The sequence below is a fragment of the Mytilus edulis genome, chromosome 7 (genome assembly GCF_963676685.1).
Source record: "Mytilus edulis chromosome 7, xbMytEdul2.2, whole genome shotgun sequence".
In the NCBI taxonomy this organism is placed as follows: domain Eukaryota; kingdom Metazoa; phylum Mollusca; class Bivalvia; order Mytilida; family Mytilidae; genus Mytilus; species Mytilus edulis.
The window spans coordinates 65,816,600-65,888,688 of record NC_092350.1 but is presented as its reverse complement, the minus strand read 5'-3'; the positions used below and the strand labels follow the sequence as shown (position 1 = coordinate 65,888,688).

General features: G+C 33.5%; 4 protein-coding genes across 5 annotated transcripts; 2 read left to right on the top strand and 2 right to left on the bottom strand.

The window, feature by feature from the left end:
- Positions 1-8,292: 8,292 nt before the first annotated feature.
- On the bottom strand, positions 8,293-9,776 carry LOC139483341 (zinc finger protein 2-like). Its single transcript, XM_071267366.1, has 2 exons — positions 9,685-9,776; positions 8,293-9,017 (listed from the first exon to the last, which is right to left on the bottom strand). Exons 1-2 carry the CDS (start codon positions 9,704-9,706, stop codon positions 8,293-8,295), a joined length of 747 nt encoding a protein of 248 aa, XP_071123467.1. The 5' UTR covers positions 9,707-9,776.
- Positions 9,777-29,935: 20,159 nt separating this feature from the next.
- Positions 29,936-36,909, bottom strand: LOC139483340 (uncharacterized). Its single transcript, XM_071267365.1, has 4 exons — positions 36,460-36,909; positions 33,962-34,303; positions 31,989-32,115; positions 29,936-31,583 (listed from the first exon to the last, which is right to left on the bottom strand). The coding sequence occupies exons 1-4, from the start codon at positions 36,907-36,909 to the stop codon at positions 30,124-30,126; spliced, it is 2,379 nt and encodes a 792-aa protein (XP_071123466.1). The 3' UTR covers positions 29,936-30,123.
- Positions 36,910-45,519: 8,610 nt separating this feature from the next.
- Positions 45,520-49,388, top strand: LOC139483590 (uncharacterized). Its single transcript, XM_071267592.1, has 5 exons — positions 45,520-45,806; positions 46,185-46,249; positions 47,180-47,271; positions 47,592-47,701; positions 48,842-49,388. Exons 1-5 carry the CDS (start codon positions 45,744-45,746, stop codon positions 49,214-49,216), a joined length of 705 nt encoding a protein of 234 aa, XP_071123693.1. The 5' UTR covers positions 45,520-45,743; the 3' UTR covers positions 49,217-49,388.
- Positions 49,389-56,869: 7,481 nt separating this feature from the next.
- LOC139482011 (echotoxin-2-like) lies at positions 56,870-62,746 on the top strand. Of its 2 annotated transcripts, XM_071265647.1 has the most exons (5): positions 56,897-57,014; positions 57,732-57,798; positions 58,117-58,180; positions 60,255-60,496; positions 62,084-62,746. In XM_071265647.1, exons 3-5 carry the CDS (start codon positions 58,132-58,134, stop codon positions 62,501-62,503), a joined length of 711 nt encoding a protein of 236 aa, XP_071121748.1. In that variant the 5' UTR covers positions 56,897-57,014; positions 57,732-57,798; positions 58,117-58,131; the 3' UTR covers positions 62,504-62,746. The 2 variants fall into 2 exon arrangements, with proteins under 2 accessions (XP_071121746.1, XP_071121748.1); XM_071265645.1 differs by lacking the exon at positions 57,732-57,798 and having other exon boundaries at positions 56,870-57,014.
- Positions 62,747-72,089: the final 9,343 nt, after the last annotated feature.

Here is a 72,089-nt window from a genome sequence, read left to right as displayed (position 1 = left end):
ATCTAGAGAGTCTGAGGATGTGTATTCTATCGAAACATGCTGGTGGGAAATTAAAATCCGTTAGTGGTTTATTATTTGGTAAAGACGTAGTCCAGATGTTTAAGCCTTCACCACATTAATACTCGCATAACGAAAGTATCCTTTATAATCTTGGGCAAATTGTCAAAGCCTATACTTGCTAAAAGGTTGGTACTGCAAATCTTATTATTTGCATCAAGAGTTTAAGGACTTAGGTTACCCTTTTCATGGAACAAAGACCTCTTTCATCCACACCTGTTTTGTTTTCGCAAGACCTTTCCGATGCGGTTCAAATCCTGAACCGTCTTTTAAGTTAAGGTTCATAAAAAGAACTTTGTACTTTTTCGTCAGTAAAATCCTTGATGCGATACCTTTGGGCTGAAGTGTTTAACACTTGGGACACCAGTTAAGACTTTTCTCGGTCCACCTTTTTAAACATTCTTTTCTTTAAAGTTTAAAACTGTGTCCGTCCCCTACTTTAAATGTAACCTGTGTCAATGAAAGAAGGTTACCAAACAAGTTCCATACACTTTATATTCGTGTTCTTTTTTACTAGCATTATAAGAAGCCATCTTAATTTATCTATATTTGGAGGTGTTGTACTAATGAAACATATTGGCTATTATAGGGATTCAAAGGTGTGCCTTAACGTACTTTTCATATTAACCACACATGCTTTCGGAAATCCTAGGCTTATCTCTACGGCAAAGTTCAAAACCAGACCTATCTCATTTTAAATGTATTGACCCGAGCTATTCGCCACTTCAAAATTTTTCTGGGAACCGGCACTGTCTGGTCACCACAGAGGTTCAAAATTGTCCATTTACGTACATGTATTTTGTATATCAACAATACATTCGGTATTCCTTGACATATCCCTACGGCAAAGTTCCGAACCGGACCTGGCTGATTTTAAAGGTACTGACCAAGGCTATTACCAACTTAAATAATTTCTGGGATCCGGGCCCGTCTGGCCACCACAGAGGTTCAAGGGTGCCCCTTAACGTCAATTTCCGTATTAACCACACATTCGGTACTTTTTCGGCATATACCAACGCCAAAGTTCCAAACCGGACCTATCTCATTTTAAAGGTATTGACCCAAGCTATTCCCCACTGAAATATTTTTCTGGGATCCGGGCCCGTCTGGCCACCACAGAGGTTCAAGGGTGCCCCTTAACGTCAATTTCCGTATTAACCACACATTCGGTACTTTTTCGGCATATATCAACGGCAAAGTTCCGAACTGGACCTAGCTCATTTTAAAGGTATTGACCCAAGCTATTCCCCACTTAAATATTTTTCTGGGATCCGGGCCCGTCTGGCCACCACAGAGGTTCAAAGTTGCCAATTTACGTATTTTCCATATAAACCACACATTCGGTACTCCTCGACATATCCCTACGGCAAAGTTCCGAACCGGACCTAGCTCATTTCAAAGGTATTGATCCAAGCTATTTGCCACTTAAATATTTTTCTGGGATCCGGGCCCGTCTGGCCACCACAGAGGTTCAAAGGTGCCCCTTAACGTAATTTTCCGTATTAACCATATGCATACATTCGGTACTTTTCGGCATATATCAACGGCAAAGTTCCGAACCAGACCTAGCTCATTTTAAAGGTATTGACCCAAGCTATTCCCCACTTAAATATTTTTCTGGGATCCGGACCCGTCTGGCCACCACAGAGGTTCAAAGTTGCCAATTTACGTATTTTCCATATCAACCACACATTCGGTACTCCTCGACATATCCCTACGGCAAAGTTCCGAACCGGACCTAGCTCATTTCAAAGGTATTGATCCAAGCTATTTGCCACTTAAATATTTTTCTGGGATCCGGGCCCGTCTGGCCACCACAGAGGTTCAAAGGTGCCCCTTAACGTAATTTTCCGTATTAACCATATGCATACATTCGGTACTTTTCGGCATATATCAACGGCAAAGTTCCGAACCAGACCTAGCTCATTTTAAAGGTATTGACCCAAGCTATTCCCCACTTAAATATTTTTCTGGGATCCGGGCCCGTCTGGCCACCACAGAGGTTCAAAGTTGCCAATTTACGTATTTTCCATATCAACCACACATTCGGTACTCCTCGACATATCCCTACGGCAAAGTTCCGAACCGGACCTAGCTCATTTCAAAGGTATTGATCCAAGCTATTTGCCACTTAAATATTTTTTTGGGATCCGGGCCCGTCTGGCCACCACAGAGGTTCAAAGGTGCCCCTTAACGTAATTTTCCGTATTAACCATATGCATACATTCGGTACTTTTCGGCATATATCAACGGCAAAGTTCCGAACCAGACCTAGCTCATTTTAAAGGTATTGACCCAAGTTATTCCCCACTTAAATATTTTTCTGGGATCCGGGCCCGTCTGGCCACCACAGAGGTTCAAAGTTGCCAATTTACGTATTTTCCATATCAACCACACATTCGGTACTCCTCGACATATCCCTACGGCAAAGTTCCGAACCGGACCTAGCTCATTTCAAAGGTATTGATCCAAGCTATTTGCCACTTAAATATTTTTCTGGGATCCGGGCCCGTCTGGCCACCACAGAGGTCCAAAGTCGTCTTAGGGTGGTCACCGTCATTTAAGCAGTCTCTGGTAGGTGGTCACTATTAATTTCTTTTCTTTTTTGGCGTTCCATAAGTATTTCTATGTATATTTCTATATGTTTCTGGAGTAATTGGATTTTGTTTCATATTTTATATATTAAATTGCATCTTTGGTGAATCCTCTGTAATGTTTTATTGATAAAAATCTATATAACATAAAGACAAATATACAACTTGTATCAGGGTTTATATTCGAGGACAACGAAAATTTATGACAGCTTGAAGGGGTCATAGAATGGTATCTTTATAGTGATTTTCAACTAAATTTAAATATTGAACCGACTGCTAGCAGTCGGTTGGATATTGAATATCAATTATCGAATGTCAAATAAAGGACAGACCGCTTACATACATATTTAAAACGGAATGAAATGCTTTAGAAATTAGCAGAAACCGTGAAATTGTCGATTTCCGCTGTTAGATTGCATTTAACTAAGATTTAGCGATTTTTGGAACTTTTGAGCCTAACGCAGTTTTTTGGTTTTTAGACATATCGTCAAAATTGGCTGCTGGAAAAAAGTGGCTGCTATCTTCATTGGCCGATGAAAGTGGCTGCCAGCTTGAGTCTGGTCCCTAATTTGTAACAAAACATTTTACGAAAAACAAAATTGATATGACTGACATGGACCAATGACATCCACTGGACTACAAGCTTTTGACTTAGTATCGGCAAGTACATAATTTGGCGGGGTTAACTATGTTTGTGAACGCTCAAACCTACCATTACCTGGTGCTGGTGGAGAAGTACAACTTAAGAACAAACTTTATAACTCAGATGAAAAGGCTCATCACATTGGTACTTTGCGCTAGATAATTTCAGAAATGCTAAAACTTGTCTGGCTACTTTATCTTTAGTTGTTTACTTTTGTACACTGTTTCATAAACTATATTCATACATTGAAGTATTATATATACCACGCTATTTACTAGTTAACATATTTAAACGACGAATCCGCAGGATGAGTTCGTTTAAATGTGTTAATGAGTAAGGCGTGGTGTATATGTTTTGTAACATCATTCAAAAGTGGACTGGTAATTTTTTATCCAATAAAAAACAGTTGAAGTGTCGTTCTAGCCCACTGCTTAGCGCGCGCACGAGAAAACCGGTCCAGTTCGGATACGGCACATCAGATATGACAAAAAGTTATTTTTCTGAATTGAAAAAAAAAGATTTTCCCCAACAAAATTGTATTGCAATAAATATTCCGGCTCAGGTATAAACAGACAACCCCGTTGAAATTATAAAGTCAGTGACGGAAAGTAGAAAATTAATCCTCTTTGTAATACAAACGAAATCCTTGTCCTCGTGCATTTACTAAACTGTCAATCACACGGAGACGTAACAAACTGGCGGAGTTTAAATCATGGTTTAACATAAAAAAAAATAATAGATTAAACCACAGTCCAAGCTCCGCCTATCTACATGGAGTTGCAAGGACTAAGCACGTCATGATTCTTTTTAATGAAATAACATACTAGTATCAATCTTTATATTAAACCATCGTTTTTCAAAAACCGAACTATTATGCAGATTATCACGTATAAACATCAAAGGAAAAAATGCCGTATTATGTTACAATACATATTATGCAAATTACAAAAATGAAAATCGAATTTTAAAAAATATTGAGTCAGACGTAAAACATTTTAATAACATTAATTTCTTAAAAAATGGCAAGACAAGATGATAAAGGTGATAGAACATAATATACATTGTATATGGTATATGTTAAGCAATAGCTGCGCATGTATTTATATAGTTATCAGATCTTCTATGGTGGTACATGTAGCACGGCGACATATAACAAATCGAGGAGCAAGTGATGAGAACTTATTTTTATAAGATTGAGGTGGTAGTTGTTGCATGTTGATCTCTTGACCTGGTCGACCTTCTGCCAACTGATATGTGGACACTTGAGTTTCTCGTCTCATGCCCTTCGCTGGGTTAATGCCAGATACATCTTGTTCAGCTCCTGTCTGAACCATTTGTGTATTTGGCATTTCTACTGTATTTATGTGTTGTCCGGAAGTGACGTACCACATCGTTCTCTGTAAGCAGAAGAATAAAGTACACAATGTACATACAAATATAACATACAATTAAAAAACCAATTGTTTAGAGAACAACTGAAGGGGTTTCCACATGTAACTACTCAGATCTTAGTACAAATTTAAGAGGATTTGACATGAATTTTCGCACTTGAACAAAAAGAAATGTACTAAATAGACTAGTATTACCGACTTTGGACTTAGAAGTTTTTATTTCTTCGACTTAAATTATTTTGGTTGCTCTTAATTGGCCGAGTACCAGAATTTCCTATCATATAGTTAACATCACAAAAATCAAAGATGTGGAACATATTCGATCATAATCAGTTGGTAACTAATGTAATTACTTGTCTGTCTCTTCCATGCCCATCTTGAACATAAAAACTAAATATTGAATAAACGATACTCCTAATGCTCAGGTTGGTTGTCATCGTGCAACGCCGTTAATAACACCATATAGGAAAACATAGAACTCCCTTTTGTCATAAGTAACTGTCCAACATCAAAACATACTATCCACACTCATCTGTGTCCACACTTGTTAACATTACAATATGTAATTCGAAGACAAAAGTCGGTAACATAAAAATAGTCTATTTGTCTTAAGTTTTCTGAAAATAAGGTGAGAATACAGAAAAATACACGATCTAAACCAATTAGAATAAACATAATCGTATCTCAATTACAAAACAGTTTAGTTTACATATATAATTTGTCATCGCAAAGCCGTGCTGATAAGTGAACAGATAATATTATGCTTGAAAAAAAAAACAGATTGTAATTTAGTGGTTGTCGTTTGTTAATGTGTTACATACTTTTGTTCGTTCATTTTTATGCCCCATATATGGGCATTATGTTTTCTGGTCTGTGACTCCGTCTGTTCTTTCGGTCGTTCGTCCATTCATCCGTCAGTTCGTCTGTCCATCCCGCTTCAGGTTAAAGTTTTTGGTCGAGGAAGTTCTTGATGAAGTTGAAGTCCAATCAACTTGAAACTTAGTACACACGTTCCTTGTGATACGATCTTTCTAATTTAATGCCAAATTCGAGTTTTCATCCCATTTTCACGGTCCACTGAACATAGAAAATGATAATGCGGATGGGGCATCCGTTTATTAGAACATTTTCTTGTTTGTGAATAACACGGGTAGTAAGGTCGTCATATCGAGGAGCGTTTAGTACAGTGATTGTGTCATAGTTTGGATAAGTTTGACATGACGGTGTTAAGTCTTTTTGATAACAATCAATGCAAAAATGTAAACACTGGGATATTTTGTAAACGGAACTTCTGATGATAAGTAATTCAAGCTAGTAAGTACATTTGTATAAAGTAAATATGTTAGTACATCACAAGTTGTATCATATGGTTAATGATTTAACACAGAACAAAGCTTGCGTATGTCAAAATTTAAAACTTGCTAATTGGTTTATCGTGCATAAAAAAAATTATTTTCTTACAGTCTATTACATCACATATATCTTCGTGATATAACACTGCGGTCAATTATTCTGAAAAATACCTACTTTTGCAATCAATTCAAAATTACTGAAATATCTGTGTCATGGTTTGGTTCATTCGTGTCATGGTTAAGTTCATGTTCGACATGGTTCAGTTATGTAATTCTTGTCGTGTATAATGAAGAGTTACTATCAAAATTAACAAAAGTCGTTCCATTTGAAACACAAAAGGACATAAAAACGCACATACAATGTAGTAATATGTTATAAGTAGATGCAATATGATTGCCAATGAGATAACTATCCACCTGAGATCAAATGACGTAGATGTTAGCAGCTATTTGTCATCAAGAGGCCTTCAACATTCAACGATGAGCAAAACCATATGTCTCAGCAAGATATAAATGGCTGCGACAAAATTCAATGTATAGGAATTCCAATTAGAAAACCATCAGCCTAATTTCTGTGCAAAATAAATAACAAAATATGATACGCAGTTACATGCGATATTCACGGCATTACAGACACTTAACTACATACAAAATATTGCGAAGTAAAACATGTTTGCGGGCTCCCCAACTTCTTCTTCGCCTTAACCATGCAACACATGTAAACTCACCAGATCGGGTTTAAACAAGAAAATCAAGTAACAGAAACACTAAAGACACAAATAAAGTACTGATATTTAAGTGAGACCTAGTTTCAAACAAATAGAAAATGATAAAAAGTCATGATTCTAAGATAGCTTCTTTTAAATTTCAGGATGGAATTCAGGTGCCAATATTGTGAGCTTTACAATTTAGACATATTTTCAATTCTAGGACACACCATACTAAATCATGGAGATAGATTTCTTTCAGTAAAACGAAAAACAACTAAAGATGGTGTGAGTGGGTATGTATCCAAACATTATCATATCATTCCAGAAATTTTGAAAAGTGAAAACAAGAAAATATGGATAAGCCCAGGAGATGAAAAGATCAAAATTACTGAAGTTTGCTCGGAAAAGGCAATTGAAAATTTTTCTATTACTGAAGTTTGCTCGGCAAAGTCCAATGAAAATTTTTCTAAATCTGAGGATTACGATTTAAGAATGGAGGATGATTCGAATAAAGATAATGAATTTCAGGAAGAATGCAAACAGCCACACGAGATAAACCTAGCCACAGTCTTGGATAAAATCCCTAACAACGACAGTCAAAGAGATAACTTTTGGCTTTTCATACATCTTACACTACAAGACAGATTTCCCATGCAGAGTATAGCCTTTTTGTTATTTTTAGATGTTGTCCGTTGGTTTTCTGAATCTAAAATCTCAGCTATGCGCTATAGCGATAGAAGTAAAAGTTTTTGGCAAATCGGTTTTCGGCTATTCCATACAAAATTTTTAAATTTCATGAGGGGACTTGGTAACCAACACTTGGTAATGGAAAATATTGGAAAACGAGGAAAACTTGATCCTGAAAATTCAAAATTAAATTTTGCTGTTCCTAGCAAAGCAAGCTTGTCGTGCATGCCAACAGTTCTGCCAAAATCCATTCAACCTGGAATTATAAAAGAATTGATATCTTTTATTTCCACAACAGACGACGTCACGACAAAAAGCTGGAAAATTTGTGTTGACCTGAAAAAAATTAACTCGGGAAGAGGTGGTGATTCTATACCGGTAGACCTATGGGGGTATGAGGACAAACATAACAGGTTAGAAAAGCAAACAGAATTCGAAGCCGATATGCAGGTTATTCAATGTATAAAAGAAAAAATAAACTCATTGATAGCATTAGAACATGAAAGTCTTAATATTTTAAGAGACAATGAACAGGTAACTCAATTAAAGAAAGGACTATTTGACATTTTTGAAATTCTTTGTCAAAGATTAAAAGTCTTGCGACAATATCTCATTGGAAAAGAAACCAATCTGAACAAAATAATGGAAAAGTCGGCAATGAGAACAAATCAGTTGATCTCAAGGGATTCGTCAGTACCATAGGAAAGATGAAGAAAAAATCCTTCCTCATAAAAGAGCATGTTATGATATCTAAAAATGTCATTATCTTGAAAATGAGACAATATATCATTTAAACTTTTTGAATGCTAGAAATGAATAAAAAAATCAACTTTTAAATTTATTAAATACTTTAATAAATTATTTTGTTTTACAAATTTTACTATGTCTGGTGAATGATCGAACCCAACGGAAGGACTTTCCACACATACATGTATGCTCTTTCTGGCCGTGTTTCCCACTATGGTGCTGGTCTAGTGAACGCTTGCTGTTAAACACAGCATTACATTCCATACAGTTGTAGGACGTATTCCCTTGACATTCTTTGACATGTCTTGTCATTGATTGTCTATAAGCGAAAGCCTTGCTGCATACGGTACATTTAAACGGTTTGTAGTTTAAATGTTTACTGTTGCGATGACCTTCAAAATGTGCGTTATCGTTAAACCGTTGATGGCAAATATCACATTCTATTGGGCGTGAACTAGCATGGTCTCTTAAATGACGACTTAGGCCTATTCTCGATGTATATTTTTTGCCGCAAAGATCGCACATTAAAGGGTTTGAATGTCGTGCTTCGTGTTCGGTCAAAGCCCATCTATCTGAGAATTTCGCTGGGCAATGAGAACAAATCAGTTGATCCCCGTGTGTTCTCATGTGGCGTGTTAGACATCTTCTTTGAACAATTTTAGAACAGATGTCGCACTGAGCTTTAGTTCTTTTTGGCAAACCCTGTTGATCTTCGTTATTGTTTTCATCTAATTTGTCATCATCTTTATTGAGTGAAACCACTGTTTCTTCAATTAAATCAGTATCACCAACAGCTTCAAATGACCCGTCTAAAGGAGCAATAGATGCAATTGCCTCTGAAAAATTGTATGAGTCCAATTCAATGCATTTGTGTAAAATTTGGAGCCTTATCGTGTAAATAAATAACAAAAAAAACACAATTATGAATTTGGCTGCGTTGTTTTTATGCTAAACATATTTAGTAACACAAATTGAAAAGAAGTTATAAACTACGAAATCATGAAAATATAACTTTTCAACACAGACACCAAACAGGCATTCATAAATGCTAACTATTGTGAAAGGAAGGGTTTTACACATTTAATTGCAAAAACATGTTTACTGAATTCCGAAGTTGCGACTCATCAAAAAAGTCTAGAACCTAGTGACGCGGCAAGTTGTCCTATGTCATACCTTACTGTTTAACGCTATACTTAGAATAGTTTGATGGTTTCAGATCTCTGGTTGTCTCTGTTCAATTTATTAACCTATTTTATAGAAACAAGCAGATATAGAGTTTGGCCTATTTAACTCATCCTATTGTTGAAGAATTCATGTTTGTGTTGTTGGTTTGCTGTCTCATATATGTATTTTCCACGTCATCTTACATTTGATATTACCTTGTAAATTTAAAATCAAATATGCAAAAGTGATAAACGGCAAATATAGATAGCATAAATATATCATTGAATGTTCTAAGAAGTTCAAATGAAGTGTACTTGTGATATATATCAACAAACTTACCATCTGTTTCATCTTCGTCCATCTTATTATGCGTTCTGTCCTATTACAAACGATGATTTCTTGTCTAGCCAGGTCAAAATTAAGGTCGTACACAGTTTAAATGTACATGTAGCGGACAATATAACACGTGTTTCTTTGAATTTCAATCCTTTTTTTCAATCACATTTAATAATATACCACCGCATACTTAAAACTAGATAGCAGGAGTTTTTTTTTCAGAAAGTATAGAAACTATATTACATAAAAAGTAAAATATTTGAAATAATTTAATGATACTATTCACGATGCATTTATACAATATTACAAAGATTTTTATTGATTCCTAATAATAATTGATAAACTTGAACATTATATCGGCTTAAATCCAAAATTGGAAATGTGATCTTTCATATTTTGAATTCGAACTTTGAAAGTACTTTTTATTGTAATTTCACCTATTATAGTTTTAAAACCAATAAGTTTTAAAACTGTTGTCCATGTCACGCGTAACTATTCGGTTTCGTAAATGGTTGAAGACTTATTGATGTCCTCTTAATATTTTTTAATTAGTTTTGTAGTTGGGTTACCTATAACCCCACATCTCCTTTTATTCATCATAAACTGGTTCAAAATTTAAAATAAAAAAAACCCATTAAATGTATAGTTTTCTAGAAAAGAAAATGAAAAACAAGAATTACTTTTGACTGGCTGCCACTTTTGAGTAGAAGTCTTTAGCTATTTGACTAGTGATGCCGCTCATGATATCCCCGGTAGAGTCAAGTATGGACATATGGAGAAAAGATTGCATGTGAAACAGAAGCAACGCTTTGTCTTTTTTTTTTGTAAAATTATATCGAAAGCTACTTTAAACATGTTAAAAGAGCAGTGACTTTTCAATTTATATTGTAGAAAACTTACGAAAAGTAACATGACATGTTTAACTTTCGCTTTGACGATTACACCCACTAAATTTGGTTAAACAGGCTTTTTTTCTTCTCCGGCAGTTAATATATAGTGTAACTCTGTCAATAACAGGCGCTATCAATAAAATTTTGAGTATTAAAGTGAAACACATATATATTTATTTCTATCTAAACCATGACAATCTTGACCAAAACCATGACGAATTTCTAGACTCTTAACCGAACCATGTCAATCGCTTAACCAAACCATAGCAATTCCGATATCTTGCTTATTCTGCGTTAATTTCGTGAAACAACAATTCCAATATAGATCGTTTGACCCCCAATACAGATTCAAGCATCTTATATGCTTTTTATCTGCTCGTGTGAATAGAACTGAGACAATAGTTTAGGGAAGCAACATAAATTAACCATGTCAAACTTATCCAAACTATGACAAAATCACTGTACTAAACGCTCCTCGATATGACGACCTTACTACCCGTGGAATAAATTAGTTCGTTAGTTTTGTAGTTTGAATTGTTTTACATTTCGGGACATTTTAGTGAAAAAAACTATATGAATTAATTATTTTTTTATCCTACATTGAACTTTTGATGTCTAGTTCCTCAGGCACTTGTCTCAGAAATAAAATCCTATATACCTTAGTATAAGACAAATAACGGATACAAAACGGACACATAACGGACGAGTATTGTAAAAAAACGGACGCTACACCGGACACTTCATCCGTTGAACGTCCGTTCAAAGTTTTGAACATGCTCAAATTTTTCCATCGAACAAAACGGACGACGACTGATAAAGCGGACAGTCCGACACTGAGCGAAATGAAACAGATATCGACCGACGTCTAAAGGATAACAACATGCGGCTTATGGACATGAACGAATTCAAAAAAAAATTATTGGTTCCGCGTCCGTTCGCGCTATCTGGTGAGATGTGACCGGAGTTTTAAGCACCAGTCACACCTTATTGGATAGTGCAAACGGACGCCGAACGGATAACTTTTTTCAATCCGTTCATGTCAGTTAGACATCCCTTAGTTTTCGTTTTATGTCCGTTCAGTATCCGTTTTATCCATCAATGTCCTTTCTGTCCGGTGGAAAATTTTGAGAATGTTCAAAACTTTGAATTAAGGGACGTTCAACGGATGAAGTGTCCGTTGTACATCCGGTAGGCGTCCATTTTTTTACAGTATGTGTACGTTCCGTTTCCGTTTTTAATCCGTATCTTCATCAACGGACTCCCAGCGGATATCAATTTTGTCAACGGAAACCCTTTTCATTTATCCGTTAGGCGTCCGTTCGTGCTATCCGGTACAGTGTGATCACAGCTGAAGTGAGAAGTAAACACTTCTAGGCATAGATTTAGAATAATGTGTTCTTAAAAAGGGAAAAATATTAACTGTGGGGCAATACCTTGTGTATACTATAAATATAGATATAAAAGAAGATGTGGTATGATTGCCAATGAGACAAATCTCCACAAGCGTACAAAATGACACAGAAATTAACAACTATGGGTCACCGTACGGCCTTCGGCCATGAGCAAATATATAAAAAATGAAGATGTGGTATAAACCCCATAGTGCATTGTCAGCTATAAAAGGCCCTAAAATGACAATGTAAAACAATTGTAGCGAGAAAACTTACGGCCTTAGACCCTGTTCACACTAGCATTTTTTTTTTATCGATCTAATTTATATCGATCTAAATAAAACCAGTTAGCGTTCACATTATCTTTAATCATATCGATCTCTATCGGTCTAATATGAACCACTGCGTTCACACTACAATTAAAAACGTAATCGATCTAACCTTTTTGCCCGTAAAACTGTAAACACTGTGTATAAATAGAACTGATTTATCAAATTCATGTGCTGATACACTGATACACACACTTGGAAAAAAAATTGGATAAAGTTATTGTTTCTCTTGAATCACAATTTAAAATTTTGATACTGGTGTTACATGTATTGCAGTTTTCTTTAATTTTGAAAAAAAATAACTGTAGCAACGAAGTAACAACACGACGCCGAAAATACTGCGGTTCCTGCAAAGAAAAAAAATCAACATAAGAAAAGAAGACACAGACTTCGCAAATCTATGCTATGGCGAAGACAACATGTTTACAGTTTGTTTTAAAGGTCTTTTAACAGAGAAATATGGGTTAAACAACGAACCTCAGAGATAGTTTTGCCGCTATACATGCGCATACGTTATTTTCGATTCAATCGTTCTAGTTTAAACCGATCTCTGCGTTCACATCTAAAGTAAGATCGGTTTACTTTAGATCGATTCAAACTAAACTACCTCTTTTGGTGTTTTAGTTTAGACCGATTGAAGATCGATTCAATGCGTTCACATTAGCCCTTAAACCGATCTAAAGTGAACCGGTCTAGTTTAAATCAATAAAAAGTGTGAACGGGGTCTTATTTATTTAAAAAAAAAATGAACGAAAACAAATATGTAACTCATGAACAAACGACAACCACTGAAATACATGGTCCTAACTTAGGACAGGCACATACTACATAATGTGCCGGGGTTAAACATGTTATAGCGGGATCCCAACCCTCCCCTATCCTGGGAAATTGGAATAACAGTACAACATTAAAGAACGAATAAAAAAATCAGTTGAAAAGGGCAACTCATCAGAAGTACACAAATACAAGTGGACGTGTATATCAATTTCATTCAAAAGCACACACGGCGTTTCAATATAGTACATAGGAGGGTTTATATTCGTGCAACATTTTCATTTACTCGTCTTGAATATGCATGTAGTTAGACAATGGGCGTTAATGACTCATTCAAACATCATACTACAATCTTTGCAGTTTTACTCCTGTTCATGTTGATTTTAAACATAGAAAATACGTTATAGAAAATAACTGATCCACTGACATTTACTTTGGTGAAATTGCTACCCGTTGATATATAATTTGACAATGAAAAAGAGATCCATTCCTGTGGCACGTCTATGTATTCTTCATAAAGAAGAAACCCCATACCACGATATGAGGCTGTCAGGATAAAGGTCTAGTGTTGAAGATTCACAGTTAAGCACTGATTATGTAAATATAGCGCAGGGGATGCAAATTGTCTCGTGCTAACGATTTTTAAAACCAAGTTCTGTGTTATGTTGATGTTAACACCAGCACTGCAAATGTTAAGTATAGCGATGTAGATATCTAAAAGCTAGCTATTGAGATGTCAAGATAAGCGATGTAGGAATAAATTCTAGCTTTTGGAGATGTCAATTACACCATTATTGACTTTATAGTTTCTGTGCAAAACTGCATCTCAAACGCTAGACTATTAATTTCCAGCGCTAGAACTTTAATACTTTACAAAACACACAGTTGTTTACTATCTAGAATCTATTACAACCAAAGGTCTCTTTAGAATCTGCTGTCATAACTACAGACAAGATTTAAATGACAGTTGGAACGTTTTGACGGTTGTATATGTAATTGATACTAAGCTATAGTTTAAAGTTTCATTCACCAGAAGATCTCAACATTGTTCCAGAATATCTCAACCGATACCAGAAAATCTCAACATGACATACTTAATAGCATATTTCGCTTAATGCATATATATAAGTAAAGAAAAAGAACAAACTGTAATTTTATGTTTATAAGGTTTTAGAAAAATACTAATTCACTGATATATACGTTAGTTTATCAATGATATCACTGTCATTTTGTCAGTAGCTGATTGCACTGGCCACATTTACCTGCTGGAGAAAAGTCATTCCGATGTCATTTTAAATCATATTGGTCCATGTTATTCACGAGAGAAACCCTAATTCAATTATCTATGGCATGACATTCTCCTATTTTACAAAAAACCCATCGATTTTCAGAAAATTGACGAAAAGTCGAACTACCCTATGTTTATTTTGGATAATTTGAACCAGATAAGCTTAACAGGAAGTGCCAGAATACTTTTTCCCGTCTCAACCATTTGGTTGAGATTAGATGGTTTACCAGGCGTGTGTTTGATGATGGCACAGAGATTTCATGTATTTGTCCACCAGAAGCAACAAAACAACAGCGAAAAAACACAATTACCCATGAGACAAACTTACTGGTGTAAAGTAAGCCGTCGATAACAGCCGGTGCTGATATTCACAAGTACAGCAATGTTTGTATAGATAATTAAAGGCAAATGTGGGATCATTGAATTTTATGTTCGTAAAAAAAGCGAAGAAATATTTACATACATGGCAGTGTTAACAAAATCTATAAGTATTTTTGTTGGTCACATTTCAGTATATGGGACTTCCAAACTGTTCCCTTTGTTTTGAAGGTAGTGAAGTCAGCAACTGTAGTTTCAGTTTGTTCGTTTTTTAACAGGCTCGGACATTTGCCAAACTGAATAAAATCATTACAGCTGATTTCTTAAACCTGCAAAGTAAAACTTTGGTTGGCTTGCTTGCTTTGTTTGTATAGTTGTTTATACAAGCTATGAAAATAAGATTGACATCTTTAAACAATATATATATATATAGACGAGTTAGTCGTGTGGTCTAGCGGGACGGCTGCAGTGCAGGCGATTTGGTGTCACGATATCACAGTAGCATGGGTTCGAATCCCGGCGAGGGAAGAACCAAAAATTTGCGAAAGCAAATTTACAGATCTAACATTGTTGGGTTGATGTTTAGACGAGTTGTATATACATTATGTACACAGCCATGTATCACCATCATTGATGGCGATCCGATGGATACATCTGTTGTAGATTTGTCACTGACTCAGACGTACTTATAAATATAATTATTTTCTGTGACTGTATATTACATTAATTTGTAGGATCCTTTACTATAGATAATTTAGCTGATCTGTAACAATAACATCTTCATGCCTTATATATCATGTATTGTAGTACGCCGCTAGATTAAAACTGACGAGGAAAGGTAACACACGGCCAGCGAAAGCTCTTTTTTTGAGAGCCCAGGTGGTCGTGTGGTCTAGCGGGACGGCTGCAGTGCAGGCGATTTGGTGTCACGATATCACAGTAGCATGGGTTCGAATCCCGGCGAGGGAAGAACCAAAAATTTGCGAAAGCAAATTTACAGATCTAACATTGTTGGGTTGATGTTTAGACGAGTTGTATATACATTATGTACACAGCCATGTATCACCATCATTGATGGCGATCCGATGGATACATCTGTTGTAGAGTTGTCACTGACTCAGACGTACTTATATATATATATATATATATATATATAAAATGACTGAATAAATAGTCAACGATAAATCTTACGGGGCGATGGATCATATAAACATGATGCAGTACACTACATAATATAATATATAACAAGTCTAAAAGAATACAACATCACCAAAAACACAATAAAACGAACAATATGTTAGATATTTCGGATAACAGATATCCTTCTTCGGTAATTGCACGATGAAAAATGAATCATGTCAATTCAAATTAAGACTCTATCAAAATCTTGATTTATACAATTTAAGCGAACGCTGGAACAATTTTAAAATTTTCAAACACACCGCAAAGACTACAAAAATATGCCAAAAATAAAAAAAGTTATTTACGATGTGAACTGGCACAACTCTTAATTCCCAAAGGTGTTGACAGTTGAGATGTTAAACAACTGCGTGGAAATACAGTCCCAATAAACAGTCCTGACCGATCTAAACTGGTATGATATTTAAAATATGATAACGGTAGGGCAGTTGCATCAGAGACTGCGTATTTAAACATCTAAAAAATATAGTAATTTGATGATAAGAAAATTGAGTAATAAATGTTTACTAAGGTTAAATAATAGAACGTGGCTGCGTACTTACACATCCTTGCCAACTGTAATCAAAACTTATATAATTCAAAAATTCCTGAAAAGTGTAAGGGTCCAGTACGGAAGCCGTAGTAACTGGCCACAAGTGATGACAGGAAATTAGTGATGGTAGGAAAAATGAGTGACTCTTCTATGTTTTTTCATTAATGCCCTCTGGGGAAACTGTCCTCAGCTTTCTTATCCAAAAACTTTCCCGAGCAAGTCTGTCGGCCTTTGACCAATCCTCGTTGTGATCTATGATAGTGATGGTAAGTTTTTTAAGATCAGCTTGGGCGTGCCCATGTGATCTTAAATGACGACTTACGGGGAGGTCGGGCTTGCATGTGTAGTCGCTACGATGACCATTCATGCGTTTGTTGAATGGCTGTTCTGTCTCGCCAACATACTGCATGCCACATCGACACTGAAGAATGTATACAACATTCTGGGTTTTGCAAGTTACATTACAAAATATTGTGTACACAGACCCAGTGGAGTGGCAAGTAAATGTTTGAGTATTCACTATTTGTTGGCAAGTCAGACATCGTTTGTTACCACACGACTTGCACCATCCTGTAGTTGAACAGCTTTTATTAGAGGAGACGGCAGCTTTTACAAATAAGTCTTTTAGACTTGCTGGTCTCCGAAAAGCTAAGACAGGAGGATCGGGAAAGATTTTGGATAATTTTGGGTGATTGGCAATACTTTGCCAATTGGCACGGATCAAACGTGAAAGGTTTGAAAAAGCGGGATTGTATGTTAACACAAATGGAACTATTTTGCTGCGCCTCTTCTTTTTGTACTGTAACAGGTCTTTGCGGCTGTTATTGTTAGCACGCGCAAACCCCTTATCTATGTCCCATTTCTTATAACCTCGTTTGATTAGAAATCCGCGAAGTTCCTGTAACCGCTGAGTGACAGCCTCCTCAGAGGAGCAAATCCGCTTTACTCTGAGAGCTTGACTGTACGGGATACTTTTTGTACAGTGTTTGGGGTGACAGCTTTGGGGAGAAAGGTACTGATGTTTATCTGTAGGTTTACAGTAGAGGTCTGTTGATATGACACCGTCCTTTATAGATGTAGTTGTGTCCAAGAAAGATATCTTAGTCGGAGACACAACTACATCTATAAAGGACGGTGTCATATCAACATTCTCCGACTCTAAGATATCTTTCTTGGACACAACTACATCTATAAAGGACGGTGTCATATCAACAGACCTCTACTGTAAACCTACAGATAAACATCAGTACCTTTCTCCCCAAAGCTGTCACCCCAAACACTGTACAAAAAGTATCCCGTACAGTCAAGCTCTCAGAGTAAAGCGGATTTGCTCCTCTGAGGAGGCTGTCACTCAGCGGTTACAGGAACTTCGCGGATTTCTAATCAAACGAGGTTATAAGAAATGGGACATAGATAAGGGGTTTGCGCGTGCTAACAATAACAGCCGCAAAGACCTGTTACAGTACAAAAAGAAGAGGCGCAGCAAAATAGTTCCATTTGTGTTAACATACAATCCCGCTTTTTCAAACCTTTCACGTTTGATCCGTGCCAATTGGCAAAGTATTGCCAATCACCCAAAATTATCCAAAATCTTTCCCGATCCTCCTGTCTTAGCTTTTCGGAGACCAGCAAGTCTAAAAGACTTATTTGTAAAAGCTGCCGTCTCCTCTAATAAAAGCTGTTCAACTACAGGATGGTGCAAGTCGTGTGGTAACAAACGATGTCTGACTTGCCAACAAATAGTGAATACTCAAACATTTACTTGCCACTCCACTGGGTCTGTGTACACAATATTTTGTAATGTAACTTGCAAAACCCAGAATGTTGTATACATTCTTCAGTGTCGATGTGGCATGCAGTATGTTGGCGAGACAGAACAGCCATTCAACAAACGCATGAATGGTCATCGTAGCGACTACACATGCAAGCCCGACCTCCCCGTAAGTCGTCATTTAAGATCACATGGGCACGCCCAAGCTGATCTTAAAAAACTTACCATCACTATCATAGATCACAACGAGGATTGGTCAAAGGCCGACAGACTTGCTCGGGAAAGTTTTTGGATAAGAAAGCTGAGGACAGTTTCCCCAGAGGGCATTAATGAAAAAACATAGAAGAGTCACTCATTTTTCCTACCATCACTAATTTCCTGTCATCACTTGTGGCCAGTTACTACGGCTTCCGTACTGGACCCTTACACTTTTCAGGAATTTTTGAATTATATAAGTTTTGATTACAGTTGGCAAGGATGTGTAAGTACGCAGCCACGTTCTATTATTTAACCTTAGTAAACATTTATTACTCAATTTTCTTATCATCAAATTACTATATTTTTTAGATGTTTAAATACGCAGTCTCTGATGCAACTGCCCTACCGTTATCATATTTTAAATATCATACCAGTTTAGATCGGTCAGGACTGTTTATTGGGACTGTATTTCCACGCAGTTGTTTAACATCTCAACTGTCAACACCTTTGGGAATTAAGAGTTGTGCCAGTTCACATCGTAAATAACTTTTTTTTATTTTTGGCATATTTTTGTAGTCTTTGCGGTGTGTTTGAAAATTTTAAAATTGTTCCAGCGTTCGCTTAAATTGTATAAATCAAGATTTTGATAGAGTCTTAATTTGAATTGACATGATTCATTTTTCATCGTGCAATTACCGAAGAAGGATATATGTTATCCGAAATATCTAACATATTGTTCGTTTTATTGTGTTTTTGGTGATGTTGTATTCTTTTAGACTTGTTATATATATAATATATATATAGGCATAGTTTAACTTGTATATTTTATATTTTGTACAATATACAAACAAAGCAAGCAAGCTAACCAAAGTTTTGCTCAACATGCATTAGGAAATAAGCTGTAATGATTTTATCCGAAAGAAATATAAGAAATAGGTATTAATAAATTCCATATTATTTTTTAAGAAAACATAATGTGTAAAAAAGGAAGGGGTCATGTAAATGCAGTACGAGTCACAGGGTACATATGTGTGTGAATTCTTCGGCGAGCCCGTAGTAGACCTTGCATATAATCTTAAGTATTATAATCTGTTTTATACCTACTCGTGAAAATATATGTAACGGTCATTTTTTTAAAGTAAAAAAAAGCAAACAAAAGAGGTGATATAGGAAGATGTGGCATGAGTGCCAAGGAGACAACTCACCATCCAAGTAACAATTTATAAAAATAAACAATTATAGGTCAAGGTACGGCCTTCAACACGAAGCTTTAGCTCATACCGAACAGCAAACTATAAAGGGCCCCAAAATTACTAGTGTAAAACCATTCAAACGTGAAAACCAACGGTCTAATCTATAAAAAAATCGAAAAACGAGAAACACTTATTAACCACATAAACAGACGACAACCATTAAACATAAGCTTCCTGATTAGGACAGGTGCAAAAAAGGAGTGTATGTATTTTGATCCAGTTGTTTGCCACCTAAAGGTTTTATCCAACGGGGTCTGTTTTAAAAAACCTTAACACGATTTTGATATAATTTCAACTTAAAACATGTGCATTATAGTTTTAGAAAATTTAAATCCGTCCATTAGCTTCGATAGCATGTATTTTTCTAATTTTTACAGTTTCAGCTCAATTTGAATTATCTTTATACATGTAAGTGGTTTGTGATTGATTAATTGTTGGTTACTTAACGTCCAGTGGCAAATATTTCATGCATGTTCAGAACGATAAGAGGTTTGTGTAAAATATGACTTACTACTCACCAGTTTTTTTACCCCCTAGAATTTTGTCATATTAGCAAATAAAATTTATCCATGTCGATCAACCTTTTTTACCCCTACAGACGCCATCAACTAAGAGCTAAATCATGTGCGGAAAGACGAAAATGTAAATATATATCAGAGTGTCGGGTATATGTCCAACACTCTCAGAGTCAGTTGAAGCTTATGGAGACACCCGAGAGAAAAATCAGTAGACTGTAGAGCTTTGTGTGGAATTAGGAGAGCGACAAATTGAACTTTTAAGGAATTGTAATACAACAATAAAACTAATATCTATCTGGCTTATTATATATATATGTATATTAACAATCTAGAATCAAATGAACTTGTATAATATCAGCCTCCCTTTTTCCAACCCACCCCTCCTGCACGTGTACACCTTTCATGTCTTATGATAGTTACCGATATCACAACAGCAATTTTCATATAGGATGTGACATAATGATGTTCTAGATAAATGTGATTTGAATTAACCAAGACGCACAGGATTTAAATTTACCTGTAATTAATGTTTGGACACCGTCCCCGAATTTAAAGTCTGATTTGTCAACCTCAGCGTCGAGAATATACCTTTTCGTAACATGTCTACTGGACAGTGGTCACTTCATTGGATATTTCACTGTGTCATGTCGTGAAATTAATGCAGGTTCAATTCATAACAATGCACAAAACCGGTTCAACTACTTTTGCAAGGCGAAAAAGAAAGTCGAATCGTGAAGCCAATAAACAATATTTTTTTAATCTGAGCATGCAAATTGAAGATTACGTTATACATTTTAAATTAAATATATTTGCAGAATAAAAACTTTGGTAATGAGAGTCCGAGACAATAAATTAATTGACTGTTTTCCCACGAAATCCACCTGTTTTATTAGTATAGTTTACTCGTAGTAGCCCACAATGCATTGTAGTTCATTGAGTCGATTGGTCAGTTTTTCAAGGCCATATTGGCCTTGTGTTTTGGAAATTACTATGCAAATATATTCTGACGTCAGAAAATCTAGAGTTCTCGACCTGTTAAAAGCTTGGTTTTGTCAATAAAGAAACCCCCCCCCCCCAAAACGCGTGTAGCTTTTTTTTTTTATTGTTGTGAAAAAAACGGGCCTATGTGATGCAGACAAAAAAAAATTGAAATAAAACTATTTCAGATTTAGGCATTTATTTAATCATAAAGAAAAATGGTGCATCACAAAACAGAACTAAAGAATTTATAAAGATTTTTTCAGACATTTAACAAAAACAATATGTACCGTAAAAATAAAGAATCTCCCTTAAAACGTGAAGTTGGACAAACAAACAAACAACTGACCAAGACAAATAACATAAACTACAAACCCCCTCTATCTTTAAGAAAATAACAAAATCTTACAAGAAAAAAAAAAGACACTACACGAAAAGGCAGATTTACAACAATTTGGGTAGTCATGTAAATGTTTGACAAATGTAACTACTTTTCTGCCAGATATATTTGCAGACCTACTAATGTATATGTATATGTATTATTCCTTTGCCATTAATTAGGACGTCCTCAAAGATATGCTAAAGATAACTATTTTATTTCCATAGCTTTATTCATATTCCAAAGATATGTACAGATAAGCCTTATCTTTGCATGCACTTTCCAGGATAGGAGATGTATGCAAAGTTTAAATTTTGCATAACTGTTTTACAGAGGTGTGGGCAGTTTTGAGAGACCGCGGTTTATAAAGCATTTACAACCAATGTAAATGCCGCCAAATGTGTGTGTTATATTTGCAAACGTTTGTTGATATGGTTTATATATGTAAATATATGTATTTTATTTACTAATACTTTTAAGTATCATAGTTATTATGATAAATATTGGCATTTGCAACATATCTTTACGCAGGTATGCAAAGTTTTGAGAGACCGCGGTTTATAAAACATTTACAACCGATGTAAATGCTGTCAAACGTTTGTGTTATATTTGAAAACGTTTGTGGATATGGTTTATATATGTAAATAAATGTATTTTATTTACTCATACTTTCTAGTGATATAGTTATTTTGATAAATATTGATATTTACAACATATCTTTACGCAGGTATGCAAAGTTTTGAGAGACCGCGGTTTATAAAACATTTACAACCGATGTAAATGCTGTCAAACGTTTGTGTTATATTTGAAAACGTTTGTGATTATGGTTTATATATGTAAATAAATGTATTTTATTTACTCATACTTTCTAGTATTATAGTTATTTTGATAAATATTGATATTTACAACATATCTTTACGCAGGTATGCAAAGTTTTGAGAGACCGCGGTTTATAAAACATTTACAACCGATGTAAATGCTGTCAAACGTTTGTGTTATATTTGAAAACGTTTGTGGATATGGTTTATATATGTAAATTAATGTATTTTATTTACTCATACTTTCTAGTATTATAGTTATTTTGATAAATATTGATATTTACAACATATCTTTACGCAGGTATGCAAAGTTTTGAGAGACCGCGGTTTATAAAACATTTACAACCGATGTAAATGCTGTCAAACGTTTGTGTTATATTTGAAAACGTTTGTGGATATGGTTTATATATGTAAATTAATGTATTTTATTTACTCATACTTTCTAGTATTATAGTTATTTTGATAAATATTGATATTTACAACATATCTTTACGCAGGTATGCAAAGTTTTGAGAGACCGCGGTTTATAAAACATTTACAACCAATGTAAATGCTGTCAAATGTTTGTGTTATATTTGAAAACGTTTGTCGATATGGTTTATATATGTAAATAAATGTATTTTATTTACTCATACTTTCTAGTGATATAGTTATTTTGATAAATATTGATATTTGCAATATATCTTTACGCAGGTATGCAAAGTTTTGAGAGACCGCGGTTTATAAAACATTTACAACCGATGTAAATGCTGTCAAATGTTTGTGTTATATTTGAAAACGTTTGTCGATATGGTTTACGTATGTAAAGAAACAGAACAAGATATAAGTCATAGTATTTAAAAATAACAGGATGTTATTTAAATGTCGGATCGATTATATTTTTTTCTATTTGAATGAATAAGAAAATATCCAAAGCTTTACTCCACAACCACGGAAAATAGTGAAAAGGTTAATGAAGATTTTGTCTTAAGATCTTGTTTGTATAACAATTGTATTTAAATATTCATAACTGTCCGTGTAGCATTGTTTACAATTCGATGTGCTTGTAACAGAACGGAAAGCTCAACTAAGACGATTATCTGTTAAATGATTTTTTTAACATATATAGATACATAATAATGGGTTGACGGATTGATTTGTGTAAACATATAACCTCCTTGTGTAAACGTACAGTTGCAAATACATTTGTGTACTACATGAATTTCGGGTGTAGGAAGAGGTTCTTTATTACGATAGCACTGTACTAAATTGTAAGCATCAATAATTTTTTAACTTCAAAATACGAAAACAACCGTTATGATTTCGTTCAGGAATGAACTATAAACTCAAATAGATTTAGATCAAACCGATAAAAATGGTACGTTTTCTCAACCAAAGCTTAAGTAAAACAATCTTTAGTAAAATAAGTTTCTGCTTATTTGTGTTTTTTCTTATTTTATACAAGAGAATATTTTTACTCATTTTGATATATCTTGCTTGAGCCAAGGCGTGTGTTTTGCATGATCCTATAATTTGAAAACACACGAGTACGCACATACATGTTTGTTATCAATCTGTTTATGTCTATGTACACAAATACCAAACCGCATGAATCAACTATCTCTCAATAGGTGATGAATGTGTCACTAATATGTAAATGGAGAGATTTTCCAGACTTTGAAATTGGTCCATCCTTTAGCACAACAGGGTTCCTTAAAAGGAAGACCGTGGTAATTTATTAACAAAATTGACAAAATAACGCTAATTGCGTACACAATAAAATCAAAACGTTCTAAAGACATTGACAATATACAATATACCAATTACGCAAGCCAATATGCCAGATAAAGACATCGAGATCATTTCTGCTTTATTGCCTAAACATATGTTGAAATTGTAATCAGACAAAATCTTTTTAAATAATTATCTTTTTTTTTATAATAAACATCCCCGTTTCTTCGCTTCTCATATCAAATATCACTCCTCAATTTTATGTTTTTAACAAGAATAGAAATAACAGTGAAAAAGACAATGTACATCAATTTTTAAAATCTGACTGCTTCTATATTAGTTTTATTCATATATCTTAACAATTCAAAATTTAAATAAATATTTTTGGTGGTTTTCATCATAATAATAGAACTATATACACCTGAAATGCTTTCTAAAATAAGTTAAACATTTATTGAATAGAAGTTTGCAGTGTTCGGCAACATTAGGTCCACGTCACACTAGACCAAGACGATGACATCCCATTACGATCTATAAAAAATATATGGACCCGGTAAAATCGTGGTACCACAACCTTGCTATGATCCTGATAATATTTTGCTACGATTCCACTACAACAGTAGTACATTCAAGCAAGGAGGTCATATAACCTCCTTGATTCAAGTAACGATATTGTCACGTTCTTGCAACATCTTACAAGACCTAACCACGACTTACGCGATCTCTGTATGCTTCAACTAAACTTCCTGATTGCAATAAAGTTTGTTATGTTGTGTGGACCAAGTTAACGTGTTGAAAGCAGAACATTCCGACCAGTATAGTTGCCTACAATATTGACTTATGATCTTGGATTGCGAATAGTCTCATTGACAATCATACATGTACCACATCTCATTGTCGTATCATATAAAAATGTGTCTATGTTTATGAAATAATTCCAAAATGTTGCCGTAAAAAATTAACCGAATTCAATTCAAACAGGAAATCAAATTAATCTTTTAGAACTAAATGATGCTGATTATTTTGGCATACAAAGCATACTTATTCGATTGGTTAGATGGTAGTTGCTTAACCTTATGATGACAAACTAAATGCAACAAACTTTAAACCATTAACACAATAAGTACAGGAGGCTTGTGTCAATTTGCTTAAACAACATGACATTTAAGCTGGTTCCTACAACAATTTTGCGTTGGTAAGACCTCTTATACAGTTGTTGTAATGATTCTTAAACTTCCGGGGCAGTGTGACCCTTTCTACACAAGTAGTTGTATTTACCCCTCTACTATTCGCAGATGTTGCTTAGAACCTGTTCATCCCTTCAAGCTAAACGAACACCCAATTTCATGAAGTTTTGTTTCTATCGTGTGAAAAAAGATCATTGTCAAAGATGTCCATTTTAGAAAATCCTTCCGGTCAAAAGGATTTTAATGCTGCTTTTTTTAAGGTAATTAGGAACTCAGACTATCGACGGACGTAAAATTACTGCAAAAGCTTAACTATGTTTTGTGTAAAAAAGAAGTGTCAACTCCATGTATCTAACAAGTTTGAGATAAATTACCGACATCCAGTCATGCTAGAAAAATAACTGCAAATGCAACTCATTTCTCTTTGTTATTCAACTAATTACAATATATACACACAACCATATTACCGTCAGAACCAACACAAAATCATCATGAGTCGTTCGAATTTGTTTATCGCCTCGTTTTCGATTTGATGGGTAGGTTAAACTCTGGGCCGAAGTTAGGAGGGGGAAGGGGGCATCTTATATGTTTTGGTTTTTCCTCTCGTATCAACTGATGCTGGTTTTCCCAAATAAAATGGTCAACATTTCAGCAATTTCTTACAAGCTACAAGCTACATTTTGATACACATTTTTTTTTCAGTTTTTTTTTGTCATATATTAAGACCAAGTATGACTTTCTTTCCAAAGAAGAACCAATTTTGTTATTTGATTACCTATATATACACGGAATGTAGGACAGAAAGTCACAGACAAAAAGTCACGGACAAAAAGTCACAATTCATTTTTTTCTGATTATTTTCTCTGAATAAAACCCGCTTATTTCTACAAAAATATTTTTGTATTTTTTTTTGACTATTGTATATAAACCAACTTTGTACACAAAATTTATCAAAAAATATCAAAGGTGATCAAATAATTGTTAACAAAAAACAAAAGGTCAAAGTAGTTTGGCACTTAGGTGGATTTATGGTGCCAAGAAATATATCTTTTGCATGATTGAAATTAAATAAATCTTGACACATTTTCTTAACTTTAATAAGAATATATGTATTGAAAAGTAAATATTTCAAGATATTTCTTTTATATATACAAACAATCATCAATAGATTAATTGTGACTTTTTGTCCTGTGACCTTTTGTCCTACTAAATTTGTGACTTTATGTCCTGTGACTTATTGTCCTTTGACTTTCTGTCCGTTTACCTATACGCAATCGCAACCGACAGATTATTTTCCTATATGCGTTACTGACAACAGATAATGGCAATTCATCATAGTACCAATTATACGAATTGAATGACTCGGCAGCATTTCACCATCGGATTTAGAGGGCTTAAGAGGGTTTTTTGGATCACTGCCTCGCTTCGAGATTTCTCGCTTCGAAATGTGAATGAAATGAGTAAAATTATGAACACAGGTGGAGAGGAGATAGATTGATAAACTTTATTTATCTAAAAAATGGCTTGCAATCAAAATCGAGATGCCGAATATAATCGCCCAATAATTTATTTCATCCGAATTCACAATATCAGCAAATGTACTGTTCCAAGTTGAAGGTCACAACTGATTTTTAATTACTACTATACCTACTTCTATAGGCCTTGGAAAGATGTCCCATTGGCGAGCATACCACAATTTCTTATGCTCATATAAACTGTTATTTATACATGTAATTTCAACAAGGATTTCCTCTCCAACATTACAGTTGACCCTTTCTTTTATTTTCATATATTTCAGTTTACGTCTATTGAAAAGTTCAATCGTTTAAAAATGTCGCAGATCGATTAGCATGCGCTTGTAGTGTAGACTCCCCCCCCCCCATTTGTTGGCCCTTAATTTTTTGTTGAACATATTTTACTTTTCATATTTCAAATAATTGCACTTATAAAGTGTTACAGTTAAAGATTATAGTTTAAGATAAAAAGGGTATGCACTCCATTGGTGTTTTTTGTTATTAATGTCGACAAAGAGCTTTGAGAATTTTAAAAACCCGATTTAAAAAAAATCTATTCTATTCTATTCTACATGTAGCGCATGAGGACATCAAAACACACGGAAGGTTGCTGATCATATGAAGTTTTTTTTCGGTATTTATAGATTAACAAAAATAAATTTATTGAATATATCCTTTTATCAAAATAATATATTTGGTGTTATAACAAAAGTACACAAATACAAAATTTATTTAAAACATTTCATTGATGACTTTTTATATTACTTCAACAAACAACAAACACTAATTTGGCTTATGAATTGTCTTGGCAATATTTAATCAAAATTCAAACAACAACATTACACAACAAAATTATTTTTCACTCAAAATAAATCTTGACGATTAAACTAATCATTGTATCACAGCTTCGCGATCCAAAGCTAGTGAACTAGATGGTGGTCCAGTCGACAACATTTCACAAGTAGCAGTTCATCATTTTCCAGCAACCAAATTTCATGACCGGCTATGAATTAATGTTTTGTTTTAGTGTCAACATAAATTGTATTTGTTTGTTGTTTTATGATGTTTTCTATCAATGTTACAATTGCCAAACGTCAAAATATAAAACATATGTCACGGTCGTCTAAGCAGGATACATTACCACACATCCTCCATACTTTAATATGTAAGCTTAAGACCTGCCCCCTCCTACGTTAAACTCACATGTTAGGGTGATAATTTATAACGCTAGGAACGCCGCGAAATAATGCTTGACCATATAAGTGAACATTTCGGAAGCATACGAGATTATATGCCTTTTAAATTTAAGTTATAAAGGAGAACACCACACAGAACCTTTCCAATGTCATACCAAGAACATTGCAATATTATGCACATTTTGACTGGTTTTGAGGTTTATAGCAAGTTTGTTGTCCCTGAGATACCAACTATTGCTCGATGCGAAGCCGAAGGCAATAGTTTGTATCAAAGGGACAACAAACTTGCTATTACCCCCATTAAGTGTTTTAATATACCGAACAAAACAACTTTCTAGTTGGAGCAATGATAGTTGTCCTTGATATTTACTTGTAGAGAACAGAAAGCGAATGGGTGTGCTAATCCACATTTTGAGGTTGGTATAAAACAATTGACATGCCCCTTAAAATTCTATTTCAATCATGTTCGATTGCCTATAAAAAAAAACCAGGTTGCCAATGAGACAACTATGTTCACCAAAAACCAAATGGCATATAAGTACGTCTGAGCAAATGTCATCTCTACAACAGATTTATCCATCGCATCACCAGCAGTGATTGTGGTACATGGCTGTGTACATTATGTATATACAACTCGTCTAAACATCAATCCAACAATGTTAGATCTGTACATCTTGTAATTTTACAACTATAGTTCACCGTATAGCCTTCAACAATGAGTCCAACCCATACAGCATATTTATCTTTAAAAGGTCCCGAAATAACAATTTAAAACGATTCTTACAAATAGTTTTTACGGCCCAATTTTTTTCCCATAAAAAAACTTATTTTTATTCATACACATTTCAGTATAACTTTCGATCATTTCAATCTTTTTTTCAACATTTTTTTTGTGAAAAGAGTCACTGAAATATATACAAAACAATGGGAAAAAAACCAATAATGACATGCAACAAAAACCAGCGACAACTAAAGTTAAGGCTCCTGACTTTGGGTAGGCATGTACAGAATGTGGCGTTGTTGATACACTTGTCTTCTGACTTTTATTACTACTTTGTCAAGAATTTGATTCCCTATTTGCTATAACAGTGTACCATAAAATGCCATATATAGACAAATGATAGAGGACCAAGATCTGATAAGATTGTTTGCAATTCTAAACCTAAATTGCTGATCATAATAATAAATATCAAAGCTACTAGTAACCCGTGTGTTATACCTCTGATAATTGACAGACAAGTAATTATTCATATAATTATGAAATGCATTGGTCCAAGACTCAATATTTTGAATGGAGTTAACTTTGTTGGTTTTTTTTTTTTTTGCTTACACAAATGACAAGTGAACCGGCGGTGTTATAATTTATTACATTTATAGGCATTTCATTTTGACTGACGAAACATTAATAATCGATAAGTCATGAATTCCTTAATCCCTATTTGTTTAGGCTTTGTATAAAAGATAACATTCTGATTGAAAAGGTATCAGCGTATTATCACTATTTATCTGATCATTTTGCATATGCACAGTACAGGCGCTGTAATCTCTACTTGCGCTAATGACGCTTTCACGTTTTTAATACTGCTTCTGCAGGCCCTTACATGTGATGTTGTATTTGTATTTGCATGAGATAGAATTGAGAATGGAAATGAAAAGGTATTTAGACTTTGCCTGCAGCTACATGTACCATTTTAATATGTTGATTTTTTTTTATCAGCGACATAACGGTTCCTCTTTTCATGTCGTCTATCTGTTAGTCGAGCTTCAACTGTAGACACTCATCCATCCTAATTTTGACTTAAAATTCTAGGCATTTGTTAATCTAATCAAGATGTAGATCTCTGATTTCGTTATACTACATATTGTATTTATAAGCTGTTTTATAGGTATTTACTTAAGCATGACTATTCCGCACCCCCTCTCTTTTATGCAGTCAGTCTTTTATGCATTTGTGCAAATTTAGGATCCACCACTGATACTTGTTTATTTTTGTTTATTCAAATGCCTCAATCTAATTAAAATATAAATATCTGATTTCGTTATACTACATATGAGACCTACTGAAATGTTTATGACGTGTTGTTTCTGATTACTGATGCGGACATCTGAAATATAAAAAAGGTAAAGCTGAGAATTTTCAATAAGTTTAAAATGTATTTGGGAGGCTTTATATTAAAGTCTCCAATATGTACTCGTAATTAGTGAAATAATTGTCTTAAATGTGGTATAACTGCTAGAACAATTTCATTCCTGACTTTAGTCTGTGTACATATAGCTTTTCCATGGATCCGCTGTACGGGTAGAAAACTTGATGGTCCCTCTGGTTCAAACATTCCTCTGCTCCACAAGCTGACAAAACGGTTGTACTCATAAGGTACACTTGTAAACCAGTGTACAAAGGCAAAGTTGACAGGCTTGTACTGATCATCTGTTTTAATAAAAAATGTTATGAAAAATCTGATGACACCCGGACGAAGTGTAAACTCATTTTTCAAGATGCCCCCTTCACTTCCACACCATGAGGCAAGTATAACTGAAGATCTTGATAGTCGTGAATTGCTGCTTCCGTATTTCTCGCCGCACATCTCCATTGCAAAATATTTCCTACAACTGCCACTGATTTCATATTCATTTATATCAAGAATACACCGTACTGATTCTTGTAGAAAATCCAAATAGTGGTCGTTCATAAAGGCATCATGTCGTACTCCGTTGAAGCTGATGTCTGCATTACAAAACCAGTCGTTCGAACGGCTGATATCTCCGGTTGATAAAGATATCAAACGTTGCACAACTGCTGTATCTTTTGTTTCTGAATGGGCTGTATTTTCGAATTTAAACGAGGAAGAAAAAAGGTCCGAAAGGTGATGTAGTTTTGTAAGTCCATGAACAAATTGGATTTCTGATATTTTACGCATAAACTGAATCTCTGGAGATCGCTGATTTGTACTAAAGGATCCTAAAACACCATTCATTCTTTCGAATCCGAAGAGCCAGTATCCGTGAAAGGGTCCATAGTCTAATATGCAATCAACAAGATGGATATGTAAGTGCATGTTTGGTGTTACCATAGCTGACCCATAAATGCTCTCAAATGTACGGCAGAATTCAACAATTTTCTCGTGGCCTTTTCTTAAGTCCTGGATTGTTATTGATGATACGCATAGTAACCTGCATGCCTCAACAAATAACAACCAACAATCGAAGTCTTTTTTCGGTAGATGACCTTTCAGTGCAATCGGTGAAAAATATAAGGTCCAGTTTTTCCATTGTTCTGAGGTAAAACTGGAAAAAGAGGATTTGATTTTTCGCGGAATTCTTCCAAACGATGCAGGAACAGTAACATTATCGACTATGTCTTGAATTTCTTGGAGATCTTGGCCTGTTAGTTTGTCCTTCCATATAGTCTTAAACATATATTTTGCGGTCCCTTGGAATAGATTGTGCATTGGATCAACAACAAAGGATGAAATTGCATTGAAATATGGAAGTCGTAAAAGTTCTGTGTACCGCACACCGTGTTTACTTTCTAATTTTTGTTTTGCTGCCATATTGTTTTGCTGTCTGATTTCCTCTGCAATCGACCTATGTTCATGATCTTTTCGTGGTTCGTCTGTTGAAGTGAAACCTCCATAGTCGGTTTTATCACCAAATTTTCCTGAAAGAACAATACGTGTTATTATATCTATTTCTGCTATTGTTTTATGCACATAAATGAGGAGTCATGTCAATTATTTGCCAACAAGCATTAAAGATGCTATTTATACCAGAAAATACACACACAAAAAAACAACAAAAAAAAAACAAAGAAAATCTGTCATTTCGATCTAATATCAAATGAATAAATTCCTGATTTCACCAACCTTTTAGTAAGATAAAAATATTGAAAAATTGTTTTTATTGATTCGTATGTACAGTTGAATTCACTTAGACTGCACCCAAAATGGTAAATACAATATAAGAACCGTACTATTGTCTGGCTATTGATAATCGTGTATATACTGCCACTTTAAATTATGCAGTATTATTTGATGTTTTCAACGAATGTTTTAATTATATATACCAGTTTTAAAATTCTTTTTGCACTTAGAACATCCGGCTTTCGCAGTATGCCCCAAAAATCCACCAATTTTTCTGGTTGCAGGTATATCGCAAGAGCAGCAGATTAGGGCGACATAGTATTCCTCCTCCTAAGGAAAATTGATAAATGCATATAAATAGATAATAAATGTATTTTATATATATCTTCTATAATAACCCAATTTGATCAAAGAAAAATAGGCAAAGGAATATAGCTGGCATATCTAAAGTCAGAATTAAGAAATACAAAACAGACTTTTAAAAGTTGTTAGAAATAAGCCTTAACACTGGTTTTTTGTAAGCGAAGGTAGCCATATTTTAGTTTCCGATTGGGACAAATAAACAGTAGAATTGTTTTTCTTTTTTGATCTTGAATATTTTATATTTGTAATCAATGTTTTAAAACCGAGGAGATTTTTTTTTCGTATCTGGAGAATACCGGTTTTATAGCCGAGCATTAGTCTTCAATTTGTTTCTGTTTAATCAATTCGCATCTTTAATATTTCTGAACGCAAAGTAAGGCAAATGGCACATTGCAACTGTTGACCATCTGAAAACTATATGATTATATTGTTTTGTATGTGTCGTTGCGTTGCTGTATCATTGAGGTTAATTCGTTAATTCCTTTTATTTCCAATTATCATGAACAGATTTTCTGTTCATGTTTCAAGCAGCATCAATGTAAACTACATGTAAGAAGTCCATTGAAGCAAAGATAATATGTTGTTCATTAAAGCAGTATATATCATTAATTTCCACTTTGTGACCATTCTATAATGACATATGTTACGTATTAGGAGCAGTATTTCCCCCAATGAAATTGTGATTTTTATTTGTCTCAGTTTTAGTTTCATTGACCCACAGTTCATACATTCTTTTATCATATACTTAGACTAGATAACATATACATTTTACCGTATGATAATAGCATTAAATTGACGTAAATTCCATATTTTTCGAATTGGTGCTTAGCGGGCTGATATGAAAAGTTTATCACATGCTTTGATTTTTATCACATGCCTTTCCGTAACGTTATCACACGGCATTCCGGTAATACTCGGCCAATTCCGGAAAATACATCTAAATGCTACGTGTTCAGTGAAAAACATTACAAAGTAGTGTACAAAACAATTACTTGAATACTGGAAAGTATATTGTGTAAAATTATAAAAACAAAAAAACAAAAAACAAACAAATTATGCAATAAATGCATTCTTTAAGTTTTTCTGAAACATAATTTAGAGAGTTTCTTTAAAAAGTTGACTTTGTCAAACAATGAGCATTATGTATAGTATTGAATTATTTTTTTGTCGATTCGTCCATATTAAAATGTTGTTTTTTTCTCTCTCTGTTGAGGCATATGATATTAAGATTTCATATTGAATGTATCAAATTTTGAGTACGACGGCCGTGAACTTTTATACTCTTTAAACTTCGAAAACCACGTAAAAGGATCAATATGTGAATCTGTTATTTTTCTCTACTGTTGAAGCATATGATAAAAAGATCATAACATGTCATTTTTATATCGCATGTATTATCAGCCCTCGGTCAATATCAGCCGTCGAGCCATGCGGCTCTTGAGCTGATATTGAACCTAGGGCTGATAATACATGCGATATGAAAATGACATGTTATGTCAACATCTTGTTTAACAAATGACGAGATAAGCGTTGTATGAAACTGGAATAAATGAATAATTGTCAGATGTGTATTTCTAGAGTAATATAAGTCTAATTTTCTACATAGAAACACTTAACGTTTTTGGAAAGCTTAAATTAAATGCTTTTATTGTATTTCAGAAGAAAACAATTCAGTGAGCCATAATTTTAAATATGGGAACGCATAGCTTTTATTCAAAAACTATGCTTTTATAGTGTGTTTTGCATTGGTGCAAATTGTTATTCGACTTTTGTGCCAGTTTTTCTTTTTTAAATACAATGCATCGCTTCTTACTTGATCGTCATCCCTTGCTTTATACTTGAATCCATTACTCCACAAATCAATCAATTCGTCAACTAAAGGTCTAAGGTATGGGTTTATTGACAACGAAGGTTCGTCTGGTCCCGGAATAACACCAGCAGTGATAACATTCTCTTTCTTTAACCTTTCACTTCTAGGTAAATTCATTAAGCTTAGGTAGATTCCTCCACTGCTGTAAGGAGAATGCTTATATGGCTGAAACCAGTCGACATTGAGCTGCAGAGCATATCTCCTTGGCATTTCTAAAAATGGTCTACCTGCATGCGTCATGAATGATTTCCAGACTCTTCCATCATAAACATCTCTGAGAGTACCCTTTATTTAAAAGAAGAAGAAGAAGGAATACACTTCTTGAAAGATAAAGAGTGTTAACTTGGTGATTTTTTGTTGGACTACGTTTTTTTTAATTAGTATGTTATAGAGACTACAGATGCAATAAAGTGTTTTCTTTTTAATTCTATAATTTTATGTAAAAAAAACATTCGTTGCACATTTAGCAAAAATTGTAATGCAATGAAGAGTTTCTGTTCAACATGATCATTATTTTTCTCGTCAATTTGAAACTACTTAAGAAAATATCATAGAATATAAAAGGAGCAGAACTTTAAACAAACATATGAAAATTATTCGATCAATAACAAAACTAAACACAATTAAAAACCAATTGTTCAGAGAACAATTGAAGGCCTTTCCACATCAAAGAAACTTTGAAAAGAAGCTAGTTTCTTCAGACTTATGCAATAAATAAAGGTTTTGACATATTTGAAAGTGAACTTAAGTAGTTATATGCTACTTCCGGTTTAGTAAATGTTACTTTTGGTCTTATATGATAGCTTCGTTCACACTGATTCCAAAAATATATGGTTTCTATATACTTTTGCCTGTAATCCGGGATATAATTGACCACTTCCGGTTTACAGAAAGACACTCCTAGTCTTTAGTGATAAGTTAAGGTATTTAAGTTACAAAATATATGGATTCTGAGTACTTTCATATGAAAAAAGTGCAAAAATAGCTACTTCCGGTTTTCTCAAGGTCACTTCCGGTTGTCATTTTTGAAGGTCATGTGTCAACTTACCTTTTGTACAAGGTCATATGGCTTTATAATGAACTTAGTTGAAGTTATAATCAAATAACCTTATATTAAGACATTTCAGGGGCACTAACTCCTATAAGATGCCATTTAATTGTATCAGACCAAATGTAACATATCTTCATTACAATAAACCAAACATTTTGCACTTGTTCTTTAATGTATATCTTTAAAAGTGTCTGAGAAAATTTCAAAACAAGGAAAAGTCCAAATTTTGAACTTGACCTTGACCTTTGACCTTGACCTTATTTTCTAAGTTAGGACCTAGGGGCCTCAAATAAAACTATTCCAGGGTTATATGGTTAATAGTTGATGAGTTGAAAACACATACCGACAAATTTATTTAGTAATGGTAGATAACTCCTATAAAATTTCATCCAATCGCTTCGATCCAAATTAGCCAAAAATTCCTGAGGATGTAACGAACAATTTGTAAAAAGAATTTTGTCGATATCTTTTTTTTGTTACGAAGGAGATGCACTCTGATGATAAACAGTGAATAGGGAGATAACTCTTACAAAGAAAATGGTTCGGCTTAGCAGGGTGAAATTTAAAAGCGCATAAACTATACGATACCATATGAGATATATCTAAGCGACATATTGCGAAACAAACATTTATCGCAAGAACAAAATTTGGCGGAAGAAAAAAAAAAAAAAAAAAAAAATAATAATAATCAGAACAAATACAATAGGTCTTTCCACAGAAAAGTGGAAAGACCTAATTAAAACTACATGTATGTATAGTCTTATATTCAAATATCAAACCTAAACGGACTAATATAACTAGTTTTGACTTGTCTGCACCTATATATTCATTAAAAAAAAACCTCATTAACATGCAACTTTCTTATGTTTTGTTACAAATGTATTATGCATACCGGTATACTAGTTCGCTGTCTCCAGTCTTCACATCGCTGTTTCAATCCAGGACGATCAAGAAGATTCTGTATCGATTTCATCACTGAGCGGTAACAATATATTTTGATAGGATAGTGTTTTCTACTGCCATCTTGAAGAATAACCTCTTTCAAAAGTTTTTCTCCACACTTCTGTCTAAATTTTCTTTGTGCATGATTCGGATATTTGATAAAAGTGCATGTTCTGCATTCTTCGGCTTCCGACAGTGTATATAGTTCATTACATTTTGAACAGACGACATACTTTAGAAAATCATCTTCGAGGATGCCCTGTGTTTTTTTAAGTGTATACACAGATCTCGGGATGGAATTCGATAGAATAAGAAGATATGGTGCGATTAACCCACAGGCCGACAGAAATGCGTGAAAAAATGTCAAAAGGTATCCTAAAGCAGTTGCTGACACATTATAAAAGACTGACCACGAGCTTATGAAGTGTACTGTCCATCTTGCAATTACTTCTACATTTGTATGATCTTCATTTCTGTGTCCTTGTACTCTATTCACATTTCTTCCTTCGGATAGATCTGCATTTACGTCTTCTAAAAGAACATCTTCCCATACTTCTTGAACTGATGACTCTATGAAGGGCAATACATGATCTAATTGTATACTTTCGAGGTCTTCTTCTTCATATACTGGTCTTTGTTCTTTTACATCGAGGAAATGGTTTTTTCGTTCCTGATCTTCATATTCATCTATAAAAGGTGGACATGATATTTTGGTTGAACTTTCTGTTACGGTCGTTACATGTAATGGTTTCTTTGGTGGTGAACAACATTCGTTGTGGATGCTTCTTATCCATGTGCCCTTTGAAACATCGTAAAATTCACTTCTATGTCGCCTGTACGTTCTGTCAGCCACAAATTGTTCACAATGCGGACAGTATAGCTGACTTGAATATGACATATTTTAAAGCATCTACAAGATAATATTAAATTTATATATTCTGTATGTACAAAGTAGCACAATAATGAATTGATCAAGAGGATAAAAAGGAAGGCTACCATAAGCGAGAAGGGGACTTAAAACTATTGTGAAAAACAAACATTAGATAAAGTTTTAGAGAAAAATATGTGGAATTAACTGTGAAGCACGTCAAGTGTCATAAGCTCACGTTACCATTTGACCCATGTGAGCTAAAACTTTTAAAACTTTCTATATTAATGGATCTTTTGACGAATTTGTTATTTTTTGCTTAACTTTATAAATGAAAAATTCAGCGTTTAATAGTTTCTACATCTATGATTGTATAAATATATTTTGGCAAAAGGTCACGGAACTAAATTTAAGGTGTAACCAGGGGTCGAATTAAGCTTTTTTGTGTACTGGCCAGCCGAACCAGTTGACTAAAAAGTCTACTGGTCAGGCTCCAAATCTACTGGTCCGTAAAAAATGTCGTTCATTCGACAAACACTAATATAAATAATAACCCAACCCCCAACCCCAATACGGGTAATTTATTTCGCAGATATTTTTTTGGTAAATAAATTGAAATTGCCAAAACCTATTTTAAAAGAGTTTTTAATTTTTGTTTTGTCTTGTGTTGTACCACCACTGTCCCATTTAAAAGAGAACATCAGGGTAAGAATCCAGCAATAACTATTTATTAAGAACCTGTCCCAACTCAAGAGCCTGTTATTCTAGTGGTTGTAGAATGTGTGATTTTGGTTTTCATTATTGTTTTTTTTTTCGCTTATTTTTTAATATAAATCTGGCAGTTGGTTTGTCTATTTTGAATTTCCTTCACACTTGTCATTTTGAGACCCATTATACCTTATTTTCCGGTATTAGCCGATTTTACACGGTGAAGACTTAACTTTGACCATGGAAGTATAATAAAATACAATACTTCCATGCTGTGACCAGCAGACTGTATTTGAAATCGCCAACAGTCACATTTTATAATGCGAATTAAGCCTATCACAAGTATTGCCTCTCAAATATTTGAAAATATGATAGTAATGTCTTTTAACAAATTGTATCTAGCATTTCTTATGAAAGAATAATTAATCACGATACAACAACAAAAAAAAGCATATATATATAAAGATATATGAATGATTAAATGTCTGGAGAACATACGTAAGATTTTCATTAAAATGTATGAAGTCTACATATCCTTGCTTCATTAGGACATGAACCCAGCAACTAATTTATCTCAGGATAAAAATTTTTGGATAACCTCGAGTCAAAAGAAACAAGAAAATGAAGAAACCTGTATTTTGGGTGGGTGTACAAAAAGGGGTGGGGGGCTGGGGGGTGGGGGTGTCGGATGGCGGTACAGTTTCTGAATTATATATAATTTAATTTCAATTGTAACCCTATTTTTATCAAATGCCAGAGAAGCATAAAAAACAACATTTTTTTCCGGTGTATACGTTAATATAGGTTGATATAATTAATTAATGCTATTTTCAAAATTCATAGCAGAGTAATAGCCTAGTTTTCAGTAGACTATAAAATGTCTACGCAGTTGTTCTTGTTTCATTGTTCACAAACGAAGTTTGTTCTCGTCCTTGAATATGCTTGAAATATCTACCCCTTGATCATAAGTACAACACTGGCAAACAATCACATCTTTAAAATTAATTAAATTTCCATAGTTAAAATTTAAAGTCATATGAAACCTCAAATTAAAAAAAAAAATGCATATGTTTTTTTTTTTTATAACAAAAGGGATAGTTGTCGTTATTAAACTTCTGCACATATAATTTTTTATCGGAAGAAAATTTTTTGATTACTCCACATTTAAAAGAATTTTACTGTTTTTTTAATTGATTGCTTCGAGGAAGGAATTCGCCAACATGTTTTCCGTGTTTAAAGTGACCTTAGCGTGACCCTCTCGTAAAAGACCGGTCATTGCAATACACATGGATCTGTCACTGAAATAAACCAGTATCTGATTGTACACGTTAAACATGTGCTCAATGTCCATGATTTTTTGTTGATAGTCTACTATAAGGTGTCAATCGTTAAACTATGGCTTTAAAACACAATTAATGAGCCGCCATATTTTCACTTCATAACAGACAGAGAAAAAAAATCGATATTTTTGGGTAAAAAATTATAAAATTGTGCACAGAAGTTTATGATATAGTTATGCATTGGTTCAAGAATTGGATAAACATTATTTTTCACCAGTCACTCGTTCCATATGACTTTAATTTCGATACTAATTTAACTGGCTTGTGTTATACTACCTATCGGTAAATATCTATAAAAGTAATACTGACCTTAATATAAGAACATCGTGAAGAATTTATTACTAGCTGCTTGCCAAATAGTTAAATAATGCCTGTTGATTGTTACACTTCTATCCAAAAAGTAATCCGATGTACAAAATTGAGAGTCAAATACTAAAATATTGATATGCAATATAAATAGTTCTACTAATACACAGTGTCATATGTCATTGGTTGTCAGCTGGGTTCATCAAAAAAGAATAAAATGAACACGTACTTAAAATATATTTCGACTAAACACTTAACAATTTAAAGGTATTGAACTTTTTTTTTCATATTTACAAAAATAAGAAATTTAAAAGAAATCAAAATGGTCTTATTTCTAATTATGTTTTTTGAAATTTGTTTATAAGTAAACACACACACACACACACACACACACACACACACACAGTTAACAATTTGACCAATAGATATAATGAAAAAATACATTTATTTTCTTTGATGTTTGTTATAGAATAATGTGTGTTATCAATATTTTATCAAGGAACTGTATATTTAAATATACAATTCCTTGATTTTATTTCTTTTTAAAAACCTTGTATATAAAAAAGAAGATGTGGTATGTATGCCAATGAGACAACTATCCACAAAAGACCAAAATGACACAGACATTAACAACTATAGGTCACCGTACGGCCTTCAACAATGAGCAAAGCCCATATCGCATTGTCAGCTATAAAAGGCCCCGATAAGATGTTTGAAAGAGTTTTAGACTGTGGCCTTCACTTTTCGTTTTGTTACTTTTTGTCTGTGAATTTCTGTCCTATATATATTACAAGATACACACCAAATTATTGATAAATATCAGTTTGAATGAAAAGTTACTGTTAAAATATCATAGATAAGAAAGTCACAGTGCATGTAAATGAATGTAGAAAAGATATATGTTGCATAAAGGTCTGCACTTATATATTAGGAGAAAAAGTCTAAATTCATATTATATATAAAAATGGGCATAATTAACTCAAACAAGTACAATACATGTTTGAGTAAAATAATATCAGAAGCACCTTTTTCTTTGCTGTGACCTTAATATAAGAACATACATGTTTGTGTAAAATTATTTATCAGAAGAACAGTTTTGCTGTGACTTTTTCTTGTAACTTTTTTCCTGGGGATTTTGTGGAATTTCGCCAAGAATTTATCATTAGTATAGTCTTGTATTTCGCCGTCAAAAATATTGAACTTCAACCAGGCGATCGGATAAATATTTCATAAAATTAGTTATACATTATATATGATAAACTGGTCTGCAATTCCGCGTGGAAGTGTAGGGATAAGTGAACAAAACAGAGGTCCACAGTTTATATATGAAACATAAATGTACAATAATGCAAATATTGAGGTTTAAACCCAAGTGCACTAGATTCGTAGATACTATGCTCAGATTGACCTTTACAAGAAAAACCCAAGCACTAATAATAAACTACAGAAAGATTGTGTTTCGTCTATCAAATTCGTCCTAGTACTTATGATATTGAGGTATGGGATTTTTTTTAGAAAAAAAATAAAAAATATATAGAACCAGTGCCATATTACCATGCTAAATATAACCGCATATACTAGATACATTTCCCTTAAAATAGAATGCTTAGGAACAAATCAAGAAATACACCATCATGGCAAAGCACCGCAACAATTTCCTGATATAACACAAAAAGTTGAGAAGGTGCTGGTTCTTAAGATGCAATCGGATAAAAACATTTAGATGGGAAACTATAAACTTGCGTTGCATTTAAAGTTAATAATGAATTTGAAAACTATCTATTTTAAGTAAATCATTCTAAATGTAGTTCATGATTAAAAAAAGTTTCGGCATACATGTTATTTCTCCACTTTGTAGTCAATGTTACTCGGTAAGTCGGTCGGGAAGAGGATTATATACTTTTCCCCCTTAATTGCTTTTAATTTACCGAAGTTCAAACTTTATTTATAACTATATATATATCTTAGTTATCATGCATTAATTAATTTCTAATAATCAGGGGGGGGGGGGGGAAATAGATGCCATAGGCGATTGAAGTACGTTTAATTGTAAATGTCGATCGTTTATTAGACGCCGTGATTTAGGAGGAGGTGTCTGTTTTTATAGTTCACAGTATGGCATTTATCTCTGTAAAAGAAATGTCATGCAATTAAATGCAAGGTTTTGAATATTGAGGAAATACATCAGTATGTGGTCTGACAATATACAAACCTCGAGAGACATGTATGATATAATATAATTTTGTCTTCTGATGTTGAAAAAGGGTCATGCAGATGAATTATATTTGATTGATTTATATATGGCATCTTCATTTTTCTAACCATAAGAAAATGAAATCAAATGTATCATATACACGTTTATTGAATTAAAATAATTTGTTTCGTGGCATGTAAATTGTTTTAAGTAATCATTTGCAAGGTGTCTAGCTTGAAAACATTTTTTGTATTTCTCCCGTTTCGGAAGGGAAACATTTTCTCTGAAATATTGTAGAAAATTCAGCCACAGTGGCACTAGATCAGTTAAACACATTAATTATCATAGCATTTGTGAAAAAAATATTTCAATTAGTTGAACAAAAATGTACAAATGTAAAAACGTGGAAAATATTAGAGGATGTAAGTGTCTTAATAAAAAAAAAATAGTAAGTCGTTAGAAATAATGGTATGTAAGAGGAAAGGTTACTGGTGTCATTGTGTACACCCGACACGTCTTACATATGGGACTCAGTCACCAGTCATCTTTAAAGTATGATCGAAACAAATTAAAATTTAAAAAACATGAAGGATCAACAATTCTTTAAAATTTCACAAATACAGCCGAGGATTTATTCTATATATCTAGGCAGTTAATCCTAAGTTGATTTAACCGAATAAATCAAAATTGAATAAGACGAAAAAAAAGAAAAGAAAAAATGGGACAAAAATTAAAGAATAGAGAAAAATGAACTTCCATAATTTAAGGAATAAAGAATTATTGTTAAAATAACAGTTGAACCTAAATAAACTGATTTTTTTTAATAATAAATATCAAAGAAGACGTGTTCAGACCACGGTAAACGGACAGAAAGTCACAGGCCATAAAGTCACAAATTTGGTAGGAAAAAAAGTCACAGGACAAAAAGTCACAAATAATATGTTGACAATTGTTTGAACATATATATAAGAGAAATATCTTGAAATATTTACTTTTTAATACATATATTCATATTTAAATTTAAGAAATTTGTCATTTTACTTGAAAAATGAAGATTTATTTCATTTTAATCATGCAACAGAAAGATTTCTTGGAACAATGAAGCCAGTAAGTGCCAAGCCACTTTGACATTTTGTTTTTTTAACAATTATATGATTTACTTTTATATTTTGGGCGATATCTTTTTGCGCCAAAAAGTAATTCGTTTGCGCCACAACTTAATTGCCCCAATACTTTTTTTGCGCCACCTTATTTTCAAAACTATAGGTATCATTTGCGCCAATAAGATAATCACCTAATTGTGCCAATTCTATCTATTTCTATTTATTATATATAACAACTAAATGATTGATATTTTTTTGATAATTTTTGTTTTCAAAGTTAGATTTTTAAATTAAACAATAGTTCAAGCGGCCCAGTTGAAGAAAAATACAAAAATATTTTTGTAGAAATTTCAAAGATAATAGTCAGAAATAATGAATTGTGACTTTTTGGGCATAGGACATTTGAGCGAAAAAGAAAAAAGCACATAGGGTCATTTGAGCGCCGACTTCATAGGACATTTGAGCGCCGGGATATTAACCTTACCTGAGTTTTCAGACAGGACATTTGAGCGAAATTTTCCCTGATAATTTTACACGAATTAAGATTTTTTTTTAAAAGTAATCAATTTATATTTTCCTTGACACTATTATCAAATTGCAATCTGTGACTTACATAAAAATTCGGAGTTTGAACATTGATGCACCGCAGAGCCGAACAGAAAAGGAGAAGGAACAGAATCTCCGGGATTTGCATTCGAAATACTGCCAGCAGGAAATTACGAGGGATTTTTATGTCAGAAGCCTGGGATATAAGTTCCAAGCCCGAACAGACTTGTAAATAATGCCGTTGCCGAGTTTTATGTTTTATGACAGTGCTTTGTTTTTAGTGCTTTGTTTACAATTAAAAGATGTTTTAATCTTTTTGTTGGTAAACTCCTGTTTTATGACTGTGCTTTGTTTTTAGTGCTTTGTTTTTTACAATTAAAATATGTTTTAATCTTTTTGTTGGTAAACTCCTCATTTAATGAACTATATTCGTAAGAAAATGTGGTATGATTGCCAATAAGACAATTCTCTATCCAAGACTTGTTTTCGCTCAAATGTCCTACGCTTATTCTTATTTTCGCTCAAATGTCCTAAAATTTAGGCGCTCAAATGTCCTATACTTTGGCGCTCAAACGTCCTTTTTTTTTCGCTCAAATGTCCTGTCAATGCGCTCAAATGTCCATTGCCGGACTTTTTGTCCTGTGACTTTTTGTCCGTGACTTTTTGTCCTGCGACTTTCTGTCCTACATTCAAGACCACACGTTGTCATATATGTCTTTTTTTTTTATTATTATCAAAAGACTATGATTCCAATAAATCTTTATTTCTAAACACATCAATTAATTTCTGCACAGAACAAATATATTTGAATTTTTTTTCTTTTAAGACTCAACGTCAGTCCGTTTACTTATTTCTATATCTACAAGTTTCACAAAATTATCTATCACAATATTTATAAACGACTTATATTAAATCTACGTAAATTGCTTATTAATTGAGAATTTTATCAACATCAAAAAACCCAATGTAGAGTACTAGTAGTGGAGTTATTAAAAAATCAAATGATATTCATCATCAACTACCACTGACCCGATGATTGCAGTGAAATTGTAATGCATAAAAAGTTTCATTTTCTTGTGTACTGTCACCTAACAGAAATCATTCAAACAGTTTACCTTAACAGAGACATATAATAAAATCTGTCTATAAAAAAATGATTTATATTTGTCATAAGCCATATCCAAAGATTTGAAGTATTTGATTACAAGAAACTAGTGTCAAAATTTATTAAAAAAAAAAAGACACATCAATATATTTTCTTCAAAATGAATATCACTTTTCGATATGGTCATAAAAATCATAAAAAAAAGGCTGATCAACCAATCAGTTGCAAGTTACCTGTTGGTAGGAAGTACTTTCCGCCCCTCGCTTATACCCGGGCCAACCAGGTGTTTAGATATGAGAAGCAAGAAGACCCCCCTTTGAAACAATCAATACTTAAATATCATGATATTTTGAAATTGATCATTGTACCTTCAAAATGAACACTCCAAAAAATTACCATAGTCAACCGTCAACAAGCAGAATATGTACACCAGAGAATGAACCTCTTGTAAGAAGAAATGTACTGAGATCATTAGATGGTAGCCAGAATGGTAAGTTTCAATTATCTTACTCGTCCTTACAAACTTTAAAAAACGTAAATTAAGTGACTTATGTTTTAAATATATATGATACATTTTAGGTTACGTCTACAAATTATTAAAAATAACCGGTCTCACTAATTAGCGACAACAAGAATTTTAGCGACAACAAGCGTCAACAAGCGACAAGAAGCGACAACAAGAATTATTTTAGCGACAACAAGCGACAAGAAACTATTTAGCGACAAGAAAACATATTTTTTTAATTAAAATTAATTATTGCAATAAATATTAAAAGAATATGCAAAAGAAAATAATTTTAGCGACAAGAAAGTTAAAATTGATAGAAAAAATGTTTTCTTGTCGCTAAATAATTCTTGTTGTCGCTTCTTGTCGCTTGTTGACGCTTGTTGTCGCTTCTTGACGCTTGTTGTCGCTAATTAGTGAGACCCAAAATAACCATTAGGGTCAACTCGAAATCAGAGGAAAAACATAAAACGCATTGATTATTTTTAATGAAAAAAGTGCGAAAATGAAAAAGAATGTGCTTATCCTTTATTTGCTGATCAAGCATACGTGCATATAAAACCGTATCTTAAAACCGGATGTTCTGTTCTCAGTTCGATCTCGATGATATAAAAAAGAATCTTATTATAATTCGTATATTCTTTGCAGAAAAAAAAATTCGTGTAAAAAAGAATCACGGATAGCAAAATTCCATGATCACGAAGGACAAAAATAATAATAGAAATATATATTCCATTATAAAAAAAAATTAAGTCCTCTTCATCTACAGTGGCCGATCCAGGGGTTTGGGTTCTAGCCTTTTTAGAAACCCCCTTTTTTGACGATCAATGCATTTGAATGGTGTACATATGCCCCCCGTTTTTTTAAATTGCCGCAGATAGATCCGTCCCTGAAACATTGGTAGACTTTCCATCCACGAATAAGTCAATTGTTTTACTGTTTAAAAACACTATACATTAACATTCAGCAATAACTTACTTGATTTCACATTTTAGATGAGTCACAGGTCTTGTCAATTACAGTTGGACAATTGAAATCCATTATAAAAGAAACTGTGATGGAGGCTAGTACCACAAAAAAGTCCACCATAAAAGACACAAAAGTGGACGATAGAATTAAGGTACTGAATCATAAAGGTTTGCCTTCGATATACTGTCACTCATTCATCGATCATTACAATTATTTTAATTTTCCGTACAAATTTCTGCAAATTAATTAAAAGCAATACCCCCCCCCCCTTTTCCCCCCAAAAAAAAGAGTTAAAATGCCCAAGCCATGTTTTTTTTTCTGTGCACGCGAAGTGGTTTATTTGTCAAAGAATTAATTTATTTCAATCTCTTTTCCACCAGTTATTACATTACATGTAATTTCTGTTCAGCGGATCGATTTAAATTTATTGGATGTATTTCAAAGAAATGTATTTGAAAACATTGTTTTATTCTTAATGTATGCTTAAAACAAAACAAATGATAATACGGACCATTTACTTATCTTTCAGAATGGCGTACACAGTGCAGTCAATGATTTAATGGAGGATGAAAAAACATGGGATTTTAGCAAAGGGTAGGTACATTTGTACAATTTTTACTATCCCATTTTCACACGACAGAAATTATAAATATAATATTTATAAAGGTTTAAAAAGCTTTATCGTTTAAACACGAATTATTCTGTAATTCATTATTTATAACAAACACTATCCAGAAGGAAGTATGTTTCGTATTATCACAGTGCATGCCCTCCACAAATATTTAGTGTTTGATAAAAGGAAAATATATTCTGTGTATCGCAGAGCTAAATATATCGAAAATACTGTATATTTAATGCTTAATAATTTTAATCATGTCATATTTACTATGACAAAATGTCCTTAAGTATGTAACCTGTCTCGCCTCCACTTGTACCCGCATACATGAGCAATCATGGGTTAACCTTGTCAAAATAAAAAAATAGTCACAGAAAAGTATGTCATTATGATATTATAACTTACTCGCACTATCTTATGTTCATATATACTGGTTAACTAAAGGTCGAACGAACGCAATTAGGCAGCAACCATTTGATTTTCTGGGGGGGGGGCTATGGTTTTTTTTTTCTGTACAAACTTTTTTTTTTCTTTTTTTTTCGCGACAAGTCGAAAACAATTTTTTTCTTTCAATTTTAGCATTACATATAGTGGCCGCTGAGGGTGAAACAAACATTTTTTTTTTCTTAGAATCAAAAACAAATTATTTTTTTTTCCAAAAAAATGGAAACAAACTTTTTTTTCCAAAAAAAAACCATAGCCCCCCCCCCCCCCCCCCCCAGAAAATCAAATGGTTGCTGCCTTACCATTAAAAAAACAATGATGCCCTTTTCCTTTAATTAAGGCATTAATCAACTAGCACAAACATGGTACGAATACATGTATGTTTTGCATGTCGTTTTACACCTTTTAAGACTATCTTCAAATAACTGTACTTTGTAAATAAATATTACTTATATGACTTACAGATTTAAAGAAGGAAGAAATTCAACACACACACGGGAAGTTCTCGTCGCTCTTGGAAATAAAATTGGCAGTTTTGATAGAGACATGGCATACAGTACGTATTCTTGATAAAATCTTTTAAGTATCTATAAAATAGCATACTACTTGAATTAAAACTGTTGTAAATGTTTGCTGCATTACAATAAAAATTGCTGCACTCTTTCATTTATTCAATAAACATGATAAACATACTTGATTATTATACACGGCCAAGGTATAAATTTTTTTGTATCTATACATTTCTTGTTGGCTTGGAATGGCTGAGTCTGCCCCTGTATACGATATAAGAATACAGATAAAAATATATTTATGAATGTCAAGTTCCTCTTTTTTTGTAATTCATTACTTCAATACATAATGTGCCATATTTTGTAGAGGGATGCAGAACTTATTTCCACACCCTCAAGACAAAGTCCAGAAAAACCAAAGAAAATACAATAGAAAAGTCCAGAAAACAGCAAAGAAAAAGACAAAGAAAATCATCAGTGAGTAAAATTAATTACATGGACAATAAGTCGTGTTTCTGAAAAAAAACCCTTAAAGGTTGTCGATTAGAATGTCAGGTTCAGACTTCTTTTAATGACATGTTTATGGGAATACAAGATTGCGAGAGAAACCAAAAAGATTTTTCATCCTTATTAGTAAAAGAAAACTGACAACGTTATTATAGCAAAAAAATGTAAATGTAAATCAATGTTATAAAAAAACAAGACTTATTGAGTTGGGAACATTTATCAGTTATAAAGAGTGTCTAAAGGAAGCGGTCGTTATAGAACGTATGGTAGCCAACTTTCGAGTTATGCGAAGTCCATTCGGCAATTATGCTCGTCTGTGTAATGTCATTTCCATGATTGAGGGACCGCCTGTATCCCTGCAATACTTTATCATGCGACTTCGTGATCGTCATTATACAGGATTAATCAGAAATTGTGTTTGTTCCGTAGGTACTTAATCACAAGTCCCCAAATGACAGCAGTGTTGATTATTAATTATAAGAATTTTATTTGCCGAATAATTCGTACACTACACATTATAGCATTTTTTTCTTTTAAACCCATAGAGGAAGTGACAACGCCCCTAACCGCACGAATGATCTTCACTAAAACAAAACTGTTCGACGGAAATGCGTCGGTCTCGAAAGTGGCCTATTGGTCTATAAGATAATCAAAATAATATTTTGTAAACAAATTACTATAAACAATTGATGAAAATAACAGATGATAAAAATCTTTAGCAACAAGTCTTTCTGATAAAAGATGTGAAAACCATTCCTTAGATATAGCTAGCTTAATATTTATTAAGACTTTAACTTGAAAATGAAATATTACATATTTATAAATTGCTAACGGAGAATCTTAACATTTGCTTTTATATTCTCAAAAAATTAAAATATTTCGAGCATTGAAATTAGTGAAGCGTTGCAAAATTTATATACATGTATAGTAATGTGGAATTGATAGATATGCAACCATTTGCAAGATACATATAAAAGTATAAAAAAAAATGGAATTTTCGACATTAAAATTTTATTCTTTTATTACCACAAGTTCTATATATTTTTTTTTATATTTACCATCATGCATAACCGTAAAAAAAATAATTGCAAAATGTATTATATATTTCAGGCAAGAGTAAGGCGACGTGCAATCTTAAATGTTAGTACAGCAATTGCAGATGTTGATAAAGAAAATCTGTTCACTGTTTTGGAGAATAATGACTATATGTCATCAGAAGAGAGCGAGGAAGTCAGTTGTTCGGACTCTGATGACGATTCAGGAAAAATTCAATTTGTGAAAAGGAAACTCATGTGGAGGTCCGATTATTTGAACAATTGGTTTCTACAATTGGATAAGAAAAGTGCAAGGAAAAAACAGAGTAGTAAGAAAGGAGGTGCAGCTCTGAGACCAAGAGCTGCAACAAAAGGGATCAGTGACAGAGAGGAACCATCCAGTCCACCGTCCTTTGCTATTCAGCCATTTGAAGAGCCGGACTCAAGTTAGATAGCAAGTGTCATAAATTAACAATAATGAAAGATGTTAATGTGAACATCATTATACAGAAGATATATTTAACTTCAAATGAATTTGAAATAGATCAGTAACATTTATGTCATTTTTTTTCTTTCATAACTGTTTTTTTCTCTTTCCTCTTGTACAATTATTCATTGCTATGATGGCCAATCGAAATTAATTTCAGATCTATGTTAACATGTATATTTGAAAAGTTTTGCATCGTTGTATTTTGTTCCACATAATATATTTATTAAAGTTTTATTCACACCACATCCATACTTGTGCTTAGCATCCCTTTCATTGGTGTACTGGTTATACGACCGTTTTTTTTTTTGTTTTTTTTTTTGGGGGGGGGGGGGGGTCTCGTATAATGGTTTGATGTCTGCGTCGTCGTCTGCATCGTTGTCCAAAGACACATTGGTTTCCAGACAATAACTTTAGTTTTTGTGAATGAATCTCTATGAATTTTTTTAAGAAGGTTGAAAAAATACAAATCCTCAGCAGGGCCTAAGGCACTTCGTTCTATAGCGACTGCGTATATACACGTAACTAAGTAACTGTAAAAAGTCCCAGTTCAATTTATTTGAGTTTCGGAATACGTAAACTAATAGATTTGGTATCAGGAGTCGGTATCACCAAAAAAAAACCTTACACCTAAGATTGTTCATTATTAAGGCATGAACAATTCAGTATACTAACGACCAATCTTAGCCGTAAGCTTTGTTTGTGAAACTGACTCTAGTTGTCGTTAAGATGTGAAATTTGTGAATTCGATAGTGTCTCATTCTATACTTTTCTTATATCACATTTTATAAAAATCTATGAAAATATCATTTTCTTCTTACAATAGTTAAACCAGTATAATTATACATTATAAAGGCAAAAGTCTTGATTTGAATTGTCTCTATCAATTTAAATATAAGAGGATGTGGTATTAGTGCCAATGAGACAACTCCCATTTTTTTCAAGATACAATGTAGTAAAAGTTAGCAATTGCATCTTGGTTCGCACCCAACAAACTATCTATGATCTCAATATAACCAATGTAAATCAATGCAATCGAGAAAAACGGACTAGTTTATTTACAATACGACAAAAAAAAACACCTATGAACAACACTCTTGTGGTGATCAGTACATACCAAATGCAACGAGTTTAAACGCCTATGCTCGTCGACAACCATACCCTTACGTAGTCATTAGTGCAACATTACGACAAAACAAGACTATACAGAGAACTAAGTCAAATATGCTTAACTTATTACATCAACACAATACAAACAAAACAAGGTTCAACGAACAAATAAGGCGAGATCCATGACACAATGAACGTAGAGGATGCAAACGTGCATTTATAAAATTCTGAAAGTTAAACCAAATGTGGAATAAGAATAAAACATTGCAGTAATATTAATAAATCACATCCGATAAAGAAGGCGAAACACTATACTGTTACAAACTTGACTACAATATAAAAGACAGACATTTTGACAACATCTGTAGTAAAGCAGAAAATAATTTGAGTAAACTGGTATCACAACCAACTCAACCCTAGTCTGTAAGAGTACATGTATACCCGAAAGTAGCAAAATGTGTCGTAATGATTAATGCAAGTTTTAAAATATGTAAATAAGTACTAGTACCTAATGTATCGAATGAAAGTTGAAAATCTCTTAAACAGCTTCGATTGATGATTTATAGTAATATTAAAAATTCAAAAGAAAAAAAAACATATTTCCTGTTTCTCAGATCTCAGTTTAACAATTCTGTGGTTCCGGTAAGCAATCATGCAATTATGGGGTAATGATGCACTCCCCCTATTATCTGTTCAATAGTCGGGATTACACGATCAATTCATTGATATGTTTATTTAATAAGCTCTTGATAATTTTCCAATTATATACATACAGAAAATTACTGAGCAAATGGTTACAGCCTAGTCTTAAAATAGATAGATAGATACTTGGTAAAAAAAGTCTTTATACACATTGTTAATTACCTAGAATCTAGAGGGAATTTCGTAAAACTTCGCTTGTACATGTAGATGCAGCACAAGATGGATGTGTTTCACATACCTTCTATATAACAAAGTTACAATTGGTGTGCCACTGACCTCTCTTTACAATTTTCTGTAAAGTGTTCAGTCAAAAAAGAATGTTGACACATAATGTACTAGTCAACATCAGTAAAGATACAGAAGTTTGACCTCCAGTTGATCATTTCATATAATAAAAAGGAAGAACTATTACATTATTCAACAAAAACATTCATTTGCATGGCAGATTCGCATGATAAAAAAATCTAACCAAATTGGAAAAAGAGATAATATTGTGATATTGAACACAGGGGTCAAATTTATTTTGCAGAAATCGGAGATGAGAATTTGGTATTCAAACATTTGCCAAAAAAAGCATTGAAAATTTTAGGCACATCACGTTTTATTAAATAGAAGACCAATTGAGCAATATTTAACAATGTATCAAATCATCTAACTCTAATACTGTTTGGTGTAATTTTCAGACTTATATATACAAGTACGTCTGAGTCAGTTATATATGCTATGTGACCATTCAGGTGGATTAGATAAAACAAGCAGAGTGTTCCGAGAAGGGTAAAGAGTACTCTAAGAGTGGAAAGCTCAACATAAGTTTTTTAGGCTGTCAATCCTTTTAAGATTGCTTCTTGATACACTCTTTGCAGATGCGATTGATTTTTAACACTTTTACAGATGTGATATACAAATTGACCGAAAATACTATCAAGATATTTGCAAAAGCTGTAATAAAAAAAAACGATAAGTAACTGGGCTATATATGACATGTGACTCCCAATGCTAGTCAATATGGGTCCATAGATATAGGAAGATGTGGTGTGAGTGCCAATGAGACAACTCTCCATCCAAATAACAATTTATAAAAGTAAACCATTATAGGTCAATGTACGGCCTTCAACACACCGAACAACAAGCTATAAAGGGCCCCAAAATTACTAGTGTAAAACCATTTAAACGGGAAAACCAACGGTCAAATCTATATCAAAGAAAATCGAGAAACGAGAAACACGTATAAATTACATAAACAAACGACAAGTACTGTACATCAGATTACTGATTTAGGACAGGTGCAAACATTTGCCGCGTGTTTAAACGTTTTAATGGTACCAATTGCAAACCTTCTCCCTTTTTCTGAATCAATAGCATAACATCACAACATAGAAAAACAGACGATAAAATACCAATAGGCAGGCTTTATTCAATAAAAAAAAACACGTAAATTAACACCAGTTCATAAATTGTGTTGATTGGAACTTAATATGTTCTCAAACTCGGTACTCGGTAGATACAATCATGAAATGAAAGTGTTCCCGTTTCGATAATCAATTTAATTTAGAATTTCTTTTACAATTGAGCTACCCAACTGTGTTTTTTTTTTTATTTTTGGAAGCACAAGGACAAGCATTGCATAAACTAGCCTTACATTTTGAATAGTCACCAGGGATTTGCATTGATAGATTCTGCCAGATTTGCAACTTGTTAAAGGGAGGGGCATCAATCCCGATATGCAGACAGCTCTAGTCTCTATTCATAACTAACTAAACTAATAAGGTCACCTTTGGGAACCAAAAGAACTACAATTTCAAAAGAATAAACCTTTAAATTGAAGTTTAAACTTCATAGGTCGTGTAATAGCCAACGAGACGGATACTTTTATCCACCAGTGAAACAATGACATTGATATCAACATTCAGCGTGATGCAAGTAAAAAATTGCAAAAATTCAGAAATGTAACTGTATATATAAATTCAGGCGCTTGTGTTTTTTTTTTTTGTTTTTTTTATATTTTCGAATATACTCTTTAATATTTTTATCTTGTTTATTACAGCTTTCTTACTCTAATCAATGCGATTAAACAATAATGGTATTTTATAGATTTCCTTTGCCTCTGTGGAAATGAAGGAGAAATCAAATATCAGAGCCGTAACTACATCGAGGCAAATGCCTCATGTTGGAAATTTCAAAAAAAAACCTGAAACAAAAGACTACTTTACATCAAATTGTTTTCACGGAAAGGCTTGCAAGAAGCAAGTTCTCTCCACTCTCTGATGTAGCCCCTGTATGGTTTTCGGGATTCATGTTTCTATTTTTCTTTTAGTTTTCAGAGTTGATGGTCTATTGTTTGTACTTCTGTGTCCCGGGTTTGTCTTTTGTTCATTTATCGTCCTACTTTATGACTATAGTCTGAGTGTTGATTTTCATTTGTAAACGTGTGGTTTAGCAATGTTGCATGTCGACCGATGTCCAGACATTGTGCGAGAAAATATTTTAAGAACATACGATGCTACTAGACACAGAAAACACCGTACAGAAAACAATGTTAATTTTTGCATGGAGAATTGAACTTGATATCAAAGAATACAAAATTGGCTCTCTTTTTTTGTAAATAAAACTAAAGAGCTGACATGGTTTAAAATAAAGTAAGACCGGCAATTTCCCGGTACCAAATCATGTCTAAAATAACATTAATATATTGCCATATGACCTTTTACATTGACCGGTTAAACTTGCATTAAGTCGTGTTTAGACCGTTCAACAGAAAATAAAGGAATAATGAGTAAACGTGCAGGAGACCTAATTTCACACAAAGTCAATGCATATAGAAAAAATACAAATGATCAATTGTCAAAGTATTTATTCCTGTTCTTCGTATTGATAGTTGCTGGAGGGTCTTCAACAATATACGAATCGTTAATACCGTGAAACAAGGTGAAGATAATCCTTAGTGTCGACTTAAGCAGTACTAGTACTTAAAGTATAATACTGCACTGTCACTATATTCAAATCTAGTCATAAAAAATCATCACAGTCTAAGCACATTACAAGGCAAGAACAGACAGACAGACAGATCCGGTTTTAATGATTATGAGAATAACGATTTTTGCTGTATATTACATATCGGTCTACTTTTAATGTTGTCCCCTTAAAGTCTTAAAGTACAATGAATCTATTTTTTTTTACTTTGAGACTAGATAATTGTAAAAAAAAATTAGCTAAACATTAATTGCGTTTCAATGTTACAAAGAGTCCGAGAAACGCGCACATATCAGTCCCATTAGCTTATAATAGTGCATTACTTTAAAAAAAAAACCTCAGATAACCTATTTTGGGTTTTACGTATATTTAAAGACAACACAGTCAAATGACAATGGGAGCATTGTTTTGTGACAGTTTATAAATCACAAAGCAATGATAATTATGTGTGCTTTATTATTTTAATGGATATTGATATTATATAGCTGTGGTTTTCTATTGATCTTTTCGGACCAGATCTTTCCGTAAAAGGTGATAATTATTACACTTAACTGCTGAGAAACCCCGTCGATCGGAGGAGGGGCGATATCCCGTCGTTGGAATAATATTATCTATCGTTTTTATTTTGATTTCATTGGTAAATTGTGTGTGAATTATGACACGTGACTCACTGGTTCTTTGTTTGTAATTTTTAACATTTCTTTTGCACACAGAAGAAAGTTTAAGCAGAGGACACTACATGAAGCACACGGAGTTCAACATCTCGTGACTGATCTTAATGGATTATTGGAAAACAAATATTCGTCAATAGATTTAGCGTTTATATATATATATATGTGTGTACAAACAAGCCGATTCTTAAAAAAACAAACATGCGCTCAAGAAGTATTTTGTGTCAAATATTATGTGGAAAATAATCTACCGATACAGGAATATTTCTAGACTAAAATAAAACTAAGACTTTTTATAATAAATTGATAAATCGCTTGATAGCTTTCCGAGTGCTACTGATTTTAAAATTTAAATTTGATTTTAAAATTTAAATTTGATACTGATGCCGTATATCTAGTATTGTTTTTGGATTTTTTATATGTGTATTCTTTCTTACAGTAACATATAATACATATTGTAGGTCGTGCAATTCCAGAAGTTTTAAAGAGATACTCAAAGGAAACGATCGTTTTATGATATGCGAATTAACCATCATTACTTCCTGAGAATACAAAATTTTGATGGATAAAGAAATTTACGCAGTACATCAAACAGAAAAGAGACCAAGAACCGATTTTGTAAACCCGATTTTTTTTATATTTACGAAATTATAAAAATACATGAATAATAAATGAGTATACCAATATGCCAAAACCAATCCCAAAAGCAGCTTTATTTGTCATGACTTTACTTGATCAGTAGAGCTATGGCAATATTCGTCAATTTTATCTGCACATTTCAAATATATAAGCAAATTAAATGCAAATATAACTATTTACCATACATTTCTAGCTGTGTTAAATATCTTTCTTTATCATATCTTTGCATACATATTCAAAGTAACATATGCCCAATATAATTACACATACATTTCTAGCTGTCTGAAATATCTATCTTTACCATATCTTTGCATATGTATTCAAAGTTACATATGCCCAATATATTTACACATGACATTGATATTATCATTTGACCACATTTCTTCATTAAACAAATCGTCTGCAAATCTATGTATTTACCGTACATTTAGGACTATGTTCAAAGACTTTTGATACGTTCTGATTTGACATGCATTTCAGCCGACTATAAAGACTAACAAAAATATTCCTTTACAATACATTTGACAGGTCTCTGCATATTAAAGGAAATGATGCTTTACACCCCTCTATAAAGTTCTCGTTTTGAATTGATTTACATACCAGGAAATGTAGATGCACCTTACTCTTTATAACCCCAATAAAATTACTTGAATGATGATGCTTTGCCACCTAGACAAAGATACACATTTGCGGATATATTTGCATCATAGAAAAATACATGACAAAGATTTTCATTTGCAGAGGTATACAAATACATAAGTTTGTGAAAGTTTTGAGATGGTCATAAATAAATATAAATTCTAAACTTTAAAATGGTTTGATGAGGTATTAATATATTTTATAAACCGCGGTCTCTCATAACCGCCCATAGGAGGGTAAAGCATAATAAATGTTAATATTTACTTCATGCAAAGACTATATAAACTAAATGCAGTGGTTTATAAACATATGTAAATGTCGGTCTCTGAATACATTTACATAACATTTGCATACCTCTTCAAATCCGGGATTTCGTGTAGTGAGAGACATGAAAAAAACATGAAACACGAAATATCATATAAAAAAGTAAATAATAAATCAAATAACAGGAAAAAACATATGACAAAAATGAACGAAAACTACAAAAAATGTATCAAGATAAAAAAAATCTTTCCATTTTAATTTGGAAAGTGTACTCTGAATAAAAATACAAGTCAATCGCAACTCGCGTGCAAACTAAGGCAAAGCAAAAAATATTACGTATGTTTACGCTTACCCTTCCTTCCCTAATTGTCAATGCTTACCTCAACACCTTTTATGCAATTTTGGAACAAGCACTGTTAAAGTCAGACTAGTTCCTTAGAAGTAATCGGCTAAAAAAAACTTGTAAAAAAAAATAATACTACCTATTACCTACCGTACATTTTCAGCACGTTAGCGGAAACGTTTTTTTAGTTCGTTTGGCCTAACGCAATAAGAGATCTATTACATTTTGATAATTGATTTGCGAATAGAGTTGTTTCCTACCTGTAAAGAAATCCGTGCGAAGCATGCTTCCAAAAGGTAGATCCAATCGTCATAACTCGGCTGAGTAGCAGAATCACCCGAATATTGCCGATTGAGCTAGTGTTACAATTTGATAAACATATATCAAGTTGTTTTCCAGGACAACGGACTTGAAGAAAATACAGGTAAGACAGTCTAAATTATTAGGTGTACGAAATTAAGTGTACTTAAAAAGCAATTTTGAATAAATAATATATAAGAATAACATCAAGCGTTGCATATAATTATGATTCATATATTTTGTTTTTAAATCGTAAATTGAAAGAAACCAATCATTCCGTACCGTGATTGTCTCTGGGTTGAACCTTTTCCTCGATGCAAGTGTATGTTTCATAAGTAATGTTTTAATTACTTTGTTTACATAAATTTGCATTTAGAAAAGCAAAGTGATGGAATTGTCAGACAATGTACAAGTTGGGCCCTAGTCAGTTTTTCCCGCTTTTCCTAATTTATTCCAAACCCAGGATAAGGTTGTTTCCAACCATACGTTCCCTTTCGATTGCATTGATCGTCCAAAAAAAAGAAGAGATTCAAACATGCGGAACCCTCCCCTGGAACCGCCCTCGTAATCCACCATATGACATAAAATGAAATTGCAGGGATAAGGGAATTATCAACATAAAAAAATTTATAAATATAATCCAACGGGTTCAACGAAGATGCACTTCATATATTATAAATTCACGTTTACAATTACGCAAGGATCTTCGAGGGATCCGACTCCCAAGGAGCTCGAGCAGTACATGGAAAGTTAGTAACGGCCAGTAAGCTTCATCATACCATATAGACAAATATTGCCATATTTACACCTAAAAAACTACCAACTTTTATATATCTTGTAGATGCCAGGCATGAACACTTCAAATATATCTAGTAGATGCCAGACATGAACACTTCAAAACTGCACCGGTAAGCCAGTGCACAGAGTAGTTTTTAGCGGTAAAACGGTCATATTTGTCCATTTCTTATGATGAACCGCAAGAAAATTATTTAACCATTTAATTTCAAAAAGGGAAAAAAAGTGGGGGGGGGGGGGGGGGGGGGGGGGGGGGGGGTCAACGTTTATTTGTTCCGCCTAACAGAAGTTTCAATGAACATAATATTCCAGAATATGTTTTCCTTTTTTGGAACTTATATTATGAAGAAACCTCTATTCCGTGACACCTCTACTGTTCTTGAAGAGGGGTAGTGCGTATTAAAAGGAAATTTTTATATTTTGTTTTTCAGGAAGAAGTTCCAGTAATGTCCACATTGAGCTATGACTTTTTAAGGTTGCTGGTAGTTCTAGCAGGTAAAACTTTTAATACCTTCATAGTTATATATTATGCAAAAGAGGAAGTATATTAAAAAATGCATTTAAACAAAACAACTTTTCTGCGTTAAAAATTTGTTGACGTCCAATAAGACAATTTCTGTAAAATGCAAAAATCTGTCACTATTTCTGTTCACAATACACGTGTGTCTATGAATCACCTTTTTAGAATCTAATGCATGAATGCTGAGTTACCGTAATTTTTCCAAAAGTGTATAAACCAAACGATTTAAATGCTTAAGACATTTTCAACAATGGATATTCATCATTGACGTAAAGTAAGTTTTTTTCATTATGGTGTACGAACAACGAGATTACCCAAAGTCCTTTAGATTTAGAGACCGAAAATTTGAGAAAAAAAAACAGAATGGATATTAACCTGAACATAGCAAAGACATTTAATAGTTGAGCATTGTGTGTAATTGTCAATTGACAGATGATGGTGAGTTTTAGTAGAATTTAGCTAGTATGACAACAATATGTCCATATAACATGAGGATGTTCTTTCTATTTTTTTTACTTTTGCTATATATCCGAAAATTCGTCCCTTTTGGCGTTAATTTTTGTGTGATTCAGAAGTTCCCCATGTAAAACCGAAATATCTAAATACAGGAAAGAACAGTTATTACCGTTTAAATTTGACTTATTCAAAGTAACTTCCCTTAGGTAAAAGACTATAACTATGGAAGAAAAACTATTAGAAATAATATAATGAAAAAAAGTAGGGCTTGGCGGACATTTTTTTTTTACTGTGCTCTAGATGGATAAAACAAGAGGATTCTGAATATGTAACAAAAGAATTAAAACCAAGAGGAGCGATCATCCTTAATAGTGCGTGTTCTAACTTTAAACAAATCGAGAAATAGTACAGAAGGATGTTTTAAACAAGAGGCTATCACAACGACAGCAAACCGGATTTATTTACATTTATTTGTGTCCTGGCAATATCACAAGAACCATTAATGATGAATGGTGAAAGTGAAAATCATCAATATCAAATTTGACCTCCACTTTGTCATCAGTATCAACATTTTGAAATAATAATATTTGAAAAGCTTAGAATGAATGGTTCATGAATAAATGCAACAACATGAATGGAAACGCCATTTTACAATCTTTCAAGAACCATAACGTCTGAACAGTAAAAGTCAAAATCGTCATTATGGAACTTGACCTCTATTTTGTCATCAGTAACAACATATTAAAATTTCAAAAGCTTTGGTTGAATGGTTCATGAGAAAATGCACGGACACGACGGGAAACACCATTTTCAATCTTTCAAGAACCTTAACTCCTGAACGGTAAAAGTCAAAATCGTCATTATTGAACTTGACCTCCATTTTGTCATAAGTAACAGCATATTAAAATTTCGAAAGCTTTGGTAGAACAGTTCATGCATAAATGCACGGACACGACTGGAAACTCCATTTTTCAATCTGTCAAGAACCATAACTCCTGAACGGTAAAAGTCAAAATCGTCATTATTGAACTTGACCTTCATTCTGTCATAAGTAACAACATATTAAAATTTGGGAAGCTTTAGTAGAACAGTTCATGAGTAAATGCACGGACACGACTGAAAACTCCATTTTTCAATCTTTCAAGAACCATAACTCCTGAACGGTAAAAGTCAAAATCGCCATTATTTAACTTGACCTCCATATAGTTGTCAGTAATAACATATTAAAATTTTAAAAGCTTTGGTTGACCCGTTCATGAGTTAAAGCACGGACAACATTTGATTGCCGCCTTTCAAGAACCATAACTCCTGAACGGTAAAAGTCAAAATCGCCATTATTGAACTTGACCTTCGTATAGTTGTCAGTAATACGGTTCATGAGTTAATGCACGGACAACATTTGATTGCCGCCCGCCCACCCGCCCGCCCGCCCGCCCGGCCGCCCGCCCGCCGTACATCCCCAAATCAATAACCGACATTTTTGTCACAAAAATCCGGTTAAAAAGGGTATGTAGGTTTAGCAGGAACCCACTGGTTATTTTTGTCATGCCTTATACAATTTTGATGTAATGGCTGTGCATGTTTTTCTTGTAGGGTTAATTTCCAACTCTGTAGGCTTGGATCCAGCCACTATAAGCGCAATTGTTACAGTCGCTGGTACTGTTATTTCATCTGGTTCTAGTATGTCGTCAAGTCCTAATGACTATAAAGTTGTATGTGCCATCGAGGTTGAAAACTGGACAAGGTTTACTCTTGAAGACCCACATTCTACTGTAGGGATGGGGCGTTTGCAGTCTTCGCCAGTAGTGATTAGACCAGGTTCAAGGGAAAAGTTTGTGAGTATTTTGTTTTGGCAAATTTCAAAAAACTATTGTATGAATTCTAAACAATATACATGTATATGTTGTACATGAACGAAATTGACATATGCTTTAGGTATGTTTCTCTCATATTTACACTTTGAGAGGGCTGTGTCATTATTTATTTTACACGAAATGTATTCAATATTTTCAAATTAGAATGATTGCATATGATATACGTGTGTATAGTTAGATTATAAACTGACTGACTTTAGAAACAAAACATTCGATTAGATTTTTAGTTTTTCATATTTAATATATAATATGCTTGTTTAGGGGCCAGTTGAAGGACGCCTCCGGGTGCGGGAATTTCTCGCTACATTGAAGACCTGTTGGTGACCTTCTGCTGTTGTTTTTTTCTATGGTCGGGTTGTTGTCTCTTTGGCACATTCCCCATTTCCATTCTCAATTTTATGAAAACCTAAGTTGAATATATACTGTTGATTCATTTCTCCGTTGTCTATTTAAAGTCGATATGGTTGAAAGGAACACATCTCGTTTGACTTATTTACATTTGTCATTTCGTGGCCTTTTATAGCTGACTATGTGATATGACTATACGGTAAGCTGGTTCATATTCTGGACGCCATCCTTTGCTCTTTTCTAATATAAGGCGTTCATTATCACTGAACTACATGTAGAATATATATTTGTTTAGGGACCAGCTGAAGGACGCCTGAGCCTCCGAGGGCGGGAATTCCTCGCTGCATTGAAGACCTGTTGCTGACCTTCTGATTTTGTCTGTTCTATGGTCGGGTTGTTGTCTCTTTGACACATTCCCATTTTCCATTCTCAATTTTATTTGCTTATTGTTGGAGGCCTTACGGTGACCTATAGTTTATTTCTGTGTTATTTTGTCTCTTGTGAAGAGTTGTCTCATTGGCATCATACCACATATTCTTTTTAATATATATTCTTATTTATTGTAGATAGCCCACAAGTCATCATGGTTTACTTAAACATAATACATGTATGTTAATGTATTGTAAATAGCCAACAAGTCGTCATGGTTTATTTCAACATATTTGTTAATGTATTGTAGATACATGTAGCCCATAAGTCGTCATGGTTTACTTAACATATATTTTATTGTTTTGTAGATAGCCCACACGTCTTCATAGTTTACTTCAAAATATATTTTAATGTATTGTAGATGACCCACAAATTGTCATGGTTTACTTCGACATATATTTTTTAATGTATAATAGCCCATAAGTCGTCATGGTTTATTTCAATGTATTATAGATATCCCACAAGTCGTCATGGTTTACTTGAACATGTATTTTAATGTATTGTAGACATCCCACAAGTCGTCATGGTTTACTTCATCATATCTTTTAATGTATTGTAGATAACTCACAAGTCGTCATGGTTTACTTCAACATATATGTTAATGTAATGGAGAAAGCCCATAAGTCATCATGGTTAACTTCTACATATATTTTAATGTATTGTAGAAAGCCCACAAGTCGTCATGGTTTACTTGAACACCTGTTTCAATGAATTGTAGATAGCTCTCAAGTCATCATGGTTTACTTTAACATGTATTTTAATGTATTGTAGATAGCTCACAAGTCGTCATGGTTTTCTGGAACCTACGGAGTAGCGTCATGGTTGATAAATGATCGTCGTGTTGTTGTCTTGTGGAATTGTCCTTACAGTTTTTGGTGGCGCAAAAATGTGTTAGGAATTGGATTGACGGAATCATTTTATGGCGTTCATCAAAATTGGTTCAATCAAATGTACAGTGGAAGAAATGGTCAAGGTTTGAATTTTGTGCGAGGCGAATACCGCTATGAGACACCAACAATTAAAATAGCTGATGAGAGATTTGAAATTACTGGTACCATGGGAACTGGTCACAAGACAACAGCGCGTATTGTTATTAGACCTATTAACGACGAAGATCTTGCGGCATCAATAACAAATGAACTTGAAAAACAGGACAAACGTGGGTTAGCTAAATTTCTAAAAAGAGGTTAACATATCAGTGATAACAGCCGATTGCATTGAGTGTGTAGGTAAAGGTAATATATTTGGTTAGCTTTCTTGCTAGTCAAACCGTGAAGTCATTATTAGGTAAGGTATACTACCCTCTTTTCGAAGTAGCCTTGTCCTAAAGACAGATAAATGTAGATGGTTATCTGTCGGACTAGTCTCCTCTTAAAGGAGGGTAGTTTACCTTACTTAATAATGACTTCACGGTTTAACTAGCAAGCAAGCTATTCACATTCAATGCAAGCTGCTGTAAAATAAATTAAATTGATCATATACAATGTTTTTGTTTTCTTTACATCGCTTGCTTTAGTAGAGGGGCACTATATTTCTCATCTGTGCGTCTATCCGTCCCGAATCAAAATAAAGTTTGGTTTACGGTATGTTGTGGTAAGCTCACTATGTTCAGTATGAAGTGATATAAGTGTATTTTTATTTATTACTCCGGGCAATAGTTTGAGGTAGGGGTAAGGGAGAGGGCTCAGTGACCGATAGGTCTTATTAGATTGCTGTAATACTATAGCCTGTTTCGCAAATGACAGTTATACTCATCCAATCTTGAATGACTAGGATTATCACGTTCTTTTTACTGAAGTCAGTAGTTCTTTGCGGTACTTTGGTTTCCTCAACCAATAAAATGTTACCGGCTCGAAATAGTACAACGGTGTAAGAAGTGGCGTAGAAAAACCAATATTCATTGTTACAGGGGCAGATCCAGCCATTTTAAAGGGGGGGGGGGGGTCCCAACCCAGGACAAAACAAGGGGGGGGGGGGGGGTGTTCCAACTATATGTCCCATTCAAATGCGTTGATCGGCCAAAATAAAGGGTGTTTAGAACCCCACCCCCTGGATCCGCCATGTTGTACATGGGACATTCAAAGCAAACGCTGTGCATATGTTTATAGTTTTCAGATCTTCTATGGTGGTAGTTGTTGCATGTTGATCTCTTGACCTGCTCCACCTTCTGCCAACTGATATGTGGACACTTGAGTTTCTCGTCTCATGCCCTTCGCTGGGTTAATGCCTGAAACATCTTGTTCAGGTCCTGTATGAATAATGTGTGTATTTGGCATTTCTATTGTATTTATTTGTTGTCCGGAAGTGACGTACCATATCGATTTCTGTAAACAGAAGAATAAAACCCAATATGTACATACAAATATAAAATATAATTAAAAACAAATTGTTCAGAGTACAATTAAAGGGATTTTCACATGTAAATGAAAAGACAATTTACTAAATAGATTCGTCATATTACCGACTTTGGACTTCGGAGTTTTTATTTTCTTCGACATCACCTCTTTTGGTTGCTCTTTATTGACCGAACGCCAGAATTTCCTAACATATAGTATACATTGTTGTACATTACAATATGTAATTCGAAGACAAAAATAGTCTATTTGTCATAAGTTTTCTGAAAATTAGGGGTAAATTCAGAAACAATTAACGATATAATTTTGCATCTAATATAAAAAAAGAAGATGTGGTATGATTGCAAATGAGACAACTATCCACAAAAGACCAAAATGACACAGACATTAACAACTATAGGTCACCGTACGGCCTTCAACAATGAGCAAAGCCCGTACCAATTCGAATGAACATTTTATAATCTTCTCTCAATTACAAAACAGTTTAGTTAACATATAAATCTGTCATCGCCTGTTGATGAAGGAGCAGATCATATTACTTTTAAAACAAACACATGCTTGAAAAAAACAGTTTGCCAACAAGCAGAGATGTGTGTGTGTCGAGTATCTGATACTACCACTCCAAGATACAATGTAGGTATACAATGATAATCAATTGAAATTTGTTTAAAATAAACATCTAAACTTTACCATAGAAATAAGTTATTAAAGGTGCACTGAGGTCAGGTTACGGAATTTTTGTCATATGTTCGGATGCCTTTGGTTTTCATCCTGTGATAAATGGTAAAATACTTTGCCCCATAACATCTAATTTTCTTGTCATATAAGACTCCAATAGTTCATAAAAGGTCATTACCAAAATTTAAGCAGATTCTGCAATTTTTCAAAAATCAAATTGATGATGGACTTCCAAAATGTTGTAAATTACTAATTTTTCAACAACAACAAATCTCGCAAGAATTATAAGGCTTTGAAAAGGGTGGTCGAAATGCAAGCTTCCTAAATGTCGTATGTGAACTTGAACATTTTTTTTTTGGGGTAAATTGCAGTGAAATAAAAACTGACATTTCTGGATTACCTAAAAAACTACACAATAATAAAGAAATGTATACAAGTAATGATTCACAGTCATTATACCACAATTTTCAAGTTTGAACAGAGGCGGAATTAGGGGGGGGGGCAGGGGTCGGGCCCCCCTTTTGGGAAAAAATGTGGTTGCTTATATAGGGAATCATTGATGCATGACTGGAGCGGGTCCCCTCTTAGGTCAGTCAGTGGGCCCCCACTTATGTATTTTTCTGGATCCGCCACTGTTACATACAACATTTTGGAGGTAAACTTTACAAACGGCTGTAATTGGCAATTTTATAACATGACTTACTTCAAATGTTTTTATTAGTCTTATTGTGTGCTATAATTATGGAATATGTTATTTTAGCCAAAAAATCATATACAACACTTTGGAAGCCCAGCGACGAAATATCTTGAAAAGGAGCTTCATAACCTACCAATTCGCCCTTTCAGAATCTAATGTATTCTGGGTAATGTTTTCAAAAGCGTACACCACAACGTTGTGATTGGTTTAAAACGTGATAAACAATAGAAATTCAACCAATGACGTAACGCTATTTTCCTTTTGGTGTACAAACAATGAAATTACCCATAGTCCTTTAGATTCTGAAACGGCCAATTGTTTTAGCCTGTTTGGTTCCTTAACTAATTAACTTATTCTGACTTATGGTATTAATTCTAAATTCTATTTTTTTTTTTAATTTCACATTATTAAGTACATCCGTAAAAAGAATGGCGGAAAGTTTTATATTTTATAGTTTCTAATACATGTAGTACATGTATTCATCAACCATCAAAGAGTTATAGGGCCATTTTGTCATGATTTTTTTTTCACAGAAGAGCCAATTTCAAAAAGTGCCAACAGAATAAAATTTACTATACAAACAAAAAATAAAAATGCTTTTTGATCAATGTCTCGATTTACATATATTATGATATGTGTGATAAATATTGAATTTAACCCTCAAAAAGGATGAAAGTCCAATATGCGGAATTTATGGTGCTTTTAGGTGGGAAAAACAGGGAATCCCCCAAGAAGGACATTTCAAACAAAAAAAAAAGTTATGTTTTTCGTGACTGCGGCAATTTATACTACCTCTTTCCTCAAAAATGAAATTGGTTTAGTATGTATTAGTGGGAGATATTATGGATATAATTGTGCAAATCGTGATACAAGCATGAAATTTGGTTAACTAAATGATACTTATAAAAAATCCGCTGCTGGCCAGAAAAATCCATTGTTAAATTTGATAAAAAGAAAATGACAGTTCATAAATTACGACTAGACAATACATTAATGAAACTTTAGGTGACTTCCGGTTTCAAAATGTCGGCTAACGAGTAAAAAATTTCGATTTTTTTTACTTTCAAGCAAATTTACAAGGGATTTTAATCCTTGAAAGGTGTGTCATGTATAATCCAATGTAAGATATGATAAAACGTTAAAAACAGCTCCTTAGTACGACAAAACAACACATAAAAGAAAAAAAAATAGTGGTTTCCGGTTCCAAATTAGAGGCAAATACTTAAAAAATATTTTAATAATTTTCATCAACTTAACAAGTAATAACACAAGCATGAAATACAAGCATGAAATTTGGTATACAGGTGGACTAAACGATAATTAAAAGAAATAAGTGTGCTGGCCATAAAAAATTTGCATTTTTTCAAGATGGCCACCGATCATTTTGCAAATGGCGTCATATCCAGAAGTAAATCTTTGAAAGTTGTGTTATAGATATAATCCAATGTAAGGTTTTATTAAGCTTTAAATTACAGTTCTTAAAGTACAAAAAACAACACATAAATGACAAAAAGAGTGATTTCCGGTTTCAAAATGGCGGCAAAATTTTGGAAAACGTATTTTTTTTTATAATTTTCATCATTAAACTTAACAAGTGATACACATTCTTTGTTAAGATTAAATGCCTAGTTTTGTTAGAAAGACAGGTTCGGTATCTTAAAATTATCGGACAGTAGCCAATAACAAAACTCGTACAAGAAAGGACAGAACGGTAGCATTTACAGTCGTCAACACAATATAGGATATTTCGCCTCCTCATTTCAAAAGTTTCCGACAGGAGGATGCAACTTTAACGGCAGCCGAAGAAGTCCTCGATTTGTTTCTTTCATCCAACCCCAGTGTTCATGAATTGGTACATAAATCAGGCTGAGCCCAAACTTATTCTCCTTGATACGCTGCTCTTTGGATGTCCTCCGAAAAAAAACTCTTGTAGGCGGAACTACATCACAATGCCGCTGCTTCCTTGGTAAAAATTTACATCGTGCCTCGTTAACAGCAAATAGTGATGTTGTTCTGTCATACATGATGCAAACAAATGCTTATTTTGTGTCCTTGTATGTGTCTTTATACTTCAGCAAAGAAATAAGTACGTCCCTTACATGTTGAAATACTTACTTACCTAGTCCCTTAGTGTCACATGCACTGAATGTATGAATGAAAGGAAGAGTAGCTACACGAGGACCAAACGCATTTGATATATCACGTACAGGAAGCCATCAAAAGTCTTCATTCCTGCCAAAACCTATTCACAGTTTGTTCCACCATATTTTTGGAGTGCTGCAATTTTTAATACTACTACATCTGTGTCGGTGCTACCTTAAATTACCGTCCTACAACAATTTTCATACTCAGGCCGAACATGGACAAAAATTCGTATATCTGCTTCTCCATGCTTACAAGGGATAGATGGAAAGTATCCTTATTAGTCTCTACAGAAGCATTTCTGTCGGCAAGACACTTCGTTTCATTGTTATCTTCATAGAGAAAACTACTCCAAAACCCATCTTTTGTCTTCTCACATCTAGCCTTTCAATGATCCATTTAGTAAATCTAACACAATATCTACTCTTGAATACTTATCGATGCAATATTTTATTTAAGGCCGTATAACACAATTGCAAAATCATCCAATATTGTTCCCTACAAGGTGGCCTAAATGAGGGCTTCGGTTAAACCTTTGACAACACATCGCCCTTTACAATTGCATATTCTGTTTTTGTCTGATCAATTGTGTTATAAGAAAAAATATTTTCTGGTCTTACGTACAATAAAATTATCATTTTCAAAATCAATTGCCACCTGTGGGTGACTTAAGAGAAGGAAAGCCATATCTCGGAAAAGGTCGGTCGCGATCGAGAATATGTTACACGATCAAGACCTAAATGAATACAGTATCATGCTTTATATGGACTGTTTGTACAAAATCTGACTCATGAAATGAGCATACTACCAAATTCACAAGAAGTTCTTATTTTATAATTTAACGCCAGGAATTGAACTGTGGTAGAGATGACTATATTTTCTTATGCCAGTCTATCAAATCATTGAACGTCACAGAGTCATCACATGATTATAATTTCTGTGTTTAGCGTCCTTAAGCCGATATATACCTTTCAAGCTAAAACACATAGAGTTATCTGATGCGCGTGTCTAGTCCTAGGTACATTTGAACATACATACAAGAATATGCCGTTCTATGTGTTGCAATACTGGTTTTAGTGAACATGTGTCCATCTACCTTCACGTTATATATCACTTAGAATTTTATAACAAGTCATTTCAATGTGAAATCCACCTTACAATCCTCTGTACAAATCAGGCAATTCCTACTGAATATCCATTACCAAAAGTGGCTGATCTGCCGTTACTAATGATGTTTTTCTCGTTTTTAACACATTTTCCGTCTAATCCATCAAATACCTGATTATTGCAACTGAATGGGCTTGTTTTTAAACAGTGGCATCATAGATTTTACACTTACTTGCTTTTTAGAGTAATGAGATGTACTACAATTTATACCAGTTTGCCCTGGTAGTGCATACAAATCACTCATTATGTCTATAAATAGTTTGCGCATGCGCAAAATTGTTAAATCATATGTGTCATAACCTTGAAAAATGTTATCAAACCAGATCATAATATCATTGAAAATCCCAAATGACTTATTTTATATTAAATAGTTGAAATATTTTTAAATGAATTTTGTAACATTTTCGCGCATGCGCAAACCCTGTATGTGTCAAATATTCATGTCTAGTGAATTATTCACATGTGAGGAAGGTAGCTACCAAACCTGACAGTAGTTTTTCACTAAAAGAAGGTAAACGAAAAGTTTTCCAGAAAAAAATCAGTATTTTCAAACTGAAAAAACAGCCATTTTAGAAAACGGCGGTGGCCATCTTGAAAAATTTTTTTTTTTTAATGGCCAGCAGTTGTTTTTTTAAAAGTATATAATAATGATGCTTTGTGGTTATTTTCATGCTTGTATCATCATTTGCACAATTCCCTCGATTTTGCCTGCTAATATCTTCCACTATATTATTTAAAAAAACAACTGTTTAATGAAAAAAATGTAATATTGCTAAATTGTACCGATATAGCTCCTTAAAATGGTCAAGCATCGCCGTTGCTCAATCAGTAGAGCATAGAACTACAAATGAAAGATTGTTTTCAAGATAGGGTTCGAATCTCGCCCAGTCTTTTTGCATTTTTTGCGTTGTTATATTAAATTTTTATGTTACTATCATATTTTTTCGGATGTATGATTAATTCAAAGAGTCATTCTGGTTCATTTTGACCATATAGTATAGATAATTTTCTAAAGAAAAAAATACAGTTTTGCTTATTATGTGCATTCCCATGACTGTCGAAACTCTTGACTTACTGTCTATTCATGTGTTTACATTTATAACATATATGCAAGGAACAACTGCCGTCAAACTGAAGTAGGTGCCTGTACAAACATGTAACTAATAACACGAGCATTCTTTTGATTCTATAGCAGTAAATCCCAACTGTTGCGTGTGTAATATACACATAACATAAATAAGGCCATTGTATACAAGTTACAAAACAACACAAACAATTTTTCGAAACCTTTTTTGAACATTGTATGATATGTAAAAAATGCAGTCAACAGCAATCAGTTTTATCGCCAATTCACTTACCGTGTAGAAACTAGTACCACAGTGCGGGAACGGTACTGTACGGTTTTCTTATAATTTGGTCATTCGCGCGCGATCGGGAGACTGTCAAGCGGGGCTCCGACATTTGCAAAATAACAAGTTGTTTGATGGAAACTTTGACGAACTCTTATGTTCCTATATAACGTTTCTGCTTCAAGTTTTGATAGCTTAAACATTCTTTGTGTAAATATGAACCAATAAAATAATAAGAAAGATATATGCATCCAAACGTTTTCCTTAGAATGGTGGAGCTCCGTGTAAAACGATCAAAATTAATATTGTCACACAACAGCGATAAAAAATGTCAAATAAATATTGAAAAATCAATGTTTGCTACCTGAATTTTCACATGTACCTTTTCTGATATGTTGTCTTACCTGTCTGAAAGTTTTAAAGCCATTGTCCCAGTAGAAATCCAAATATATTCATTTTCTCCATGTTGGATATTTTTATTGACTGTACAATCGCTTGCAAGTTTACTGTAATATCACTCGGAGCCTTCCTGTACAATCGCTTGGAGCTTTTCTTTTCATCGTTTGGCCACCTAGACTTTTCCGAGAGGAGGGTAACATACTTTACCTTGTTATGACTTCACGGTCCAGCTAGCAATCAAGCTAGTCAAAGGTATTACCTTTACCTACACACTCATTGCATTTTGCTGTAATAGTTTCTAGTAGCATATGACTAATTATAACTCGTAAGTAGATAATACTTACTACTATCTCTTCTGCCACATTCATGATCAATTTATGTTTTCCTTGATACTTTTGTCATAAAAATATTTATTAGAACTACTGCAATCCAATACAATATATGTCTGGCTTGATTTTTCTCTCCTTTTTTCTGTTTTGATAAATAACAGGTAGTTATTTGGTATTGTTATCATTTTTTTTTTAAACCTAAATTTCACACTCAAAAGTGTTACTGATGTTTGAAGATTTTATTTGAATGGATGTAACCTGCATTAGCGGATCCGGTATGCGGGGAGAGGGAGTTTTGGTGGTTGAAACCTCATTTTTTTCCCGATTTTTTTTTTAATTTTGTGGACGTTTCAGGGTGTTCCGTGGTTTGGATCCCCTTTTTGCAGAAAGGCGGGATCCGCACCTGGTCTGATATCGTCAATGATATTATTAAATGATGATCCGATCATTCAACTGATTTTTTATAGTTTGGTCTTGTGCTGTGCTAGTTTTGGGGAGAAATGGGCGCACACAGACATTTTTAACTCTGCCAAATTCGTTATGTACCTGTGTCAAGTCAATAGCCCGTAGTTCAGTGGTTGTCGTTGGTTCATGTCTGTCATATATGTTTTTCGTAAATTGTTTTATTATGAATTAGGCCGTCAGTTAAATTCGAAAGGTATTGATTCTTATTTTTCATGTCGGGACCTTTTATAGCCGACTATAATTGCTTAAATCCATTTATTTTTTGAACTTTGACAATCGTATCACATCTCCTTATTTTTATATTGAAGATATAAATGTGGTTTGATAATTTAATGTTGTTCTCACAAAAAAAAAAAAAAAAAAAAAAAAAAAAAAACTGTTTCGTTAAAAAAAAAAAAAAAACTGTTTCGTTAGTTTGTCGGATGCTATAGTTGGGAATATTGAAAAGTTCCTGAATCGTGACATTGATATAAAAAAAATCATGTTGAAGGATAACAAGTTTTTTCCCATCCTTGATAAAATTTAATTTAACTGGAGCTTTTTCTACCAGTATCTATAGCTTGTAATAAACAGACATCTCATTTTAAATTATACCACATCTTCTTGTTTTAATATCATGTTTATTGACATATACGTGTCTTTTCTTGGATCAGTGGTTAACTACCACCATTCCACATTCGAATTCCTTTATCAAGTTACAATATCCCGATCCTGTGATGAAAAAATCTTTGTTGTATTGTTCAAATATGTAAAAAAAAAATTAAATTGCTGTTAAATAATAAGTAAAATTCAAAATATGCTAATTACCCTTCCAGAGCATCTAGTCACCTTATCAGTATATATAAATATTTATTTTGTACGAGGATTATTTTCATTTATATTTTAGATGAGATTCTTAACATATTTTGTACTGTCCTTTTCTTTTTGTCTGGTATACTTATTCAGTGGTTGTTTGTTTATGTGTGACATATTTGTTTTTCGTTCATTTTTTGTACATAAATAAGACGTTAGTTTTCTCGTTTTACATTGTTATTTCGGGGCATTTTAATCTTAATTGTCAAAATGACTGGTTTTGTGCTTATTTTCACTTCAAATACCATAAATGAATATAATAGGACAGCAAGAAACAACCCATGCAATGCAATCTATTTAATAAATTTGGCCAAGCAATTCTAGAGGAAAGCTCCAAGCGATTGT

What these genes read in the sequence shown, in the direction of transcription:
- LOC139483341 (XM_071267366.1), bottom strand. Translation starts at nt 9,706, where the DNA reads ATGGACGAAGATGAAACAGATG. An exon ending in GGACGAAGATGAAACAGATG is followed by an intron (nt 9,018 to 9,684) that starts GTAAGTTTGTTG and finishes ACAATTTTTCAG; the next exon opens with AGGCAATTGCATCTATTGCT.
- LOC139483340 (XM_071267365.1), bottom strand. Translation starts at nt 36,909, where the DNA reads ATGTCATATTCAAGTCAGCTATACTGTCCGCATTGTGAACAATTTGTG. An exon ending in AAGATCATACAAATGTAGAA is followed by an intron (nt 34,304 to 36,459) that starts GTAATTGCAAGA and finishes TTTTAAATAAAG; the next exon opens with GGTACTCTCAGAGATGTTTA. An exon ending in AAGCAAGGGATGACGATCAA is followed by an intron (nt 32,116 to 33,961) that starts GTAAGAAGCGAT and finishes AATTTTCCTTAG; the next exon opens with GAGGAGGAATACTATGTCGC.
- LOC139483590 (XM_071267592.1), top strand. Translation starts at nt 45,744, where the DNA reads ATGGAGGCTAGTACCACAAAAAAGTCCACCATAAAAGACACAAAAGTG. An exon ending in AAGTGGACGATAGAATTAAG is followed by an intron (nt 45,807 to 46,184) that starts GTACTGAATCAT and finishes CTTATCTTTCAG; the next exon opens with AATGGCGTACACAGTGCAGT. An exon ending in ACATGGGATTTTAGCAAAGG is followed by an intron (nt 46,250 to 47,179) that starts GTAGGTACATTT and finishes TATGACTTACAG; the next exon opens with ATTTAAAGAAGGAAGAAATT.
- LOC139482011 (XM_071265645.1), top strand. Translation starts at nt 58,132, where the DNA reads ATGTCCACATTGAGCTATGACTTTTTAAGGTTGCTGGTAGTTCTAGCA. An exon ending in GTTGCTGGTAGTTCTAGCAG is followed by an intron (nt 58,181 to 60,254) that starts GTAAAACTTTTA and finishes TTTTTCTTGTAG; the next exon opens with GGTTAATTTCCAACTCTGTA. An exon ending in CAGGTTCAAGGGAAAAGTTT is followed by an intron (nt 60,497 to 62,083) that starts GTGAGTATTTTG and finishes AATGTATTGTAG; the next exon opens with ATAGCTCACAAGTCGTCATG.